The sequence below is a fragment of the Vulpes lagopus genome, chromosome 5, assembly GCF_018345385.1.
Source record: "Vulpes lagopus strain Blue_001 chromosome 5, ASM1834538v1, whole genome shotgun sequence".
In the NCBI taxonomy this organism is placed as follows: domain Eukaryota; kingdom Metazoa; phylum Chordata; class Mammalia; order Carnivora; family Canidae; genus Vulpes; species Vulpes lagopus.
The window spans coordinates 21,096,422-21,168,510 of NC_054828.1; the positions used below are offsets into that span (position 1 = coordinate 21,096,422).

Genomic DNA, 72,089 nt, shown 5'->3' on the forward strand with positions numbered 1-72,089 from the left:
GAACATCTTTTTCTAACTTTGTGCTTTAGAAACAAGGGGACTGGGGCCCAGAAAGGGCGAGCACCTTGCAGAATCTGACCACCCTGTGAGTTCACCAGGCCCTACAGCTGTCCCGGCCCTTGTGCACATAGGGATCAATAAAAAGGTAGTGACTACATGCATAAGTCTCATTGGTTGAAGGCAAGGTGAGATGCATTACAGATTCCTCAGCCCCTCACTGCATCTTGTTTCACTTCTCAATGATTCTTGTTGCTTAGAGAATGCAGGCCCAACTAGAAGCTTTAAATACATGATGACTCTCAACTCTGAAATAAAAGCCCTTCTCAAGGCAAATTTATAATCAAGGTGCTTTAGCACTTCAGACAAGTGAGAGGTCAAAAATCCTTGTCCATGTGATTGTTTCTGTAACCAGGGGACAGTTTCTGTCTTTACCTGACGGAAGGGAAGACAGCGATGCACCTGAAGGCGCACAGCTAGTTAGGGGCTGAGTCTGGACAAGCTCCTGGCCCCCTAACTCCCAGACTAGGGCTTGATCAACAACTCCTAGCTATGTTGTGGCTGGTGGAAGACCAGGGTCTGTGTTTCCCAAAGCAGCTGCCCCTGCGTGGGTAGAAATGACAAACAGAATAAGGTATTAAGTAACAAACCCACCTAACATTTTCATCTCCTTCCTGAGCAGCAGTACAACTCTATGTTTATTTATTCAGTCCACAAACATATTCTAAAGACCTGCTGTGTGCCAAAATGGGTGCCGGGGGTGCCCCTCCCTGGATCCAGTTGGGACAGGCCCTGTGCCTGTCTCAGGGAAGCCCACCTCAAATGGGAGAGAGACCTACAGGGGCGCTAAGAACTCCAGAAGTTTCCAAGAAGTGAAATTTTGGGTAAAACATAATGTATGTTTTACATTATGAAACATTATGTATGTTGCATTAATATGTATGTTGCATTATGTATGTTGTAAGCATTATGTATGCTTCATGTATGAAGCATAATGAAGCAAGTGCACTTGATAACCAGGCAAGAGAGAAGAAAAGGACACGGGCTATGAGGAGAAACATTCTCGGCCTCCTCCAGCAAGAATCTTAGGAATGGCCGTTTATACTGTGTCAGTAGCCTGAAGTGCTCCAAGAGATAAGGAGCCCCTCTGGCTGTAACAACCCTATTTCGACTCAGGACACTAGCTGTACTACGACCAAGCAGAAAATCCATAACTCTTCCAGGGGCCTCTTCCTCATCCGTAGTGACTCCCATTCAAATTAGCACATCTTCCATAGCTCACCATCCCCGGGGAAGAGGGAAGGCCCAGCCTATCCATCTCCTGTCCCCACTCACATAGCATCTACCATAGCAGTGTTCAAGCCCCTGGTCCCAGGAACCCCTTCCACTCTCAAAAACTATTGAGGACTCCAAAGAGCTTGCATTTATGTAGAGTGCATCTGCTGGTGTCTGCCATAGTAGAAATTATGACTGAGAACAGTTTAAGGTATATATTATTCATTTTTCAGAAAGAATAAACTTCCCGCAAGTTCACATAAAAGATATTTTTGTGAAAATAACACTTCTTAAGAAAGTTAAGAAGACTGGTGTGGTTTTTTATTTTGGCAAATCTCTTTTAATAGCTGTTTCCCCCCGGATGCCTGGGTAGCTCAGCAGTTGAGTGTTTGCCTTTGGTTCAAAGTGTGATCCCGGGGTCCTAGAATCGAGTCCCACAGCTGGCTCCCTGTGGGGAGCCTGCTCCCTCTGCCTATGTCTCTGCCTCTCTCTGTGTGTCTATCATGAATAAATAAATAAAATCTTTTTTAAAAAATAGCTGTTTTCCCATCTCTGCTGCTGCATTCAAATCAGCTCAATAGATTATTTTGGTCAAAAGAGATTAATATAACCCGGGCTCACAAAATCACACTGTTGAAAAGAGAGGAGCATTGTAATAGTCTCTTAAAGTACTTGTGGATATTCTTCTTTGGTACTACACCAAAATTCAACAAGTGGTACTTTTTAAAAAGTTAGTTTTGATGTGGAATCTGAACCTATGTCAATGAACTATACGCAGTCTGTAATTAAAATCCTGGTCCTGTCTTGCATTTTGAATCAGCATGGTTGGGTAGCTCATGCACTGCTATTTAGAAAATACTGGCTCCATGAGTTCTACAGACAGATCTAACTTTGATTCATTTCATTTTACAAGACCAAAAGTCCTGTTTTTAAAAAATACAACAACCACTGATCTCATAAGAAAAGCCCAGAAGTACTGGAAAGCTATCCAAATTTTCCAAATTTCTTTCACTTAAGAGCTTGAATGTTATTATTGGCAGCAAATACTGCCCCCTGGTTTTCGTCATATAACGGGCTCACTTTGTTGTTGAGGCAACGTCTGCCTGATACCCAGTTTTGAATAATTCATTTGTTGGTCGCTCTGTTGAACAAAAAATGGTGTCGTATAAAGGAAAAGCTGCTACTTGAGCTTGTATTTCCATCACACAAGTGTTTTTCCCGATGAGCTCTAGTGCATTTGGGTGCCACTTTGACACACCATGACTTTTGCAGCATAAATGTAAATATCAACATGGTGCAGAGGCAAATCAACTTGGGATTATTATGAAAATAGCTTTAATGGCTTAGACCCTCCTTCCCAAAGGGCTCTGTGGATCACACCTTGAGAATGATTAGTTGGCATACCCAAGGAGGAGTAGAGGCCCAGCATGCGGGAATTTGATTGCCTAATTCTCTCCACTTTATCTCTTATGAGGGAGATAAACCTAGTGCTGTGAGAGTAGCCTTCAATTTACCAGTTGGGGCTTGATTTGTGTTCCTTGAGACCCGACTTTGGTTTAAGTTTACTGAAACTTCTCTTTAAAATGCTAGCGTCAAAAGGAACACTGAAGTCGCTACCACATCAACATATACACATTTAACGCTTACGGGGTACAGAACACTGTGCTAGCTAAGAGCATGCAAAGCACGGGAAGCATCATCTCATAGTCTCATCCCTGAGCTCTCCGCACAGAGACAGAAGGGTGTGCAATGATGCAAGTCAGCACTTCCTTCGCATGAGTAGATATTAAAAATACAGCAGCTCTTTAGGAATAAAGAGAGACCACTTGAGCCTGGATCATCCACAGATTCGTCAACAAATTTATTGAGAACCTACTAAGTGCTGGATCCTGTTCTAGGTACAAGGAACAGACGAATGAACAAGACAAATCCCTGACTTCATGGAATGTACTTTCTATAGCAGGAGATAGGCAATAAATAAACAAATATATCATCTAATGATAGGCATCTGTGCAGTGAAGAAAGCTAAAGCAGGGTAAGGGGACAGATTGCGTTGGGGGTCTGTGTGGGGAGGGTCCTATTCTGAACAGGGCAGTTAGGGAAGCCCCTTCTGTGGAGGTCCTGTCTCCTGGGACAGGACCTCGATAAAGAGAGTGAGTGCACTCTCACTCTCACTTTCTTCTGTAGGAAGAAAGCTCTACGTAGAGGGAGCTAGACATGTAAACACCCTGAGACCAGATCAATCCCAGTTCATTTGAAGAACCACAAAAAAGCCTGTGTGATAAGAAGAGAGGCCAAGAGACTGATTAAATCCTGGATAGACTGAGAAGCCATTGCAGGTGTTGAGGGGCCTCGTCACACACCCTGATCTAGGTTGTTCAGACATGACTCTGGAGGCTGAGGGGAACTAACTGACAGAAGGTCCTCGGGAGCAGGGACAACAGGGGGAGGAAGTTTGCAGATATCCTGGAAAGCAAAGGTGGGGGCTGAGAGCAGAGGGTCAAACACGTTAATTCTCCTTGGAAAGCAAGGCAGACAGGATTTGCCTCCATGGACTACACGGAGACAATTAGAAAAAGAGCAGAACTGAGGAAACGTCTTGGGTTTAGGGATTGAAAAATCCAGTGGATGATGGTACCATTTACTGTGAAAGGGTATGTGTGGGCTAGGTCCATTGTCAGCTCCGTTTTGGATATACTAAGTTTGAAATGTCTATTAAAAGTTCAAGAGAATACGTCGAGGGAGGTATTAAATATATGTTTCTACATCTGACGTGGTGGCCGTGGCAGAGGACAGAATTGGAACTAAAGATATAAACTTAAGTGTCAGTATAATATAAATGGTGTTCTGAGCCACAGGACTGGACAAGACGAATACAGTGCAGAGAAGTGGGTCAGTATGTGCGACACAGAGAAATCATAGTGGAGCAGGGAGCCAGCCAAGATCCTTAGAAAAGGCAGCCAAAGAGAAAGAAGGAAAGCCAGGTGAGCGTGGTGTCCAAGCAGCCAAAGGAGAAGAATGACAAGAAGAAGCTATTGATAAACTCTGTCAAACACTGCTGGGGGTTTCAAGGGAAACGAGGACTGGAGACAACCATGCACTTGACAAGAAGGGCGTCAGTGGGGAGGAGCTTTGCCGTCTGACTGCAGCATGTTACAAGAACTTGGGAGGGGTGAGGACACATGGGTAGAGATTCACATTGCCAGGCATTATTGCTCCAGAGGTGAGCAAAAAAATGGGACTGTAGTTAAGGAGGACATGGTAGAGACAGAGAGGCTTTTTTTAATTTTCTGCTGGAAGTTATTGCATGTAGCATAGTTGAGTGCTCAGAGTAATAATTTAGCAGATAGGTAAACTGCATTTTTGGGGAAAGAAGAGGATTAACGACCACAGCAGACCCCGTAAGCAGACGAGAGGGAATGGGATCACCAGCATTATCCAAATGCAGGTACTTTGACAGATTTGTTAGTGGAAAAGTAGGTTATTCGGCCACCCCACCACCCCCCGCTTCTGTTTTCTCCCTGATGTATGAGATGAGGTTGTACGCTGATAGGCAGGGGGTTGAGAAGAGAGAAGGTGTGGGTGTGAATTTCCAGAGAAATGCTGGATTGAGGTTGAGAGTTGGTTGAAATTCATAGCCATACTTTACAGTGAATGAACCAGCGAGAACCTCAAAAAAAGATGAAATTTGAATTGGCCTCAGAAGCAAGGAGAACACTCAGGCTCAGAGATATAGTTTGGACACTGAATTAAAAAAAAAAAAGTGTTACAGATGTAAGTGCATTGAAATCTGGCACCATGACAGTCTTGTTCATAGGGACAATAGGTGCTGGATAAATGTCTAGTGAATGAAGAAATGAGTGAGTAGAGGGATGGATTAGTGAATGCCAAGACATATCTAGAGAACAGTGGATGTGGGACATTTAGGTCTTTGGAGGTCCCTAGAGGGGATCAAAGATGAGGAACAGATAGGAACTTAGGAAGATATTGAACGCCTGGATTTGGCCTTAAATCATCAATAACTGGCACCAATAATTAAGCTTGTTGATAGAAGTTCTGCACTTCAAAAAGCAGGACTTGACCCAGTTTCCAGACCACATGAATCTGAGTGCACTCTTCACAGAGTTGGGCTCTTAAAAAAACACTCTAATTTGGTAGCATGACTATCCTACCCAGTCACATTATGAAAACAACCAGCAATGCTCATTTCAAAAGCCAACTCTTCTGACATAGTACAGGGCTCTGGGGAGAACAATAACCTAATTTCCTGGGGCCCTTCAAACTAAAGGGAGAGATGTGGGTCACACAGCAATGTGAACCCACATCAAAACAGAGTGTCTCTCCCTACAAGGTCAAAGAGGTCTCAAAATGGTGATTCACAGACAACAGGTGCCCTCAAAGCTTTTTGTCTCCAAGGTCTTAAATGGCATTTAATTGGCTTGCATTTTAATGCCATAGAGCTCTGGGGAGGAGAAAGGAGAAAAGAATTGTAAATTGTTGCAAAAGAATTAGAAAGCTTTTTCAAAGGGAATCATGTTCCAGAGACAGAAAAGGCCATCCTTTGAGGAAACCTTAGGGCATCTGAGGCCAGTCAACACTTTTGCCCTGCAGCCTCCATCCTGAGGCCCCCCATAGCTCCAAGGACCATCATTATCATGACAGGTGAGCAGAAGAATCATCACATAAATTTGGACTCAGACCTCCTCCCAGATACCGTTATCCTGCCGGGTCCTCCGGCTTCCTCTGCCTGAGGAATTACACTTGGAAAGAACCTGAGCCCGGATCGTCCAGCAGCCCGGCCGATGCAGGGGCTCCTTCCCTAGCCGCTCCTGGAGCTCACCTGGCCCACACGATTGCACACCTGGCCATCTTGTTTGGGCAAGAAGTTTAAGAAAAGGGAAAAATGAGAAAGCAACAGAAATCACTCAGCAAAAAAGCATGTCTCCATAAATTATCATCACCAATGAAAACAGTGAGTAGAACCAAAGTTCTTTGAAGGAGGGAGTCTTTCCCAGGAGGGGTACAGCCTCTTGCCTAAAGCTCTGCCGGGTGGGGTTCTTGCTGGGAGGTGCTGTTCCTTCCTGTCCTGGTGCCCACAGCCCCAGTGTCCCCGGGCCTTGGGTGTCCCCTGAGGCAGGCCAGCAGCACCCTGCCCTCTCCTGCCTGCCGACCCCGCGGGGGTGGGGGTGGGGGCTCTCGGGGAAGCACCCTCTCTCTGCATCACCCTCCAGCCGACTCAGTTCAGTTCTTTCAAGCTCAGCAGTCTGTGCTCCACCACCGCGGTGGCCTGAGGGAATCACCTGGGGCAGGATCACAGGACACCGTGGTGGCCAGGACGCTTTCATCGTCGGGGTTCGGCGAGCACAAATTACAAGTACAGGATGACAAGGACAGACTGCAGGTAGGGAAGAGCCAGGAAGACAAACCTTCCCTTCATCCCATGACCCACGTGCAACTGTCGCTGACGTCGTGGTGTATTATGTTCTTTTAGTCCCCACTTCTGGATATTTACCTTTTTTACATGATAAGCTCTGTATTCGATCATACTCTGTGATTTTTTCCATATATTTTTAGAACAGGAGTATTATCCTGTGCATTAAAAAAACAATAAAAGAGGGGACGCCTGGGTGGCTCAGTGGTTGAATGTCTGCCATTGGCTCAGGGCGTAATCTTGTGGTCCCAGGATCGAGTCCTGCATCCCGCTCCCTGTGAAGAGCCTGCTTCTCCCTCTGCCTGTGTCTCTGCCTCTCTGCGTCTCTCATGAATAAATAAATAAAATCTTTTTAAAAATCAATAAAAAAAAAATAAAAAATAAAAATAAAAATAAAAATCAATAAAAAAGTATTTAATCATAGTTCTCCTGTGTGTGTGTGTGTGTGTGTGTGTGTTTCCTTGCTAGATGCTGGTGCTATAGAGACCTAAAAAGGAAGCCTTAACTCCCAGGCAATCACTTTTAGGGGCAGATATGATTTAGGAGGGATGTCCTTCAGCGTGTCTTTTCCTGAGGCAGGAACCCTGTGCCCACCCCACCCTACCGCCCCGCCCCCCCCACTCTCCCTGCCCCAGGGGATGCACAACCTTCTCTTTGCTCTTTCTGTATGGCAATTTATAGACTCTTTTTTTTTTTTTTTTTTTTTTTTTTTTTTTTTTTTTTAATTTATAGACTCTTAAATTTGCCCGAGCTACTGGAGCCCAGGAGGCCAACTCCAGCCAAGGGTGGTACACACGGTTCAAGAACATCGAATAATTGCAGACTCTCTCTCATCAGTGCCCACCATGAGCCAGGCACTGGCCTGAGCCCTGCACCCAAGTTAACTCTACCAAGATTCCTACTTTACAGATGAGGACCTGAGGCACTGTTAAGTATCTCACCCAAGGATGTACAACTACGTGGATCCCTAGGGGGGAAAAAGTTGGGTTTATTGGGTTTTTTTTTTTCATTCTTCCTTTTTTTTTTTTTAACTATTTGTATTAACTTTAGATTTATAGAAAGGTTGCAAAAAGAGTACTCCCCTCCCCCAGGTTCCACTAATGTTTTTTTTTTAAAGATTTTATTTATTTATTTATGAGGGACACAGAAAGAGAGGCAGAGACACAGGCAGAGGGAGAAGCAGGCTCCATTCAGGAAGCCTGATGTGGGACTCAATCCCAGGACTCTGGGATCATGCCCTGAGCCAAAGGTAGACACTCAACCACTGAGCAACCCAGGTGTCCCCCACGAATGTTAATATTTTAAGTGACCACAGCAGGATGATCAAAACCAGAACATAGACCTTATCAAGAGTTTCACTGCTTTTTCCACCTTTTTCCGTTCCTGGAGTGAGCATTGCCCTTAGTGCTTATTTCTTTCTCTTGTCCTCTAATATGTGACAGTTTCAATCTTGCCTTGTTATTCATGACCTTGACATTTTGAAGAGTATGGATGCATTATTTCATAAAATGGTATTATTATGTGTCTCATGTTTTCTCCTGATTTGGAGGAAGTTATGGATTTGAGGCCAGGACACTCCAGATGTGCTTGCTCTCAGGACATACTACCACAGGGTTGTTACTGGTTTGTTAACCTTGATCACTTGGTTAAGATGGTGTTTCCTCATCGCAAAGCTACTACTTTCACCTTGTCATTTGCAAATATTTGGAGGAAAATGCTTTAAGAGTAGGCAAAGATCCTGCATCTCCTCAAACTCATAGTATCCATTAGTGGGTCCAGTCTGTAACAGTTGGTACTGAGAAGTTTGCCAAAAAGGAACTTTCAATTTCTGTCTTTCTATCTCCATTTAATTAATAGGAATTTTATAAGTAACAGATGTTCCTACTCCTCCATTTATTCCTTCAATTATTTATTTATATCAGGATGAGCTAATGGACAGTTACTTTTTTCTATGGGTTAGAGTCTAATACTGCCATTATTTATTTGGCTACTCAAATTGCTTTAGCTTTTGTTTTTTAGAGCTCCTTCAGGTTAGCTCTTGAGTTCTTAGGACAAGCTAAGACAGGCAATGACACTCTAGTGCCAATGAGAACACTAAGCACCCAGACTTTGGCTTCTAAACATCATTCTCCAATATAATGAATCAGAGCTCCCTGAAGGAGTGATTGATTCCAGGACTGGGGGAGAAAAAAAATTCAGGGTGAACTTGGAACATCTTATGGTGCCAGAAGACGATGAAGTGCTTAAATAAGTTTGTTCAGTGCTGTGCCTGGTGCACAGTGGGTGCTTAATACATGTTTGTCATATAAATTATAGTCTCAACATCAAGTGCTCAGACCACTCCAAATATGTGTCCAGGGTCACCCAAGTATTCCCAGTGACAGTTCAGACAGCCCACAGTGGCACAACCAAGCAAGTTGCCGAGCCCAACAGCCTGTGTCACATCCCTGTACACACCCAAGAAGAGGCCCCAGGAAATTGTCATTAATATGGTCTTGATATCAGGCAACCTAGGCTGCTGCCTCACATCTGCCGTGGACAGAAACAAGCAGCCCCATACAAGTCCTTTCTCCACAACCTGCCTGTGTTGCTACCCTGACTGAGACTGGCAAAGAAGCTCTGCTTGTGCTCAGAGCATCTTCCACCCTGGGTGGGCTAGGCCTCTACAGGATGGGGGGTGCCTTGCCTTCTAATACTGCTGATAACTGAAAGATAAAATGATTTCTTAGATACATAGAACTGAAAACAGTGCCTGATAGGTGCTATCTGTTCAACAACTGCTAGGTTTCACCATTAATATCAATATTTCTAGAAGTAGGAATTTAGAAACTGCTGCTTCTCCAACAGCTTTCCTGGGGATTATGCTCTGGCTCCTCAGAAGATAAACTAAAATTCAATAAACACTGGAAGCTTACACAATCCTGGGTCAGGGGTCCCAGGGAAGGCAGAGTCCACACCCCAAGGTGCACATGGGGAAGCAGGTGACCAGAGGTTGAAAGCATTAGCATTAGATTCTTCCCCAAATCCTCCTTGGCTGCTTGGCTGGTTGGGATGGAGGCAGAGGGAGCAAGGAGGGCTAATGTAGACTGCAAAAAGTACCACAAGCCCTTGGCACCACTTTCGTCACAGCGATCCATCAGAAACATCTACCTGCATGGCTCAAGTCCTTCCTTAAGCTAAGAAAGGGCCTCAGGTGGCCTCATCCAGGTGTGCTTCCCCAGGGTCCTTTCTGACTAATCGCAATTTACTGAAAGAAGTATCCTAGCTCCTGTGCTGAATGGATCTGCATGAGTGTTCCTGGCTCTTCCACCAGACAAAATGTTTCCAGTGAGCTTGACAAAGCTTTCAGAGATATAAATTTAAAAACCTTTCCCTTTCCAAAAGAAAATTAATAAATAAAATTTTTCCCTTTCTTCTTCCCTTTCCCCATTAGCACAAGCCTTTGACAGTCCTTGATTGTAAAGTGTGCTGCATCTTAGGAGTCTTACTTCTGTTTGGAGAATAAAGTGTGCATGGCTATAAGGCTAATCCTAGAGACAGCCCGGGTGGCTTAGCGGTTTGGTACCACCTTCAGCCCAGGGCGTGATCCTGGAGACCTGGGATCAAGTCTGGCGTCAGGCTCCCTGCATGGGGCCTGCTTCTCCCTCTGCCTGTGTCTCTGCCCCTCTGTGTGTGTGTGTGTCTCTCATGAATAAATAAATAAATAAAATCTTTTTTTAAAAAAAGCTGATTCTATTTGAGTGTCCCCAGAAACAAGGGGTGTGTAAAATGTGTCATGCTGAGGGGCATGACAGACCTGGAACAAGCCAGTCCAGACCACAACTACTGAGGGTGGAACCCAAAGCATCTCCTCACGCCACATTCGGCTCTACCCAGCTGGGACCAAGTACAATTAAAGCTCAGGAGGAAAGGTCAGGGACTTTACTGATTCTGAGAACAAAGGAAGTATTTCATTTCCTTGTGGGACTCTGTTTTAAGAACCCATTATTTCATGAATTGTTTTTATAATGCTAGCTTACTCTTTGGATTATATTTTTTGGTAAAATTGTTTAAGTCACATAGTTAACTATAGTTTGGAATGAAAAAGTGGTGTGACTTCTTGCCTAATGTGTCAGGAGCCCCTGGGCTAAACTTGAATGTCCCATCGTGGCTGATGCCAGCAGCTTTCCTGATCAATATGAGAAAGGTTGTCACAAAGACTAAAAGGTGACAAATGGGAACATCACAGGGAAGCAGCAGGAAATATCTGAGAACCAGGTCCACGAGGTGAGTGCAGGATTTTCTGATACTCAAGGGTAAGAAGCTCTTCCTGATTTTGGGTTGGGTTCCCAGTGATCACAACCAGATCCCATTACTGAAGCTTGGGACAGGGTTCCCTGATGGGCAGCCCCCACCTGAGAATATGGTGTGGAAAGACCCCAGGTAGACAGTCTACATGTACACTAACTTCAAGGTTGGAACAGTTTTCAGGACCCTTGCTTTCTGCTTTTCTGTGAGATGGTACCCCCCTCAGCCCCACCATCATGATGGTGAGGTCTAAGACCTAGATCTGGGCATAGGGCCAAGTACTTCCATTAAGTTTCCACCTGGTTCATATTAAGAACTACACGGAAGTTGGGGGCCAATGTCTCAGCCAATGACCGTGTTCTCCTTCATTCATATGCCCTCATCAGCATCTCTGTAGGTTAGAGCATTCATGGCTAAAGCAGGGTTTGAGCCATTTTTGGTCTTTGGAATATATCATCACAATAAACTGTGAATCACATCCCATTTTTTTCCCTAGCATATAACAGTCCTTCTAGAAAGCAAGTTAGTTATGTGTACCAAGGATGCTCTTAAAGTTCTCATTTGAGGGATGCCTGAGTGGCTCAGCGGTTGGACATCTGCCTTTGGCTCAGGGCATGGTCCCTGGATCCAGGGTCAAGTCCTGCATCCGGCTCACTGCAGAGGCTTCTCCCTCTGCCTATGGCTCTGCTTCTCTCTCTGTGTGTCTCTCATGAATAAATAAGCAAAATCTTTTTTAAAAAGTTCTCATTTGACACAGTAATCCCAGTGTTGATGATGAAAAATGAGGAAACAATGTAAAACACAAAACTCCAGGAATATCTTCGTTCACAAAGTTTATTTTGAAGGAAAAAAATTAGAATGTGCAAGTATCTAACAATAAGAAACAGTTACTAGAAACTGGATTAACGAAAAAAAAAAGAGAGAGAGAGAGAGAGAGAGAACAAAAACTGGATTAATTTCCCAGACTAGGGCAGCCCAGGTGGCTCAGCCGTTTAGCGCCGCCTTCAGCCCAGGGTGTGATCCTGGAGGCCCCGGGATCGAGTCCCATGTCAGACTCCCTGCATGGAGCCTGCTTCTCCCTCTGCCTGTGTCTGTGCCTCTTTCTCTTTCTCTGAGTCTCTCATGAATAAATAAATAAAATCTTTAAAAAAAATTCCCAGACTAATATATAGTCATTAAAATTATGGAACTCCAAAGACAGCAGAATCAAGTTTTTTTTCTAATGCTTAAGCAAACGTACATCTATACAAGCCTCATAATAGAGAAGAGGTTCTCTGAAAGTTAAAGACATTGTTCTGAAAACCTAACCAAGATGTCCTTCTGGAAAGGGAGGGGGTCAGAGGGCAAGGGCTGGCTGTAGAAGGAAGGAGAACATTCTTCTCAGACTTGAGTTCTGCATGAGAGACAGGCAGAGTAAGCCAGGCTGAAAGAGGGCTTGTTCAGCCATACCATCTTTCTTGTCTTTAGTCATTGGGCACAGAAGGAGCTGTGGGGTAAAAGAAAAGTCAAATCTTGTCATTGATTTTGGCAAAACCTACTCACCCCCTTTGACCTTTCCCCAGGTATGTGGTTGTGTAGGGTTGTGCCTCACATGGGCTCCCTCACCCCCAGCTGCAGGGGCAGGCCATGGTGATGTACCCCACTCCATCCCCTGTCTGGGGCCAGATGGAAGATACAATTGGACCCCTTTCAATACCTGTAAGGAGGGACAGTCATCAGGGAGCCATCCTGGCACAGCCTGGGCCAAGAAAATAGATCACAAGTCCTGGCAGCCACACAAGTTCATCAGTGAACTGAAACAGAGAGCCACGCCCAAAGTCTACAAAATAAACCTCACCTCAACCAGCGGTCACCAGGAGCCATTAGAGAATAAAGGTGGAGACCAGACTGCCCCACCCAGACTGATGATAGAACTCAGGCTTCCTGATGCCTGCACACCACCCAAGGAGAAGAGGAAAGTCTCTGATAAATCCAACATTTCCCTTCTGTTTCCTTTCTGCTCCTCTTCCTCAACTTTCCTTTCCCATCCCAAGTAGAATTGAGAGGAAATGCAGGATGCCCGGTTAAATTTAAATTTCAGATAAACAATGATATTTTTTTAAGTATAAATCCATCCCATTCAAATGTTTTGTGTTTGATATGCTAAATCCGGTAACCATACCCCGCAGAGACAGTTTTAATCTGATTAGCCTAAGGCACCTAGAATGGACAATGTTAAGATTCTTTGGGGAAAAAACAGGGTTGGAATAATGAAAGTTTTATTTTGTTAGTACTGTTTGCCGCTGCTACGTTTAGCATTCCCTTCTACCGCTAAATGGGAATAGACACTCCAGAATGAAATCAGCTCAGTTACTTGAAATAAAGCTACATTTTCTGTATATTTGAGTGGTACATTTTTTCCTCACTGCAAGACTTGGAGAGGAGGAACAGAATGTGTGAAGAAGTAAAAGGAAAAAGTTTCCACATTTTCCATCAGGAAGAATCATAAAGATACTGTCCAGATCCGGTGAGTCCAGAAACAGAGATCTTAATATACTTAAAATCACAAAGGTAATCACAGAACTAAAAGCACATTACCAAACTTTAAGTCACAGGCACACGATTGAAACACAACACACAAATCCCAAAGAGAAAAAGGGTGACCTTCAGAGAATTTAACAAGATTTTATTTTTTGGAGTTTTAGCGTAAGTGCCACCCTAACTTCCACATTGTGGTTTGTGAGGGGTGTAACTGGTTTTCTAAAGTGGATTGGTTCCTTCTCATCTACCCCACCTGATTGGCTCCTCTCCTACCCCACCTTCACCCTATGTGATCGGTTTCTTCTCTTTCTTCTTGTCTCCCCCCTTACCCATGGCTAGGTCTCTCTCTTTATACTCCTCCACTGTGATGAAGAGGAGGAGATGGAAGAGGAGGGAAGAGAGTAACCAGCTTGGGGGGAGGGTTATAACGTTTAAGATAAAACATAAACATGCCATTGTGCTTTTGAAACCTTGAATACAGAGTCAAGCTGTATTGTCCAGGGAGAGGACTGAAAGGAACCTTTCACGTTTGGAGAGTTGAAAAGGAAAGGCTCTTGATGGGGGTCAGAGACCTAGAAGAGGCCTCATGTCTGTGGGACAGATGAGTCAGCTTGGGGAGAGCACCTCAGAGAGATGAATTCTATAGAAGGGACTGGGTCTTAGGACTGTGTTTAGGGGAGTCGAGGATGGCCATGTTAGGCCAAGCATAGCCCAGAGGGGAGGAGATGAGCATCAGAGATGCTCTCATGGGGGCCCTAGTGGGCCCTCGGCAGGAGCAGGCCTGTGAGGCCTCCCAGCAGCAGTGGCCCAGACAGGGAGCAGGACACGGCTGTGGCGCCTTGTTCAGCTACCAGTGGAGGTTGAGCTGACCCCTTTTAGAAAGGATTTGTTCCCTCAGACTTCACAGCTAACCCAGGGCAGGGGCATGAGGATCTCCGAGGGTGAGATGGTAGATTTTCTGCCAGTCCGGGTGGAAAATACACGAGGGGTGTGGTATCAATATCAGGCAAAGAGGAATTGAAGACAAGAAGCATAAATGAGTCAGAATGGTACTTTCTGTAAAGAACTCCACAGTGAGGGCCTGCCACGAGTCTCTGATAATCCTTCTGCAGTGCTGTTTGGCACTGGCAATCAGAAAGTCTTAAATGTAACTCACCATATCAGAGAAGATATGATTATCTCCTAAGATGCTTTCATTTGACCAATTTCAACACCGTTTTATGATTTAAAAATGTGAAAATACTGATACGTGAATTCACCACATGATTAATATACAACAAAGCAAAATCTAGTATTGCTCTTCCTGATAAAAACATCACAATTATTAATGCAACATGCAGATGTCCAATTTATCTTTTATTATTTAACATTGATCTGAAGTCAGTGTAATGGCACATAATGTTATTGCGAGTCAATGCACTTTGGAAGGCAAGAAGTCAGGGATAAATATGGGAATGAAAGAGGCAAAAGTAATATTATTTGGGAATATGATTATATGACTGGAAAACAAGAAATTTCATTATAAATGATCAGAAACAATCTGAATTAAGTTAGGTAGCTAGTTACAAATTTAATACAGAAAAAAACTAATAGCTTTCTCATATATAATCAACAATCAGAAAATATGAGGGAATAAAAGATCCCTTTTATAATAAAATGAAACATGCATGGATATCAGACAGGACTACAAACCACATAATCCACTCTACCTTAAATAAAAACAAGTTTACTACAAGAAATTAAGAAGTTTATGATATTTGGGAGCCAAGCGTGGTTGCCACACAATGAGGAGCAACCCTACCTACAGCAATACCCACTCACACTGCAGGAATGTTCTAGAGAAAATCCCAATGGCACTGAGCACCTTGGTCATGAGATCTTCCAAATTGATCTCCTCTTGGTTCTTACTGCTGTTTTCCTAAATTTTAGGAAGCTAGTGTGTCAGCTCCATAGAACTCGCATCATATTCAGGGCCCCACTACAGAATCTAGAAAATGTGGTCTTTAGCCTTTCGGTTTTTACAGGAAGCATGCTAGAAGGGAGTTCCAGCTAGTGTTGAATGATACAATTTATAGTGTCCATAGTCGGATAGAAAAAAATTAACAAGAAACATGTAGGATGTATAGTGTGTGCAGAACATTGTAAAATTCAGTTGGAGGACATTGAGAACTTGAAAAAAAGTGGAAATATGTAGTTAGTTCTTCAGTAGAGACAATTAATAATGCAAAGATGTCAACTGACCCTAAATTATAGCCATCCAAAATCCAAATCAAGATTTTTTGAGGTAAAACATTATAAACGTTTTAGTCTGAAAGACAAACCTATAAAACTGTTATGAAAATTCTGGAAGAGAAGAGGGGCACCTGGATGGTTCAGTCAGTTAAGCGTCTGCCTTCTGCTCAGGTCATGATCCAGGGACCTGCTTGCTTCTCTCTCTCTCTCCTTCTGCCTGCTGCTCCCCCTGCTTGTGCTCATGCTTTCTCTCTGTCAAATAAATAAAATCTAGAAAGAAAAAGAGAGAAGAAAGAAAGAAAGAAAGAAAGAAAGAAAGAAAGAAAGAAAGAAGAAAGAAAGAAAGAAAGAAAGAAAGAAAGAAAGAAAGAAAGAAAATTCTGGAAGAGAAGAAAAGCTGCTCCCCCTGCTTGTGCTCATGCTTTCTCTCTGTCAAATAAATAAAATCTAGAAAGAAAAGGAAAGAAAGAAGAAAGAAAGAAAGAAAGAAAGAAAGAAAGAAAGAAAGAAAGAAAGAAAGAAAGAAAGAAAGAAAATTCTGGAAGAGAAGAAAAGTGAGGTGAGAACTAGCCTTAACACATAAAAGTAGATTTTATAAAGCTTTTGTAATGAAAATTTGGCCCTGGTGCAGGAACGGTGCAAGTCCAAAAACAGATCCAAATATATGTCAAAATGTAGTACACAATAAATGTGCTCTTTTAAACACTGATGAGATAGATAAATTCATCCATGAGTGGCATTTTTGAAAACTGGTTCAATATATATAAATAGATAAAATGTTATGCTATTTCATTTGCCTTACCCCAATATAATGCAGGTGGGGTAGAAATTTTTATAAACACAAAGGTATAAATATATTTTCTTTATTAGAAGATTCAAACATCTACAGAAAGTAGAAAAGCATTTAAATCTTTTTTTTTTTAATTTTTATTTATTTATGATAGTCACACACACACAGAGAGAGAGAGAGAGAGAGAGAGAGAGGCAGAGACATAGAGGGAGAAGCAGGCTCCATGCACCGGGAGCCCGACGTGGGATTCGATCCCGGGTCTCCAGGATCGCGTCCTGGGCCAAAGGCAGGCGCCAAACCGCTGCACCACCCAGGGATCCCTAGAAAAGCATTTAAAACAGAACTGACAAACCACAGCCCTGAGTCCAATCCAGCCCCCGGTCTGTTCAGATAAATAAAGTTTTATTGGAACACAGCCACCCCTATTTATTTATATATTGTCTGTGGCTGTTTTCCTGCTGCAACATCAGAGTTGAGTAATTGTGACTGAAACCACGACCCACAAAACCTAAAATATTTGCTATGTGGTCATTTACACATTAAGCCTGCCAATCTGATCTAAGTTTAAAAAAATCTAAGAAAAAGTAAAAATTCTCCAGTACTACACTGTTTCCACCACCACCGAACACTTCTTTCCCAGAGTTAACACAGCTAATAATCCAAGTGGAGCCTTCCAGGATGTTCGTTATACATTCATGTGCACACATACATATAATTTTCATATAAGTGATATCACGTATAATATGTATTGTTCTGTAACTTGCTCTTTTCATATGATACATCTTTAGTTCTTTCAATGCCATAGAGAGGTACCTCATCCTTTTCAGTGACTGCACAATATTATACAGTGAGGATTCAACCAAAATTTGTTTAACATAACTGTCCTTCCATAGGGAATGAGATTTTCCAATGTTTCATAATTATAAGCAATATAACAAAGAATACTAAATGTTCACCTGTGCACAAATATGCACAGGTGAAAAATATTTTAGTAGAATAAATCCTTAGGAATTGAATTACTGAATCAAAGGGCATGCCCTTAAAATTTTAATTTTGATAGCATCAAAATGCCCTTCAGAAAAAGATATCAACACTTAAACTCTTCCCAACTGGGTATAAAATTGATTTGTTTTATTAAGCTTTGAATCCACACACAATATTATCTATTCTTATTAATTTCAGTCACTGTGGTAGGTGAAAAATATATCTCATTATTTCATTTTGCCTTTCTCTGACTGAATGAAGTTGGTCATATTTTAAAGTTTCTTTTGGCCATTTGTGCTCCTACGAATGGCCCATATTCAGCCTTTGTTCATTTTCTTTTTTAAGATTTTATTCATTTATTCATGATAGACATAGAGAGAGAGAGAGAGAGGCAGAGACAGGCAGAGGGAAAAGCAGGCTCCAGGCTGGGAGCCCGACGCGGGACTGGATCCTGGGACTCCAGGATCATGCCCTGGACCAAAAGCAGGCACTGAACCGCTGAGCCACCCAGGGATCCCCCTTTGTTCATGTTCTAAAACAAAGTTTGAAAATGCATATTTTGCTCATTCTACACAGCATTTTGTAGTTCTTGTAATTAGTTGCCAACATTTAGAAATTGGGATATTTAACATATTTTAAATCCATATTTCTAGCTTCTCCTGGATATTTGAAGGCTCTCCAGCATTGGGCCCTCAATGGCAATAAGTGGCTGGAACAGAAGAAAAGCTCTTTTTTCTAGTGGAGTAGGTGCTGTCCTGCACCTCATGTCCCTCTTCTCTTGGAACAGGTCACTGATCTCTTCCAATGACCTGTCAAGAACCTATAGGTTTTGCACTTCGGTTTTGCAAACCCTTTTCTGTTTGGTCCTTTATCTTTTTTTTTCCTTAATGATTTATAGGAGCTCTTTACATATGTAGATATATGCATGCGTCTCTATTATGCATTAAAATATTTTCTGATATTAATTCCCTTTCTTAAAGCTTTGTTTATGCTATCTCTTGATAGTCAGAAGTTTTTAAATCTTCATGTAGTGAAATCTATCAAATTATTTCACTTAAGAACCACTAGGTGTTGTAGTTGCTTAGGAAGGTCTCCCTTAAGTCGGGTTTATAAAAATATAAAAAATACTATTGTTTATGCTTTCCTAAAATGCTTATAGGTACACAATAATATTATACAGTATTACTATTATATGTTTAGTCCCTTCCTATTTCATGTATAAATTATATTTTGTATGTGTTGTGATAGCCACCTGCCCTATTTCATTTTTAGACTGGTTCATCATTTGCTCACTTATTTGAAATGCCACAAATAAGAGTACACCATTCTGTGCATCTTTCAAAACTAAATAGCATATCTAGAGGATTATTTCATGTTGGTCTACATAGATCTACCTGATTTATAATAGCTGTATTAATGATTATCCATTTAAATAAGTATTTAGATTTTGTCTAGTGTTAGGCCACTACAAAAAAGTGGCACAATAAATATTTGTTTCATATGCATCTGTGTGCCTGATTCTCAGTAGAATCAACTCCTAAGAGTTGAATTATCAAGTTTAAATGTATGTGTACTTCGGAGAGATAATGCCTAATTCCTTGGAAGATGGTGAGGCTTATACTCCCACCATCAGCATTCAGGACTGCCTTTTTCCAGCCTGTGTATTATCTAATTTACTGATCTTGCAAGACCATCTGATATATCTGGTAGATGAAAAATGGTGTCCATGATTTTAACTTCTATTTCTTTCATTTTCAATGAGATCAATCATCCTTTTATGTGGTAGAACCACTTGTATTTATATATATATATATATATATATATATATATATATATATATATATATATATATATTGCTTATTCAGGTCCTTTGTATATTTTCTAAGATCTTTTTCTTACTAGTAAGCTAATGCTTTACACTGAACTATGAGGTCCTTCTTTTAAGCATTGTAAGTATTTCTTTCTCTAATTTTTCTGTTTAGGCTTTCTGCTGTGTAGAAATGTTTTTAACAAAGTCGTGTGTATTAATGTTTTCTTTTTATAGCTCTCAATTTTAAATATTATTTAGAAGGAACTTCCACTTCTCTCTCTCTCTTTCTCTCTCTCTCTCTTTAATATGGAATGCTTCACAAATTTGTGTGTTATCCTAGTACAGGGACCATGCTAATCTTTTCTGTATCTTTCCAATTTAATATATGTGCTGCCACAGAAAGCATCCTTCTATCTGTTAATATTTGTTCTAAAAAATCTCCCATACAGGACACCTGGGTGGCTCAGTGGTTGAGCATCTGCTTTTGGCTCAGGGTGTGATCCCGGGGTCCTAGGATCGAGTCCCATATCAGGCTCCCTGCGAGGAGCCTGCTTCTCTCCCTCTGCCTATGTTTCTGCCTCTGTGTGTCTCTCATGAATAAATAAATAAATCTTTAAAAAATAAAAAATAAAAATAAAAAATCTCCCATGCTAATAGTCATTTTTTACATTTAAATTTCTAAGTCATTTGTAATGGCTTTGGTGGCAAGTTATAACTTTTTTTCAGTTGTCCCAACCATTTAGTAAATAATCTGTCTCTTACCAACTGCTTTGAAATTATCATATATTAATTTCCTTAAACATTTGGGGCTACTTCAGGACATTTTATATCATTCCAGTAATTGATCTATTGGTTTGCCAAAGTCAAACCTTTTAAATGAATGTGGCTTCAAGATACAGTGCCATGAATGAGAGTCTTAGTCTTGGTTCTAAAAGAGACACAAAGTTCTGATTTCATCCCTGACCTCTTAAAGACAAGAAAGAGATTGCTGCCATGGTAAACTCATGAGCTTCCTCTCATCTATAGCCCAGTGACTAGCTCCATGCTGGCCATCAGTGGCACTTGGAGGACACAAGATGAAAAGATAAAGGTATTGCTAGAAATAGAGGGCCTTGAGGAGATCTCAGGCCATCCCCAGATCCTTTCTTTCCCAGTACAGAAGACTCTGTAAAGACTTCTGATACATATATTCATATGCTGTAGGCAAAAGTGTCTTGGGACATTCTAAATTCAGGATCACTATTTGATATCTCTTGTTTTGGATCTGACAACAGGAATACCCTAACCTGTTTATTTCATCTCCAAAGCCTGTGCATAGTATCCTAAGCAGCAGTCACCACATCACCAGGCTTATGTCATTTGTATGAATACAAGAAAAAAGGTAAATATTTTGCTCCCCCTTCTCAAAATAAGAGCAGAGTAACAATCCACTCCACCACCACCCCCAGATAATTGGCTTTAAAATACCTCAAAGAGAAAGCAAGATTAAACATTTAGCTGCTACCCTGTGGGGAACTCTGGAAAAAAGTCACACATTGTGCAAGATTTAATTTTCTCCCATTTCCCCCTTAAGGTCTGACTTCTATCTCACTCCCAACAAGGTGATAGAAGATAGAAGAATAGCTTCCCCACAGTTGTGGGGCGGGAGCGCTGAGAAAAACTGAAACAAAAGCACCCAAGTTGAGCTCTTTCAAGAAAATCAGCAAATGACAAATAACATGAAAGATAACAGCCAGCAACTGACCTCCGGCAACCTGAAAAAGATCACATGGATGTCTGGCAGCTTCTCTGCCTCAGAACAGAACTCAGACACTTCACAGAGCTGAGAAACACAGTGTAACCAGTGCTGAGCTTTTCCAGAGGTCTGTTGGGAGTTTGCTTCTCCCTCCCTCCTTTTTGGGGGAGGTTTTACTAAATTCAAAGTGTAAAGATTTTTTAAATTTATTAAATAGAGAGATTTTAAAGATTTTTAAAAATTTATTTGAAAGAGAGAGAGGAAGTATAAGAAGGGGAGGGGCAGAGGGAGAGGAAGAAGCAGACTCCTTGATGATCAGGGAGCTGGAGGTGGGTCTTGATTCCAGGACCAGGGGTCATGACCTGAGCCAAAGGCAGATGCTTACCCAACTGAGCCATCCAGGCCCCCCAAGGTGTAAAGCATTTTAGAACTGGTTCTGTCAACTAGAGGGATTTAAGTCAAACTCAAAGTTTATAGAGTAAATCATGTTTCTCATGTTAAAAACAAGACAACTGGTACCAAATGGAATCACTTGTGCTAAGCCCCTGTCACCAAACTGAGACTTAATTACAGTTTCAGCTTTCCCAGAAGTGGAATCTTAAACTCATCAACCAAGAATAGAATCACCTGACCAGCACTAACTAGGTCATCTGTCTGATAAACTCCTGCTATCTCCTAAAGGAAAGTAACCGTGCTTTAACCAACCTGTATTTTTCCCCAGTGTGACTTCTCATTCCTGCTCCCTTCTGTCTGTAAAAGTCTTCCATTTTGTACAGTTCCCCAGAGTTCCTTTTTTATTTGCTGGATGGGATGCTACCCAGTTCATGAATCATTGGATAAAGATCCTCTCCTTACTATTTTCTTGATTTACCTATATATCGACCAAAAAATGATTGCTAGGGAATGCATATAAAAAATGTTTAACTCAATGGCTTATGGAATTCATTGTAGGGACTGTCCATCCTCATTTTCATGTGAAGAATTGTGAAATTAGAAACTTTGAATTATAAAGTATATTGGAACATGACTGAAATACACTGCATTTTTTTGTAATACAAAGCAAAACATGAAATCCTGCTATTCTTTCCGATTGTCTGACATGTCTTACCTAGTCATTTCTCCAGACCATGCTGTCATTCAACTATGAAGATAGTATTCAGTTATTTTTAAATGTGTCATGGAGCATAGCACCCGTGAGCCATCCCTGAAGAAACACCTCAGGTACTAAAACCAGCAACTGAGAGAAGAAAAGAAATAGAATGGACAGAAGAAGGACATGTGGTGAGTGCTGAACCCACTTAGAAAGATCCAAAATTACAAAGCAGCAGTAATTATGGTTCAAAATGTAATCCTACAAAAATATTGTACAAGTAACACTAATGCAAAAACCTAAATGTGGAGAAACCCACAAAGGTGGTGGTAAATGGCTTAGCTCCTGTCTTATATGTACAGGATTGAACAGATAACTTCTTAAAGGTCATAAGCAATTTCTTTCCTCATTCTACAAATATTCCTTGAGCATCTACTGTGTGTCATGCCTGGTGCTAATTACCAAGAATACAGTGACAGAAAAAAGACATTGTCCCCATTCTCCCACAGCAGAAGTATAGTAGTAGGGGAAACAAACATTAAATGACTTATACAAAGGGGCCCCTGGGTGGCTCAGTTGGTTAAGCATCTGACTCGATTTCCACTCAGGTCATGATCTCAGAGTTATGAGACTGCTTAAGACTCTCTCCTGTCCTCTCCCTCTGCCCCTCCCTCTTTCTAAAAAAAAAAATGACTTCTACAAATAAATAAAAGTAGAGTGATGATCTGATAAACAATATAGAATGAGAGTATGTGCATGGGGGGTACACACTAGGGGGAATGTGTATCTAGTCAAGGAAGCCCAGGAAAGCTTCTCTGTGGTTTCTCTCCTTGAGCAGAGACTTATAAGATGAGGTCACATGAGATAGGGAGACAGGGGAGGAGCAGGCACAGCAGGATAGAACCCAGCATGTTCCAACACCAGATCAAAGACTACACCAAACCAAGAGAAGCGTCAGGGATTGAGGGATTGGCAATAAGCAATACGACAAAAAAGTCATTAAATACACAAGAGTTCAGAAAATTATTTGAAGTCATGAAAGTGTCCACTTTGTATCTATCATTGTCCAATCATATATACCAAAAATGACATGGTCTATCCACTTTCCTTAACAAATAAGTGACAAGGAAAAAAATTAAAAATATATCAACTAAATGCAACATATGGATTTTCTTTGGATCTTGGTTCAGGAAATCTAATTGTACCATGACACTTATGGGACAATCGGGGAAATTTGGACTGTGACTGGACATTAGAAGACAGGAATTCATTGTTTTTCCATCTGATAATGGCACTGGGGTTACACCAAAAACAAATGAGTCCTCATGTGTTAGACATTCTGAAGTGTTTGGAAACTAAATGATAAGATGCCCATTAGAATAGTCTGGCATGAGGGAGGGAAATCGAGACAGCAGAGATAAGATCAGGTGTGCTGAGAAGCAGAGGAGCATGGTGAAGTTGTTGTGCCCAAGATTATGTATCCAAGAAACCACCAAGGAGCCGACACCGATGCAAACGCACGTGGGGTTTTACTTACAAGCTCGAGCTTGGGTCCAAGTATACTCCACACAGCAGTGCAGGGGCTTGGATCCCGAAGTGGGTTACAGCTGGGTTTTTTATGGGCTGGTCTAGGAGATTTTCAGAAGGGGTGGAGGAATTTTTTTCCATTCCAATATGGGGGAAAGGCGGGGGAGTTTCTTAAGATCTGATATGGGATTCCCTGCCAAGGGCATTCTGCAGTTTTTCCTGTAAAGTTCAGTTCTTATTCACAGGGGCCTGAGATGGCTGTACTTGTGCTAATACTAAACTTGAGGTGGAATGGCCTTAATTTTCTCGGCCTCCACAAAGTGTATGTGGGTTAAGACTATCTTGTTCTGCTTCTTTTTTTTTTTTTAAGATTTTATTTATTTATTCATGAGAGAAACAGAGAGAGAGAAAGAGAGAGAGAGAGGCAGAGACACAGGCAGAAAGAGAAGCAGGCTCCATGCAGGGAGCCCAACGCGGGACTCGATCCCCGGTCCCCAGGATCATGCCCAGGCTGGAGGCAGGCCCTGAATCGCCAAGCCACCCGGGGATCCCCTCTGCTTTTTACAACAGATTCTTTAATTCCTTTACTGTCTTTCTCTAGCTCTTCTGACATTAGGTTGTGTTTTATTTTGTTTTTTCTTCCTTGGTTTGACTGTAGCTACTTATTTCCAGTTGATAGGTTTTGTTTTCTTTATTTCTTTTATTTTTTCTTTATTTTTTAAAGTTCTTTATTTTTTTAAAGTTCCATCAGGTGCAGGGATCAAAGGAGGGAGAGCCCATCCTACTTTCTTCTGCTACCACGTCAGCCCAGAAGTCATCTCTGCAATAGCTTTCAAACACGCCCAGACCGAAATGGAATTAAGTGGGCACAAGGTGATAAATTAGTAGCGTGGGTATGTTGCCGACCGGCACACACCTACTTCCCTCTTCTGTATGAAATTGAAAAGAGAGTTATGGGGTTGACCACATGGAAGTAATAGCAGCCATTCTGGGTTGTGCTAGGGAACAGTCTAGACTGAGACAATAATAACAATTCTCCTGGGTGGGAAAAGCAATCAGATAAAGTGAGGCACTTGCTGATACTTACAAAGCTCTTTATCTGCCTAAATTATTAATGACCTAATGAGTGCTTACAAGTAGGGACCAATCTCACCACTGCCCTGTATCCCAGAGAATTTCCCTTTAACCTCGGTAAAGTACGGGATGATGTCTGAATCAACTGAGCACTGGGAGAGGAAATGAGATTGTAAATATGAAGTACTATGAGGAAGAATTAGGCCTCTGTTCTTGGTGCTTCTTCTTTTTTTTTTTTTTTTAAGATTTATTTATTTATTTATTTATTTATTTATTTATTTATTTATTTATGATAGACATAGAGAGAGAGGCAGAGACACAGGAGGAGGGAGAAGCAGGCTCCATGCTGGGAGCCCGACGTGGGACTCGATCTCCAGACTCCAGGATTGCGCCCCGGGCCAAAGGCAGACGCTAAACCGCTGAGCCACCCAGGGATCCCCTCTTGGTGCTTCTTTTTGCACATAAAATGAATTGGAAAATCTGTTGTTCATGATCTGTAGCCTTAATGGTGCTTATAACACCACCTGGGGGTGCTTACAACCCTGACATTCTGTTCCCCTCCTCTAATTTTTTTTTTAAGATTTTATTAATTTATTCACGATAGACATAGAGAGAGAGAGAGGCAGAGACACAGGCAGAGGGAAAGCAGTCTCCATGCAGGGAGTCCGAAGCGGGACTTGATCCCAAGTCTCCAGGATCGGGCCCTGGGCCAAAGGCAGGCGCTAAACCACTGAGCCACCCAGGGATCCCCTGTTCCCCTCCTCTAAATAAGCGTTCAGATTCAGTTAAGCTAGCATTGGAGTGCCCATGAGCTTGGCGGTCAAGTTTCTCAAAAATATTCTGTGGTGCACACTCATAACTCTCTTCTTTGGCCTCAAGTCATTCTTGGAGTCTCGGATGGGTCAGACACTTAAGAGAGTGTTCGATTCTTTCGAGCCAACAGGTGACTGGTCTGCTCCAATGTAATGAGAGCTAGCACCTTCTAGGTTCCTATATGGTCCAGGCCCCATCTTAGTCTTGTTAAAATCCACGTCCTCTAATGCTAACAATATTGTAAGGAAGGTGAGAAATTAATAAGGCTTGGGAATGTTAAGGAATTTGTCCAGGAACACACAGTGATCTGGCAGCATATTCAGAATTCAAGGCCAGCCTTCCTGACCTGGAGGCCTGAGCCTGGGGCCCCGCAGGAGCTGCCCAGGACCTTGGAGATCAACATGCGCTAACTTTCAAGTCGTTTTGTATGTAAAAGTAAGAATTGCTTCAAGGCTTAATTCAGCGACTAGAAGATCAGTGGACCTGACAATAGGTGGAAGGAAGGAAGGAAGGAAGGAAGGAAGGAAGGAAGGAAGGAAGGAAAGAAGCAAGGAAGGAAGGAAGCAAAGAAAAATAGAAAAAGAAAGGAAAAAGTCCTGTCAAATGATGACTTACTCCTCTAAGTACCTAACCTTCTAATTTTGAGGGAAACTTCACCCTGACTCTGCATAAGATCACAATATTCTGTGCTGATGGGTTGGCCGATTTGCCCATGCCCCTCTCCTGACCGTGTGATAAGTACCCATGGTTTCTCGAGGAAGACGATGCTTTCCTCAGACTTTCTTGGCTCACGTAGCTTGGGCAAAGCCTTGGTCCGGTGAGCAGTCCTCCCCAGGCACCAGGACCCATGGCCCCAGCATGAGCCCGGGTAGAGCGTCGTCTGCCTGAGCCTGACCACCCAGCTGGGCTCCAGGCCTGTGACCTGCCTCCTGCCTGCCAGAGGCTACCAGGCATGTGCTCGGCTGTTGTGCGGTTCCTCTTTTTGACTCGAGCCCCCAGTCTTTGGAGGCAAACTGCACAGTCTTTCTGTCCGTGTTAAAATCCTTGTCTTCGGTGGAAAATCCCTCCAGCACACTTGGTGCTTTCCAAACAAAGATATCACTTGCTATACAATTTTTCCATATGGCAAGTATTTCTCTATTTTCTCTTATCTCCAATCTACATGTACTTTTCTTGTCTTTATTAGGTTTAACGTGTGTTTTGCATCTTAGAGTCTATTCTGTTCTCTTCCACGGAACAGAGGGTGTTTAATAAATTCTTAATAACAGATATGCTAAGGGGTGGCTAAAATGAGATGTTAAAGGAGATGTGACAAAATTCTATTATTCCAAATTCATATGTATCTTTGTGCTTCCAAACATTTTACAGCGGCATCTGTATTACGATATTCCCAATGAAATGAACCCTGAAAATTGAGTGAAGTATATATCAAATTGAAAATGTACTAGGCCTTTCTTGAGGGCTTGGGCTTTGCCTTTTTAAAATTTGTTTCCCGGGATCCCTGGGTGGCGCAGCGGTTTAGCGCCTGCCTTTGGCCCAGGGAGCGATCCTGGAGACCCGGGATCGAATCCCACGTCGGGCTCCCAGTGCATGGAGCCTGCTTCTCCCTCTGCCTGTGTCTCTGCTTCTCTCTCTCCCTCTCTCTGTGACTATCATAAATAAAAAATAAATAAATAAATAAATAAATAAAAAATAAAATTTGTTTCCCTGTCTTTTCTGCTAAAGCTTGAAAAAGAGGGACTCAGACAAAACTGTGAGGCTGATAATATGAGCTATGCGACAAGCTGTCCACATAGAGCTCTATGAGCTACTAATAGCTATTAGCTCAGGAAAAGATGAAGTCACCAGGAGCACTCTGCTTAGCGGGCTCCTCTGTTTTAGGACTGCGCTGGGTCTAATGTGAATAATGATATGGCTTCCACCTCTAGGACCTGTCCTCCCAGGACCCCAAAGTGCTCTGCAAATGTTTTCTTATCGATTTTCATAGCTCTGATGCGGTGTCCTGAAGGCACCAGAGGAAGCAGTGTAGACGAAGGGTTGCAAGTCAATGGAGAGACCCAGCTCAGCTCCACTGCCAGATTGGCTGTCCCCCAGGAGGGCTGGAGCCTGCCCTTCCCCACTTCCTCCTCCCAAACAAAAGAAGCCTTTGCAAATAAAAAAAATGCAAGGTTTTTATATGCCTTCAACATACTCACTTCTCAAAAACATTTTTAAATGGCTGTTATGCCTGTGGAGGGTTATATTAGGATGAGGATTTCCCTCTCTGGGAAAAAAAAAAATTTCCCACCATTCAGTCTTTCTTTGTATCCATGACACAATGGACAATGGCAGACACTGCCGTTCAATGAGCACTTTTGGGGGTTGGGTAGGGAAGCAAGAAAAGAAGGAAAGGAAAATTTTTAGAAACCCAATGGAAATATTTCTTTGACTCTCGTCAGCTTAAAATACATATATTTTGACCTTTTGGAACAAGTTAAAAGAATAAATGTCTAAAGCATGCAGCCTCCTGACCTGTTAGACCATTGAGTTTTCCTGAGCCAGGAATACAGATCAGTGAGGCCTTCCCAATGTGGCCTGCTTGAGCAGAGAAGCCAGGAGGCCAGTGACAGCCTTGCTTAGTGAGAGTCCGGCTCCTGACATTTCCTCCAGAGGCGGCCACAGCGTTGGTTGGAGAGGCCCATTTGGTCCTCAGGGAAAGTAGAGCACCCTCGTGGTTCTCCAGAAAATTCCTTGTTGTGGGAGCCATCCATGCTCTATAGAATATTTCGCTGCATCTCACACACGCCACTAACACCCTTCCTGAGTCGTGCTTGTCAAAAATGTCTCTAGACATTGTCAAATGTCCCCTAAGGGCGAAATCATCCCTGGTTGAAAAACACTGTCCTTTATCAACCACTCTGGAGGGTTTTAAAAACTAAACTTTCCCCAAGAGTTGGCGGTTGTCAACTGTTACCAAAAATGCTATTGTTCCATGGGGAATGAACCAGAATATAAAAAAGAAACTCAAGATGCCACCGTGTCCAAAGCACTCGTACGTCTCTTAGCAGAAAGTGGCAGTCCCACTCAAAGAAGCAGACGCTTTGACCGACCTTTCCAAGAACTGAAAAAGGCCTTTCAAACGAAAGTGTTTGCTTCACTACCTAAGGCTCTAAAGATTAAGAATTTTTTCCCTTCTCTCTAATTACAGGTGTCATTAAGTATTGCCTGAAATGTTGCCCTAGCAATCAATTTCAAGATGAAATGCTTTGCCCTTAAAAATTCATTGGGATGACAGGATGGCTTACTGATTGACCAAGCAAATTGAAACACATTATAATCATGTTACCACTACTAATAATTACCTGTGAATGACTAAATTATAGATTTCCAGTAAAGGGTAAACTTAGATTTCTTTGCATTTTAATATTTTTGGTTGTTGGCATTTGAAGAAAAAAAAGTAATCGATCATCAAAGGGCTTTTTTTAAAGTGACTGGATTTATTTAGTTTACAAGCAGTGTGAGGATCACTAACCTGACTGTTACAGGTATTCATTAATTTACTTACCATTGCCTTTCCTTTGAAATGTTCATCTCTGGAAACAGTGCAGTTCCCATGAACTGAGTTACTACCTGCAAATAAATCTATCCTTTACAGGAAAACAACAAAGGTGGTATTTTTTTTTTAAGAAGTTACCTGGCACAGGACATTGCTGGTACAAATATTTTGGCACTGTTGGGGCCCCTGGGTGGCCAGTCAGTTTGGTGTCTGACTCTTGATTTTGGCTCAGGTCATGGTCTCAGGTCATGGGATCAGAGCATAGGGCTCGGAGCTCAGCGTGGAGCCTGTTTAGGATTCTTTGCCCTCCTTCCTCTCCCGCTGCCCCTCTGCCTGATTTTGCATGTGTGCACTCTCTCTCTTTCTCAAATAAATAAATAAATCTTTAAAAAAATATATTTTGATGCTGCATTAGTAAGAGTATATACAGCAAGAAATAATGGGACTACAGGAAACATTGTTTACACAGAATAAAACAAAAACTATAGGAAGCCAGAAGTTGAAGCCAAAGCCCTAAAAGCAAGCCCCAAGTAGATGAAATATCAGTTATATGCCATTACTGGAGACAAATTGGGAATTAAGTCCTTTATTTCTAATCATAGACCTTGCAATCTAGGTGTTATTCTAATTTTACTCGACCTAAAATGGCGTGATATGCCGAAGACAGCCTGGGTCTGGAGTAAGTGAGGGTTTCCAACGCCCTCTAGCTTTGTGACCTAGGGCAGGCCCCTGGCAGCTGCAGGTTTGCCCTGAAATCCCTGGTGCCATCTCACAGATTGTATGAAATAGTCTGTGAAATGTGATTGCATAAAGAAATAGCAAAGCAGGGGCACCTGGGTTGCTCAGTGGTTGATCATCTGCCTTTGGCTCAGGGCATGATCCCAGGGTCCTGGGATCAAGTCCCACACAGGGCTCCCCACAGGGAGCCTGCTTCTCCCTCTGCCTGTGTCTCTGCCAATCTCTGTGCGTCTCTCATGAATAAATAAATAAAATCTTAAAAAAAAAAAAAAGGAAATAGCAAGGCAAATCCCGGCCAGGCAGTATCCTCCCCGCACCACCCCGCCTCCCCCGCGCGCACCCCCCTACGCACACACTGCCCCGCCACAGTATTTTGCAATTCTCATCCTATCAACCTTAGTAATTCCACTGGTCCAGGCCAGCGGGAAATGGTTAGGACATCCAAGGGAGTTAACTGAAGGGAGAGATTTGTAGAGGTGGGATCTGGGTGGTGGGAAATAGGAGGGGAGAGGGTGGAACCCCCACCCCCACCCGGTGTAGGAGGAGTAAGAAGCTGCCACCCCTCCTGAGCCTGAAAGGGACAATTTGAACAACCGTATGCATGTGCACCTTACTGCAAGGTGGAGAGAGCTCCCTGCAGGAGGGCTCATGAGCTATCAAGAACAGCACCATGGTGAGGCCAGAGGGAGCAGGAGAAATAAACACCCTGTGATCCTGTGCACCCACCTGAAGTCAGGGAGGCCGGGGAGAGTAGCGCGCAGAAGCACCATCCCAGTGCACAGGCTGGGGCAGAGAATGCATGTGTGCAAAGGACAGAATGACTGGCGCAACCATCCTGTAGGTGGACAGAGGTTCTCAGACACCGCCTCTGCTGCCACTGGGCCCCAGAAAAGGTGTTTTTCAAACTTGTCTCCTGCCTTCCCAAATTTGTTTGAAACTCATCCCCTTCACATGCCATTTATCAGCTGCAAGCACCCCCATGTCTCTGACCGTGTAATTCTACAGTGACGTGACCTGAACTTGACATCCAGGGCAAGGAGAACCTCCATTCACACCTCTGTCTCTGCCTGACCATTTCCCTGAATCAGGTTTGTAACCGGGATGATGACCGCTTAAAGAAACCCCTTTCTTTCTTTTTTTTTTTTTTTTAAGATTTTATTTATTTATTCATGAGAGACACACATAAAAGGCAGAGACACAGACAGAGGGAGAACCAGGCTCCATGCAGGGAGCCCGATGCGGGACTCGATCCAGGGACTCCAGGATCACGCCCTGGGCCAAAGGCAGGCGGCAAGCCTCTGAGCCACGCAGGGATCCCCCAAGAAACCCTTTTCTGAAAATCTTCCCCATGTGCACCTTGGAAATCACCATCAAGCTCAGACCACTCTATTCCAAAATGTAACATGGCATTAGTTAGGATATTCTGAAAAGCAGGGATCAAGACAGGATTGAATGGGCAAGGATTTGGGAGGGAAAGTCCCTATGTGAAAAAGAAATAGGAAGGGGGTAGGAAAGACTGAGAGAGCCATCAGACCACAACACAAATCTGCCCTCACCTCAAGGAGTGCGGGAGCAAAGATGGGGTGGAAGTGTCCTATACTACCAATCAGGACATCTGCAGAAAACTGTTGGGGCGTCTGTGAGCCAACGTCACCCGACAAAGGAGCCCCATGGCTCTCAGGACCAGATCTGCTTCAGCATCCTCAAGGCACTAGATCTGGTCTCTGAGTCACCAGAGGGAGGTATGGCCTCAAAGGATACACTGGGGGACGTCAACCTGGCCCTTGGCCACTTGTGCTCTCTGTAGTCTGGTGTCCACAAAAGGCGTTCTCAGGGGTGCCATAATTGCACTTTCAAGTCTTCAATTTGGACAATCATAAATAAGTGCATTGGGAGATGGTGTATGTGGATTAATATTGTTATCGGGCATACACACTGCAAGGAGGGAGGTTCAGGATTCTAATCAAAGCTCTCCTCCTAAAAAGTACCACAAACCTTCAATTGTCTTCATCTTTAACTGGCAAGAGAAAGTTGCTGTAAATGTGCTAAATGGGCCGAAAGGATACACTCGAAGACCAGATTTTAGCGTACTTTTATGTCAACTCTACAATCACTATCCATGTTGCGGCACTGTTGGATTTATGGGCATTGTGGATTTGTTCATATAATGTTATCACCTTTTAATACCCAAAGAGATGTGCCCTATTTTGTTGCCCACATTGGAACTTTCTATTTTGTCTGCACTTCTGCACGGATTTTTTTAAAAGATTTTATTTATTTATTCATCAGAGACACAAAGAGAGGCACAGACCCAGGCAGAGGGAGAAGCAGGCTCCTTCAGGGAACCCGATTCAGGACTTGATCCCAGGACCCAGGATCACTCCCTGAGCCAAAGGCAGACACTCAACCAACTGAGCCACCCAGGCATCCCCTCTGCATAGATGTTATTCATCCTTTCCAAGCTTTCGGCTTCTGCTGTCCTCTCCGTTGTTTTTCTGCTTCAAATCTAATTTTTAGTCTCTATCTTTACCAGTTTCTTACTTCTGCTTGGTTTGGAGTTTAATGTGCTTTCCCTTTTCTGCTTTCTTGATGTGGAAACTTTGACATCAATTTGTGAGACCTTTTTTCTTTCCAAATGTTAGCCTTTCCAGCTGTAAATGTACCACTAGCACTGTGCCTTGCTAGCTGCAACACAAAAATGATATATTGCCATTCACTTCAAAACATTTAAAATTTCCTTTGAGACTTCTTCTTTGACTCTCGAATCATATATAAGTGTGTTATTTAATTTCTAAATGTTTAGTAATTTTCTTTTAAATATATGAAGGTTTGTGTTAAGGCCCAGAATGTGGCCAATCTTGGTCAACATTCTGTGTACCTCAAAAAAGTATGTATTTTACTATTAGGTTCTATAAATAAAAATGTTCCATAAGTGTCAACTAGATTGAGTTAATTTATAGTGTTTATGTCTTCTTTAGTTCTACTGATTATTTTCCTACCAGTTCTCAGTCACCGAGAGAGGAGTGTTTTGATCCCCAACCATAACGGTGGATTTGCCTACTTTTCCTTTCTGTCCTATCACTTTCTGCTCTGTGTATTTTGAAGCTCTCTTGTTCAGTGCCTACACCTGTAAGAGTCCTATATATTTTTGGAGACTTGACCCCTTCATCAAGTCATGTCCCTCCTTATCCCTCTAACATGTCTTGTTTCAAAGTCTGCTGTGATATTATCATAACTGTTCCAACTTTTTTAATGTTTGCACCACATATATTTTCAACCTTCTGCTTTCAACCTATCACACCTTTCTATTTCAAGTGGGTCTCTTATAGGCAGCGTAAACTTCAGTCATGTTTTTTCATCAAATCTAATATTCACAGCCTTGTCATTGATGTGTTTTGACCATTTACATTCAATATGATTACTGACAGGTTTGAATTAAAATCTATCATGTTTCTATTTGTTTGCTATTTGTCTCATTTGTTCTTTGTTTCTTTCTCCCTCCTTCTGGCTATCTCTGAGGTTAATCAAACTTTTTAATTATTCATTTTATTTTCACTATTGAGTCATTATTTATATATATATTTTTAAAGCATCTGCTGGCTTTTAATGAACCTCTTCCCATGTGGTTTCAAGCCACCAGTATACAGCCCCCCAACACATACACCTCTCATGTTCTCTTCTGTTCTTTTGCTAGAGAATTTGGCCTGCACCGTGACAGGCTGCCCAGCGGAGCCTTCCCTTCCCCAGGACTTTGTAGCAGACCCGGATGGACCACATCAATGACGGGAGCACTAGATTCTTGCTCTGGGCAGTGTTTACCCATGTCTGCTCACTGACCACCGTCGGCAGTTTATCAAGATGACAGTCGGGCAGAAGCTTGGGTTCCTCTTTAAGTGGTAACGCCTCACACCAGCCTTCCTTGGGTGATATTTGCCGAAATTGGTCCAGTGGTGTTGCTCTGCCTCTGGCATTCCCCAGCCTCCCACATCTGTGACTGTGGCTCCCACAGATCAGAAGCATCCGGGTCTTCCAAGTAGGTGGCCAAGATGAAAGAACATACCTGTTTTTTAAAAATGTTGTGGCTGCCCTGGTGTTCACAAGGTACATCTTTAATTAATCAGAGTCTACCTTCAAATAATATTATAGCATTTCACACGTAACATAAAGACCTTACAACCATGTACTCCCAACCCCTCCCCTCCCATCCTCTGTGCTACTGTGGTCACCTGTTTTGTTTTTCTATATTCTGCAAACACATCATCTGTTGCTACTATTTTTTTCTCAATATTGCTCATTTTCTTTTAGAGCAATTAGAAAGAAGGAAAACATTATTTTTCCTTTATGTATTTCATTTCCCATGGTCTTTATTTCTTTGTGTAAATCCATGTTTCGATCTGATATCATATTTCTTCTTGCCTGAGAACTCTCCTGAGCATGTCTTGTAGTGTAGATGTACACTAGAGACATGTAGTGTGGACCACACATTCTCAGTTTTTGTTGGTCTGAAAAAATCTTTATTCTTCATTTTTAAAACACATTTTCAGGGGGATCCCTGGGCGGCTCAGCGGTTTGGCACTTGCCTTTGGCCCAGGGCAAGATCCTAGAGTCCCGGGATCGAGTCCCACGTTGGGGTCCCTGCATGGAGCCTGCTTCTCCCTCTGCCTGTGTTTCTGCCTCTCTCTCTCTCTATTATGAATAAATAAATAAAAATAAAAAAACACATTTTCAATATATGTAAAATTGCAGGTCAATAGCTTTTTTTCTTTCATCTTGTTAAAGATGTCTCTGGCACACCTAATTTCTGACAAGGTGTCTACTGTAATTGTTACATTTGTTCCCTATATATAATGTGGTCTTTTTTTCCTCTGCCTGCCTTCAGAGTCTTCCCTGCCTCTGTGTGTGTGTGTGTGTATGTGTGTGTGTGTGTGTGTGTGTGTGTGTGTGAGAGAGAGAGAGAGAGAGAGAGAGAAATTTAATTTTTTATTTTTATTTATTTATTTATTTTTATTAGAGTTCAATTTGCCAACATATAGCATAACACCCAGTGCTCATCCCATCAAGTGCCCCCCTCAGTACCCGTCACCCAGTCACCCCCACCCCCTGCCCACCTCCCTTTCTACCACCCCTTGTTCGTTTTCCAGAGTTAGGAGTTTCTCATGTTCTAATTCCCTCTCTGATATTTCCCACTCATTTTTGAGAGAGAGAAATTTAAATGATATGTTTAGGTGTATAGGTTTTTTCTTGATTTTGCAGCTGGTTGTTTTCTGTCTTGTTTTGTATTTATCTTGCTTGGCATTCTCAGAGCTCTTTGGTCATGTGGTTTGGTATCTGCCATTAACTTTGGAAAATTTGGCAACAGTTGCTACTTCAAATATTTCTTCTGCCCTTTCTCTCTGTAACCTCCTTTTGGGATCCAGTAACATGTACATTAGACCTACTGAGGCCATCCCACAGTTCTTGGATTCTCCTTTTTTTTTTTCCTTTTTGTGGTTCAGTTTATATCATTTCTAATCATCTGCCTTGGACTTATCTGATTTTTTCAGCGGCATTCAACTAAGTAGGTCAAGGTGACCCCAGTCTGACTCCTATGTAAGTGCTAGCTCCCTCAGAGAAGGGGGACTGGCTTGTTTGTTGCAGGCTTCATGAGGAGGTGCTACACCTCTGGCCCTGCCTGGCTCAGGCCCACTGCAGCCCACCTCGGTGCAGCAATCAGCATGGCCTCACCTCCCAGGACCTGGGGTAACAGGAACTACCGCAAGCAAGTCTGTCCATGCTTCTGCCACTTGCTGTGCTATGGGTAATAAATTGCCTTGCTCTGATCCACATGTCTATTGTCCACTTTTGGCACTTATGGTGTAAATCACACTCATGATGAGGAGGGGCTCTTCCTGACAAGTATATGGTATTTTGTTTACTTCTGTATTGTCTGTCTCCTGTCAGAATAGAAGCCGAAAAGCCCTTTTTTTTTTTTAACAGTTATTCATGTGACCTATCATGTTCAAGGCATCCTACTAGATGGGATGAAAAAAATGACTGGTTGAATGTCTGCCTCAAAGTGGTGTGATTCTGGGAGGAAGAGGAACTCAGATCTCAAACCACAAAGACCCAAGGAAGCATCCTTAATTCTCATTATTGTGAATTCCTTAAGCTTAATATTATCCTTACATTATCCCTGATATTATCTTTGAATCCTACATAGTGTCTTGTACATAATGCTGTATATGGAAACATACAGTAAGTCCATCAATAAATGGTAAACTGAGGTTGCAGTGTTTCCTGGGCTTTGGTCCTAGGATGAATCATACAAAAACAGTTGATACTGGACCATTATAATTCTCAAAAATAGTAGCTAGATGCAGTTCAGCTTAATGCTAAGCTTCTAATAATTATCTTTAAATCCCTTCTTGAAAGAATCCTAGGCTGAGAGCCAAAGTGCTGAATTTAAAAGATAGATTTAGTACTAAAGATTGAGAATTGAGAGATGTGGATTTCCATTCCAAATATATTCCTCTGAAACTTTTTTGTCACAACCTCTTTGGCACTTCGTTACACACCTGCCCTGAAGGGTGAAGAGACAAAATGATACAAAATATGAATTTGAAAAGATTATAGGAGTCATGAGAAGCAATGCTGTATCCCCTTATCTTGGCTTTTTACACAGGAAATAAGGCATTAATAACCACAATACATTAATGGGATGAAAATTGCCACAGCTTTTAGAGGGTGTTCGGCAATATATATCAAATCAAATATCAAATGTGAATGTGTTCAGCAGGAGCCACTTGCACCTCCAGAATCTATCCTATCAGAAATGTGTGCCCTGTGCACATAGAGATAACTTTACCAGGATGTTCACCGCAGTACTATTAATAGTGGCAAAATCCTGGAAGCAACCTACATGCTCATCAGTATAGGAATGGCTATAAAATAAACTGCATTATAGCCATATAACAGAATACTATGGAACTCTTAAAAATAATGAAGGTAATGGCTATTTCGTAAAAGCATATCCAAGATCTAGGAAAGGAAAACAGACTATTGCTAAATATATAAATAGTATACTAAACACACCTCATTTGTATTAATGTTTTGAAATGCTATGTATGTGAGATATTCATGAAGCCAAACTAACAAAGTTGTTGAGAATGTGTGTTTATATGTGTATGTGTGTGTGTGTGTGTATGCATGTATGTGTGCTTAGAAAGAGGAAGGCAAGAGGATCCGATTAGGGTTTGATGGGGAAAACAGTAGCCATTCTGAGCACAAAGCATCTAAGACAGAATCAGACTTCATGACTGCTACAAGAGCTGGAGGAGGAATGGAAGTCAGGAAAGCAGCCACCAAAGGTCAGAGAAGACCACAGTGGAGTCTCAGCCCAGGCACCTGGAGGTGAGGGTAGAATGCTGGGGCCCACCGCACCCACAAGGCAGGGGTCCCTGGAAAGGGCTGCAAAAGCTACTGTGTTCATGAAGTGGGACTTTGTGGAAAGGTCTAAGAACCTGCCTCCTCTGCCCTAACAACTCACCAAGTGACGAGTGCGGCCCCTATTGCCTTCCATCTTCCAGATCTCATGAGTCTTTCTCTTGGGCCAATTCTAACCCAGAGCCAAACAGGGCAGGGAAATGCCCCTCAGCCTCAGGAGGGATGGCAGTGCTAAGGCCGAGGTGAGGACAAGCCATCCTGTACATTTTTACCAAACAGATTTTGATATGGTTAGAATCTGGGAAGAATGTACTAAATCACGTCATCACAAATAACTCCCAGAATTCATACAGTCCCCCACATTGAACAATCACTTGGGAGAAATTTTTTCTAATGCAATTACCAAAAATGTGACCAGAGTTCCTGTTAATTAATATCTCTTTATTTTCATTTGAACAGAAATAGATCCCAGCAAATTGATGGGCATCTATTCAAATGAAATCACTAAAAGCCTGCTGATAGCTGCATGCAGAGAATTGTGAATGCCTGTCATCGTTTCATATTTATGAGACATCAAAAAGCAGTATACTTTGCCTGCTATTTTCACTCAAAGTGAGAAATCCACAAGGGGCTTACCCTCAGGACTGTTTACCGTATATGGAGTCTTGCAATATCTCTCTTCTGGACAGTCTATGTTTCTTGACATCAAGGCAGACAAGTTTATTACCTATGATGGCCACGTCCTTGCTCCAAGTTGGCACCGTCCCAATTTAGCTCCAAGGCTCAGGTAAATCGTGACGGATCCCAGGCAAACCTGGTAATTCCATATCAGGAATTGGTTTAGCAGTGGCCCAATGAGCCCTGAAGGGAAGTCGGTTGGGGAGGCTTGTTGGAAAGGTTTTACTCAATCATTCAAAGGGTCCCAAGGAAGACAGTTCCTCTCCTATCACCAGTCCTTATCATGTCTGGATGTGATGCCTGGGACAGCTGTGGTCACCTTGAAGTCATGCACATGGTCTTGGGACAAAGCCCCATTGGAGGGCAGTACAACAGAGAAGATGAAAGGAACTGGTATCTGGTAAGATTCTAGAGTTACTGAGGTGCCATCCCCCTTCTTTGGATTTCCAGGGACTTTGTACATTCAATGTCTTTTGCTCTAAGCCAACTGACTTGAGATTATTTGCATGTCAAAACCATCTTAACAACTGATAATAACTGATATTATGAGATAATAATATCATAACAACTGCTTTTATTAGAAGTCCTTAATTATGACCATGGGTCGGCTTTGTAATAAAATTTAATGATGACGGCAGTGTTAGGTCATATTAAAAACTGGATTTCCCATTATGTCAGCCTCTTAGTTTCCATATTCTATTATTTGTTCCTTTATTAAATAATGTTACAGCTAATATTTTCATTCTGTCATGTTATGATTAGTTGCTAATTTTAATCCGTTTTCAATGGATTTAAATGAAACCAGTAATAAAATCAGGTTCAACTCCAGGAGGAAACACTGGAGGAGCACCAAGGTGGTCTATAAGAAATTGCATATGTGCTGGTGCAAGCATTTATGCTGTCTCAAGGTCACTAGGGTTTTACCAAAGCAAGCTGAAAAAAACCACTTCTCTTTGAATAGTTGAACATGTCTTACTGGTTTTTCACTGGTTTTATTAGTTGTTTTTGCTTTTATACTTCCTATGAATAGGCTGCCTCAGTAATAAATGAGAACTTTTATTTGGAAAAAAAGACCATTAAGGTAACATCTTTTGGGACATTTGTCTTCTTACCATTCTCAGAATACATTTCATAATGATTTGTGTATAGTATGTGCTTAATCAATGTGTGAATGAATGAATGAATGAATGAAGCAAGGAACTAACTGATTTTGTAATAAGATACAAGGCTATTGTTTCTCTACCTCTGCTACGTGTCAGTTGAGTAAGTGTCCAATCTGGGCTTGTAACCTGGCCTTGATACTTACCAACTATGAGTTTCAGGAAAATTACCCAACATCTTTAAGAAACTTGAGTTTTTTTCATCTACATGATGAGGATGCTAGTAAATATTCTTGCAGAGGATTGTTGTGGTGATTAAACAAGTTAATGTCTGCTCTCTGCCCCTGAACACACACACACACACACACACACACACACACACACAGTAGAAATCATAACAATATCATAATCTCAGGTTCAAGAAATCCTGTGTTTGGGGGCACCTGGGTGGCTCAGTTGGTTAAGCATCTGCCTTTGGGTCAGGTTGTGATCTTGGAGTCCTGGGAATAAGACCCAAGTCGGGCTCTCTGCTCAGCAGAGAGTCTGCTTCTCCCTCTCCCACTGTGCTCTCTCTCACTCTCTTTCAAGTATCTTAAATCTTAAAAAAAAAAAAAAAATCTTAAATCAGAAAGAAAGAAAGAAAGAAAGAAAGAAAGAAAGAAAGAAAGAAAGAAAGAAAGAAAGAAAGAAACCCTGTGTTCCAAAAAGCGGACATGCTCAGCCTTTTGGGGTTACTGTGTCTATCCCAGAAAGCAGAGCAAGAAGGAGTGGGTTCTTTGTAGACAGCAGCACGGTGCATTCAATCTCTCCTGGCTCATATTCCATCTTCTCTCCCAATCTGCCTCTGTGAGACAAGAGAATCAGTCACTCCCTGCTAACAGGATAGAAGGACCAACATCAGTGGCCAAGCCAGGGCCACATTCCAGCCCGGGCTGCTACCACCTACAGCAGAAAGATGCGCACTTAGGTTATGTTAGCCCGGCCAATGTTGCAGCATCTAGGCTAATGAGATACAGTAACCTGTAACCTTAGAATTCCCACATCAGCACTTGTCTGATGTAATATTGAAATATTTCCACTCAAGATGCCAACTTGAATAATTTAAAGACTTTAGTGCCTGGTGAGTTAATAACCTGCAAATTATTAACATAATCAGTCAATTCTAGTTATTAAAGGGTCATCTATTTTCTGCTAATCTTTCTTCTATATGAAATTATAAAGAATGTGTTCCAGAGGACCCTACCCTAAAAATCTATAAGTGAGACCCCCTGATTTGTGAGCTGAGTCCTCACAGTGCTCAAAGTGGGGTCCCTGGACTGAGAGCATTAGCATTACTGGGGAACCTGTCAGAAATGCAAATACTCATCCTCACCCCAGACCTACAGAATTAGAAATTCTGTGGAGACCCAGCCATCTGTTCCTTAACAAGCCTCCAGGGGATCCTGGTGCTCATTCAAGTTTAAGAACCTCTGTGAGAATGGATAGGAGGGAATTAGCAGGACAAGAAATAGCTCAAACAGATCCTGAAAAAATAAAATCATAATTATAACAACTTAAAACCAATTTATAAACACCCGAACTCTCACAAGGTAAAAGGAATAAAAAATACCCTTTCCTTCTGTACAAACTCCCTTAGGGACAAATATTTTATGACTTAGTATTTAATGATGCCTAAAGCATTTAGGTTAATTTATAATAAGCTAACAGAGAGCACTGCTTATATTCCAGGCTCTACACTAAACCCTCTATTATCTCATTTAATCCTCACAATAAACTATGACACCGGTGCTATTATTCTCACCTCACAGGTGTATAATCTTAAAATTGGGGAGGGGTTGGGGGATGTGCCCAAGTAAATCTGCACACACTGCATACAGTCCTCTGTCATGTGCTATGTGGATCCAGTTCTCCCAACCACAACACTCAACAGCCTTCCCAACTATTTGCAAAACACTGCACGGTGAGTGGAGGAGAGAAACAAGAAAGAAGTGCTGCCCTTCAAAAAAAGAATGAACCAGCCAGTGAGGAAGGAGATCAGAATGTGCAACTCTAATACCAGGCAGAAGGAAACAGACACTCTAATAGTAGTGCAAGCAAGACCTTTAAATCCAACTGAGAATTTGGGGAGTATTTCGATCAGCAAAGAGAAGGGAAAGCCAAAGCCAGTCCACAAAGAGAAGAGAGGATGAGCAGAAGTGTGACATGACAACGGATGGCAGGCTCCAGGCAGGGCAGGGCATGCTTCCAGCACAGAGGGGGCAGAGAGCAATGTGGAGTAGAAAATATGGTTGGAAAGAAGAAAAATTCCATCCTGGATGGCCTTGAATACCATGGTAAACATCTTGGATTTCTTCTTTTTTTTTTTTTTTAAAGATTTATTTATTCATTTATGATAGACATAGAGAGAGAGAGAGGCAGAGACACAGAGAGAGGAGGAGGGAGAAACAAGCTCCATGCCGGGAGCCCGACGTGGGACTTGATCCCGGGACTCCACGATCGCACCCTGGGCCAAAGGCAGGCGCTAAACCGCTGAGCCACCCAGGGATCCCCCACAGCTTGGATTTCTATTAGTACGCCACTGTGAGTCATTTAAGAATTCTCGAGCATGGGTACATGATTTGCCCAGGAGACCTAGGAGAAGGAAACAAACAAAAAAAGAAAGAAAAAGAAAGAAAGAAAGAAAGAAAGAAAGAAAGAAAAGAAAGAAAAGAAAGAAAAGAAAAGGAAAGAGAAGAAAAGAGAAGAAAAGAGAAGAAAGAAAGAAAAGAAAAGAAAGAAAAAGAAAAGAAAAGAAAAGAAAAGAAAAGAAAAGAAAAGAAAAGAAAAGAAAAGAAAAGAAGAAAGAGGAAAAAATAATGCTTATGAAAACCTATACTTAAGGAATCAGCCGATCTCGGGGTTCTGGGATTGGGTCCCGCATCAGGCTTCCCGCTCCTCCCCCTGCCTGTGTCTGTGCCTCTCTCTGTGTCTCTCATGAATAAATAAATAAAATATTTTTTAAAAAAGGAGTCAGCAGGGAGAAGCCATTGAGATTAAAAAAATAACTTGAGTAAAACGAAGACTTTAAACTGAGGGTAGCCCATATGAATGAATGACTTGAATGAATGAGAACAATGAGTAGACAGTGTCAAAGGTTACAGAAAGGCCAAGAGCATCAACACCAAAAGTAAATTTTTGCATCTGGAGGTGGGAGGCGCAGAGTGGGACTTGTGCCCCGCCCCACCACTCACTGGAATAGGTCTTGCATTGCAGTATTTTATAAGCACTAATTACTAGTGCTTATGAAATGCAGAAGTATGTTTTGAAAAACAAAATACATTCCTTTGACATTTCAAACTCAGGAAATAAATTTCTGGGAAAACATATTGTGACAATCTTTTTAGTCCTTTAGGGTACCTTCACAAAGAAAAAGGCATTTGTCTCATAAATTAATCTAATACTACTACTCCTAAATGTATTGCTCTTTAAGAAAAACTGGCTCAACTAGGGAATAGAGGACAGGTGTATCTGTCATAATAGGTTGCCTTGAGGCTTTTTTGTTTTAAAAAATAATAAAAATCACCCAAAATAGCTTAGGCAACGTTATGTAACATCTAGAAGAATACTATGTGCTAGAATTTTTTTTTGGGAGGGGAGAGAAAATCTAAGTAGCTCAGCTTGAGTCAGGGGATCAGGAAGTAGGCCCAGAAAGAGCTGGTTCAAGTGGTAACTCTGCACACCTGCAAGTGGGAGGTGGGGCCCTTCTCAGGGTCCAGGCTAGGCCGATTCCCCGAAATCATCCACATCAAGTATGTTCCTGAAAAGCCATGTGACTACTCCAAATGCACAACAAATAACTAACATTTATGTAGCAATGCTGAAGTTAAAAAACAGTTTTCAGGGATGCCTGGGTGGCTCAGTGGTTGAGCATCTGCCTTTAGCTCAGGTCCTGGGGTCCTGGGATCAAGTCCCACATCGGGCTCCCCACAGGGAGCCTGCTTCTCCCTCTACCTGTGTCTCTGCCTCTCTCTGTGTCTCTCATAAATGAATAAATACAATCTTTTAAAAAAAAAAAAAACAGTTTTCAAACTATTCCAGTCATGCCCACAACAACCCCCTTGCGGTAGGTGGTAGACCTAGTATATATCCAGCATAGTAGCAATGAGAAACTGAAGGTCTCAGAGGATGGATGTGCGAATGACATACTGTGACACAAGTGATCCTCTTCATCAGTAGGAAGCATCAAAGGAGCTAGTACAGTATTCAGCACAAAGTGCTGATTGTTTGAGGCACATGTCAACATTATGGACTATCACCAGCCACACAAAAAAGATGGCAAAACCAGATCACAGATGATATAAACTAAGTGAGTCAAAAGAAGTGAGAGCTGCAGCACTCAGAGAAGGGAGAGGACTCAGGGCCGGGGCAGTGGACGAGGGCTGCCCCAAGGCGATCAGGCTCCAGTGGCTCCTGAAGGACATATGAGCCATAGATAAACCACAGACAGAAGAGCGTGTGGCATTAGGAAGCACATGGACACTGGATCAGAATTAACCTCAGGTGTCTACCTTGTGTCCACGTCCACACAGAGGACACAGAAGCATCATGAATTGGGTCCTCCTTAGTGAGTGAGTTTTTCCATGCTAGCGAATTTTTCAGCCAACTGAAGCTTAAAATACCAAAAAAAATTTTTTTTAATTTTTATTTATTTATTTATGATAGTCACACAGAGAGAGAGAGAGAGGCAGAGACACAGGCAGAGGGAGAAGCAGGCTCCATGCACCAGGAGCCCGACGTGGGATTCGATCCCGGGTCTCCAGGATCGCGCCCTGGGCCAAAGGCAGGCGCCCAACCGCTGCGCCACCCAGGGATCCCTACCAAAAATGTTTTTAATACCAAAGCATTTTTAATTAAAACCATTTTGGATGGCAATATGTCTCAAATGAGATGAACCCTATACAGCATTTAGCACAGACCCTGGCACATAGCGTTCCATAAATGTTCATTACTATTGTTGGTGTTATTTATAAAATATAAGTCCCTATGTTAGGAATCAGAGTAAATAGAGTATAATTTAAATTTTCTAGATGGCCAAAGATCATCATGAATGTTAATGATTTAACTGAGTTGTGAGTATGGGGATGTCTTTATTTTTAAGAATTTTTTTAAATCTATTTATTTGAAAAAAAAATCTATTTGAGAGAGAGCAGAGAGAGAGCACGAGCAGGGGTAAGGGCAAAGGGAGAGGGAGAAGCAGGCTCCCACCCAGCAGGGAGCAGGACCTGGGGCTCAATCCTGGGACCCTGGGATCATGATGTGAGCCAAAGGCAGACGTTAATCAACTGGCTCCCCACACGCACCGTATGGGGATACCTTGAGAGTTACTGGGGACCACGGGGTTGTTTGTTCCTGCATAAGGCAGCCGCAGGCGACGAGGCATGGGTAATGCTGGATCTGGCAGTCAGCCTGGCTCTCCCTCCTTTACTGTCAGGCTGTCACTTCTCATGGTGTCACTGTGCCTGTCCCGGCCATTCCCATCTCTGTCTTTAATTTCGTATGATTAATTGTCTGTACCCGGAGACACTGAGTCCTTCCAATCTTAGAAGAATGTTCTGACATGGAGCAATGTGCTCAGTCTTTCTCAGTCTCTCTTTCCTGTTTGCCTGGATAATTTTGATGTTTCCAGCTCTAAAATCAATGAGTCTATTAAGTGTTTCATTCAAAGTGAGTGTCAGAGGTCTCCCAACAGTCTTAGGGGTGGGGTTCCACTTTGTGTACTTCTGAGAGTGCTCTATGGACTGAACACTTGCCAACTTCCTCACAATCCAAAACTTTAAGTCTCCTTGGTTTTCCAAAGCAAAGAGAAACAGCAGCAAAAAATAAAGATTGATTTGCCGTAGTGATAGCATTGCCTTCATGAGGATGGTTTGAAATCGAAGATGACTTAGGAAGGTTCTTCCTCTTCTGATGGGCCTGGGTCTTCCCCAGGAGAAGACAGAATGGCATAGCCCAGAGAAGCATGCACCTCCTGGAGGAGACAGATATGATGCCAAAGGAAGAGCACTGGATTTGGAGCCAGAAAATGCAAGTTCTAGTCATCTGTGTGATCGGAAGTCACTCAGATAACCTCTCTATACCTTAATTTCCCTATTTGTAAATCTGGGATCATGTTGCCTGACTCACTAGAGTGTGGTAAGAATATCTGACTTAGTCGGCTAGGGCAGCCGTGACAAAGTGCCACAGGCTGGGAGATTTAAACAACAGAAATTAATTTTCTCTAGGTTCTAAATGCTAAAAGTTAGAGATCAGGGTGTTGGCAAGTTTGGTTTCTTCTGAAGCCTCTCTTGTGGGGTTGCGGGATGGCTGCCCTCTTGTTGTGGCCTCACATGGCCTTTCCTCTGTGCAGGCATATCCCTAGTCTCTGCATGTCCAAATTCCCTCTTCCTAGGGACACCTGGGTGGCTCAGTGGTTGAGTCGTGATCCTTGAGTCCTGGGATCAAGTCCCACATCAGGCTCCCCGCAGGGAAGCCTGCCTCTCCCTCTGCCTGTGTCTCTGCCTCTCTCTGTGTGTCTCTCATGAATAAATAAATAAATAATTAGAAAACAAACAAAGTCCCTCTTACTATAAGGACATCAGTCAGGTTGGATTAGGACCCCACCTAAATGCTTCATTGTTTTTAGCTTTATTGAGATCTAATTGATGCATCACATTGTGCAAAAATTTTTAAAGATTTTATTTATTTTTTCATGAGACCACACAGAGAGAGAGAGAGAGAGAGAGAGGTGCAAAGATACAGGCAGGGGGAGAAGTAGGCTCCATGCAGGGAGCCCAACATGGGACTTGATTCCAGGTCTCCAGGATCACACCCTGGGCTGAAGGCGGCGATAAACCACTGAGCCACCCAGGCTGCCCACACTATGCAAATTTAAGGTGGACAATGTGATGACTGGATAAACCTATATATTGTGAAATTACCACAATAGGGTTAGCTAACACCTCCATCGCCTCACATAATTACCTTCTTGTGGTGTGTGGTGAGAACATTTAAGAAAATTTAATTTTCAAGTGTAACATATATAGTATCATTGACCAGAGTCATGAGTGGCCTCATTTCAACCAGTTGCCTCTTCATAGGCCCTGTCTCCAGACACAGCGACAATCTGATACACTAAGGTTTGGGGGGTTTAGACATATGAGCCTGAGGGGGACATAATTCAATCCACAGCACTCTTCATGAACGTGTTTTGTGAACTCCTTATAGATGAAAAAGGTGAGACCTCCATCCCCAAGAGCAGGGCGAGGTGCTGAGGAATGAGGCCTGCTGGATGTGCCATGGCTGATGTGGGATAACCAGAGAGGTCTGACCTCCACAACTGCCAACACTGCGAGGTGTCATTTGGCATCCACAGCTGGCCTTACAGCTGTGTCCCATCAGAACTTATTGCTTGTATCTTCCTAGTGAGCCAGCACTGTGCTGGGCAATCTGAAGGTTGGGGCTATGACTGGTGTGTCTGCTCTTCCAGAACTAAGTGGGTCAAAACATGGGACAAAGAGGGGCACCTGGATGGTTCAGTCAGTTCAGCATCTGACCCTTGATTTCAGCTCAGGTCACGATCTCAAGGTTGTGGGTTCCAGCCTTATGTCAGGCTCAGTGTGGAGTCTGCTTCAGATTCTCTCTCTCTCTACTGCTCCCCCCACTTGTGCTCACTCATTCTCTCAAATAAATAAATAAAATCTCTGTTTGCTTCTTCCCTCCCTGGCCTCTGTCCTTTGCTGTCCTCCTTTTCCTTACTCGGTGGACCCTGATTCTCCGGGAACTTGTCCTGGCATGGGGGCAGAGAGGAGTGGCCTATCCACTGTTTTCTTGGCCCTTGGCAGCTTTGCCTAGGTGGGCAGACCATAGGAGGGACTGGTTAAAAGTCTGTACTGCTCTGACTTCTCTCCCCTTGGTTACTAACACAAATACAATGACAAATATGCCACAATAATGCTGAGAACAAGAAAAGAATCAAGGGCCATGTTTTCTTTCAGAAACTGTTCATGGGTTAGTAGCAATTTAGGTTTTTTTTTTTAAATATATATAGACTTTCACAATTAATGCACTATAAGGCCAACATAAATCTGGGCAGTTCCAATAAATTGGGAAAATAAACAAAAACAAACAAAAAAAAAATAGAAACTAAAAGGGAGCACAGAATTGTTAAATTTTGTCTTATTCTCCAAGTCCCAGGGGATTCAGAATAAGAAATTCATGAAAAATAATGTGCATCTCTCCCTAAGGAAGGCATGGTACCCGTTTTTCCTATAGTTAACTCCTTATCTCAGATTAAAATTGTCTTTTTTATTTTTCTATAGGAGAGAAAGGTCACACTCCAAATTTGGACTACCTGTAGGAATGCTGAAATCAATTTATTTTTTCATATTTAGCTATATTTGCACCCAAGAAATTTTCACAGCACTAGTTAAAATTGGAAATTTGCAGGAATACGTCTAAGTGAAGAATTTATTTGATTTGCAATGTAGTCTTGTTCTGACAATGCACACATACCTTAGACACAACAGAGGACAAAGGAAGTCAGGATAGATGTTAATATTCTGTCTAGACATAATTTGATTGTGACTTCTGCAGGAACCAAGCTCAACACAGAGGAAATGGAAACTTATAAACAAGCTTTTAATATCCAATTCTGACTCACTGTCCAAACAAAGACAAGTCGCTACTTAAACCTCAGAAGACCTTAGTAAGTACTGAGTGGAATCCAAATCTATAGAAATTGTACCAAAATGTAACTATATTTTCTCCCAGGCTAACTCATCTTATGGGATAATTTAGGGGAAAAGATTTCTTTAATTCAAAATCACATAAGTCAATACTCCTTTATAAACCATCTAATAGATTTCTTATATTTTGGACAATTCATCTGACAAAATTCCTAACACAAAATGTGTCAAGTTGAAACAGATGTTGACTTATGGAATTGTCTTTCATTCTATATTACAAGGAGGTAATTCTAAGCAAATGAAAGTCAGTGAAAACCCTGTGAAGCATCATGCCTTCCCACAACAGACATTTGGTTACAATGATGAATATAACACAGTATCTTACTTTAAGTAGGTTTCAGTTAATTGTGTAAGTGAAGCAGAAAAAGGAAGCACACAAGGATGAAGTGGTTGAGTACTCAGGGAGAGAGAGAGAGAAGTAATAACTGCTTGGATACAGGATGATAGCAAGAGATTAATGTTAATATTTTAGGCATAAAGATAATAATGTAGTGATGCCTAAAGATCTTTAGCTTTTAAAGACGTATTCTGAAGTGCTTATGAAGGAAAGAATAACGTACCTGAAATTTGCTTTAAAGTATTTCAGGATGGATAGAGTGGATGGGATAAAAGTGAAAAAAAAGATCAGCCATTAGATGATAATTGCTGAAGGTGATGAGGAATCTTTTACATATGTTTGAAATTTTAACAATAAATAGCATTTTTTTAAGTAGGCTCCATGCCCAGCATGGATTCCAACTTGGGGCTTGAACTCACAACCCTGAGATCAAGACTTGTGCTGAGACCGAGGTTAAGCGCCTGCTTAACCAACCGAGCCACCCAGGCACCCCAATAATAAGAAGTATTTTTTAATGTTAAGGAAAATTCAAAAATAAAATTAATAAAATAATTCCATTTGTAATAACATCAAAAAGAATAGCTCTTTATGGATAAATTTTTTAATTAGCAATAATCGCACCTTGGATAAACTTCATTGGCTATGATAGTGCCACTGCACAAAGCTAAAATAAATTTTTTAAAAGAAGTGCAGAACTTACACTACCCTGAAAAGTGTAAAACCAATTAAAGAAGATCTGAACAATTGGGAAAATATTCCCTATTCATGAATCGAAAGACTTATTGTTAAGATGGAAATAGTCCCCAAACTGATATACAGATTACATGGAATTCCAATAAGAATCCCAGCTGACTTCTTTGCTGAAACTGATAACTGGATTCTTAAATTCACATGGCATTGCAAGGGATGCAGAATAGTCAAAATAATCTTCAGAAAGAAGAATGAGGAAGAGGACGAACACTCCTCAATTTCAATACTTACTACAAAGCAACAGTAATTGAGATAGTATGGTTCTGGCACAAGAATAAACACACAGATTGATGGAATAGAATTGAGAGTCCAGGAATAAACCCATACATCTGTGGTCCATTCATTTTTGATGAAGTACTGAGACCATCATCCAATGTGGGAAAGAATAGTATTTCAACAGAGATGCTGAGACAACTGGATAGCCATGTGCAAAAGAATGAAGTGGGATTCTTACCTCATACCATATGCCAACATTACCTCCAAATGGATCAAAGACCTAAATGTAAGAGCTAAAACTCTTTGAAGAAAATATGGGTGGAGTGCCTAGATTGCCTAGATGGCTCAGTGGTTGGGCATGGTTGGGTATGTCTGCTTTCTGCTCAGGTCATGATTCTGGAGTCCCTGGATCAAGCCCAAATCAGGCTCCCTACTCAGCGGGGAGTCTGCTTCTCCCTTTGCCCCTCACCCTACTCTTGTTCTCTCTCTCAAGTAAATAAATAGAGTCTTAAAAAAGAAAAAAAAAAGAAAAGAAAGCATGGGCATAAACATTCATTTTTGTGGATTTAGCAAAAGATTCTTAGATATGACAGCAAGAACACAAGAACAAAAGAAAAAAAGATAAATTAGACTTCATCAAAATTTAAACTTTGGTGTCTCAAAGGACACCATCAAAAAAGCAAAAAGCCAACTCATGGAATAGGATAAAATATTTGAAAATCATGTATTTGATAAGGAACTTGTATCCTGAATATACATACATTAAAAAACGCTTACAACTCAGTAATTTAAAAAAAACACACCACAAATAACTCAATAAATGGGCAAAAGATCTGAATTATCATTTTTTCCAAGGAAGGTGTAGAAATGGCCAATAAGTGCATGAAAAAATGCTAAACAATCCCTGGGTGGCGCAGCGGTTTGGCGCCTGCCTTTGGCCCAGGGCGCGATCCTGGAGACCTGGGATCGAATCCCACATTGGGCTCCCGGTGCTTGGAGCCTGCTTCTCCCTCTGCCTGTGTCTCTGCCTCTCTCTCTCTCTCTCTGTGACTATCATAAAAAAAAAAAAAAAAATTAAAAAAAAATGCTCAACATCATTTGGTCATCAGAGGAATGTGCATCAAAATGACAGTGAGATACCACTTTGTACCCACTCAAATGGCTAGAATCTAAAAGTGAGATGATAAATGTTGGCAGGATGTGAGGAAATTGGATCCCTCATACACTGCCGGCACATAGACAATGGTACAGCTACTTCAGAAAAGTTTGGCATCTCACCAAAGGATTAAACATCAGGTTACCATTTGACTCAGCAATTCCATTTGTAGGTATATATTCCCAGGTCTTTTCCCTTAAGAAATGAAAAATCTGTACACATATGTCTGCAGCAGCGTTACTAGTAATAACCAAAAGATGGAAACACCACATTGCCATCAACTGACAAATGGATAAACAAAATGTGGTATGGCCATAGAGTCAAACACTTTCCAACATGCTACAACATGGATGAAGCTTGAGAACATTATGCTAGTCTCAGAAGACCATAGTATATTATTTCATTCATATAAAATGTCCAGAATACGGAAATCTCCAGAGACAGAAAGTAGACTAGTGGTTGCCTAGGTTTGGAGGGCAGGGGTGGTCATAGGGGTTGGTAGCCAAAGGGTATGAGGGGGACGATGAAAATGTTCTAAACTTGTGGTGATGGTTGTGCATGTCTGTGAATATACTAAAATCATTGAATGATATACTTTAAGTAGGTCAATTTTATGCTATGTAAATTACAGCTCAATAAAGTTGTCTTTAAAAAATCATCAGAACACACACACATTTGGGACAGACCTGGGAATGCGGCAGTGGCATTGCCGCATAGTTGGTACATCTTTCCAAATCTAAAAAGCAAAACAAGAAATCCATGGAAAACAATTGCAACAAAACTATGGGGTGAGGTATTTTTACGAGCCTCCAAAATACAAAGAGGTAGGGATAAACCATCAACTGCCAGAAAACGTGCTTGGGAGTGTCAGCTTCTGTGCAGAAAAAAGCAGTGGGAAGCTCACTGAGCATGCACACCAAATTCCTCCAGGGTGGTGATGACTTCCTGACTTGACTCCAATTATTTCAAAGTTTTTGATTCAAAGTCTAAAATTATTTGCCTTTGTCCTTACCCTTTGGAATGCAGGGTATTTTTAAAACAAAGATACTTAAAAAAATAAAACCAACATACACTCTACCTCCTCACAACTTTGTGTCACATTTGAATAGTGACTCCACCTTCTTCCCCTTATTCTTTCAGCCAGATTGTGTCCTGTCATTTTTAAAATGCCAACTCAGGGATCCCTGGGTGGCGCAGCGGTTTGGCTCCTGCCTTTGGCCCAGGGCGCAATCCTAGAGACCCGGGATTGAATCCCACGTCGGTCTCCCGGTGCATGGAGCCTGCTTCTCCCTCTGCCTGTGTCTCTGCTCCCGCCCCTCCCCCGCCTCTGTCTCTGTGTGACTATCATTAAAAAAAAAAAAAGTTAAAATACCAACTCAAAACTTGTCTCCTGAAGAAAAGACTTCTAGGATTGATCCTTCCAGATTAACCATTTCTCCAGGATGACTCAGAATGACCCCCTTTAGTTCTCAAATGCCTAGTTTCCACTGAATAAATTTCCTCGGGTTGAGGTTTTGTGCCTTTTCCAATTGAGCCTGTCCAATAAGATGAGACATTCCTGGAGAGGAGGCTGTTTTGTCTACATCCCCCACTGTGTCTAGGATATTAAGTAGCAAACAACTGGAAGGCAATTCTAATGCCAATTCCTGAATAATTGTGGGCAACTGGGGATGTTTCATGCAGCACTTTGAACAGCTCACCAACAAATGCATGATTTCTGCTTGCTCATCAAAGTGCTATACATTGCTTTAAAATGATGAGCGATCCTTAAAGAAAACAGTGTTTTTCCTAACTAATCTTGAGGAAAGAGTTGCACTACGCACAGTAAAGCTCTTAACAGCTTATCTGCTTTTTTTTTTAAACAGAGCTGTAGCTGTTTTTAATTTAAAAAGCAAAATTGGGGGCACCTGGGTGGCTCAGTGGTTGAGCATCTGCCTTTGGCTCAGGTCATGATCCTGGGGCTCCAGAATTGAGTCCTGCATCAGGCTTTCCGTGGGGAGCCTGCTTCTTCCTCTGCCTATGTCTCTGCCTCTCTCTCTCTCTCTCTCTCATGAATAAATTAATAAAATCTTTAAATAAATAAATAAATGAAAAGCAAAATTGTTTCTAGGTGAGCCTAAGTTAAGTTCTGAAACACATTTTCCGTAGCCCAGTCTGAACATAATTTGCATTTGGCTAAAGGAAAGAAGAGAGGGAGATACTATGCAAAGCCACTTGACTGAGCATATTTTATTAGGCTGTCCTCCCACATGAAGGGTAATAGATATACTGATTTGCAATTTACATGCTAATTAAAGCAGCTATGTAATGGACCATCTTTTCCAAACAGTTCCAAAGCCTTCTTTTCCATCTCAAACAGGTTTCACTTCTCCTCCTGGGAAAGGAAGGATCAAAGATGGACTATTAACACTTTTTTTTTTTTTTGGCAAGCCTTTTGCATTTTCACTCTTAAAATCTGGTATCACTCTGTAACAGTGTAATTAGAGTGCTTAAAATTAATTGGACTTTTAATAATGGCCAGATTTACAGGTGATGAAGGTGACTATTTAAAAGGTGAGGAGTCTGCCTCTAAACTTGATAACAACCATTTTCAAAAGCAGACTTTGTGAATCGTTGTGTTGTGTCTCTGACGGCTGCTTTTTTCTCCACTGATGGGAAGTTAATTACTCAGCACACCCCAGAGGAATCATGTTCTCTAATGGCTAATGCAAACTTCACAAAATAACAAATTGAATACATAATTCACCTGTCTAATGCACTTCCCTGGAGTCAGTTGGTCAATAAGTATTCACTGAGCATTCACAGCTACAGCTGGCACGCCCATTACCCACCAGAATTTATTGCCTGCTCATCAGAAACCTCCCCCTAGCAGAGAGACCATGTTACCCGTCAGATATACAAATGACAGTTCACAAAAAAAAAAAAAAAAAACAAATGACAGTTCACCCTTTCCTCTCATAAAAGGACAAAAGAGGGGAAGCCTTAAGGATAGAATGAAGAAAGCCTCTTCTTTTTTTTCCTACTACTTTCCTCAGAAATAGTTCAGCGCCCGGGGCTTTGTTTTTTCTTCTTGGAAATCTTTCAAGTTCTACAGAAGCTTGGAATTCAGCACTTCAAAAATTGCCAGTCACACCAGAGCCATCTACTTCTGAACTTGGACTTGTCCGATTACCGGTGAGATCCTCTGTTCCGATGCTCTGGGGCTTGCCAGTGAAGGGGACCAAGGAGGTGAAAAGCTCTCCTGTGAGATCTGCGAGAGCCCTGAAGGTCCTTGACTCGTGCATATGCCTCACTCCGCCAGCACCCTCCAGAGACTCTGCTTGCCCCATAGAAGCAACCTCCAACACCGGCAGGGAATAGGAGCAAGCACCCCAGAACTGACCCCTGTACCCCATAACACACGTACCTAAGGGGCTGGCCCTCTCTGGCTCTGTTACCAGCTTCCCCCTTATTCTCTGTGGTTGCGAACTTCGCTGGATTCCTTGTGTGGCTTGTGAGTGTTCCAGCTTGATGGCTCTCCACCCTGCTTAATCCCTCGAATATTTTGTACGTCCTCATTGTCTGGAGTGAAACAGCCTGCTTCACAGCCAACACTGGCTCCTGGCAGCTCACTTCCAGCACCCACCATGCCCCTTCAATAAGGAACTTATAGGCATGAGGTGGGAAGGGGAGTCTGGCTGCACCCCCTGAGTATATTCCCCAAATTGTCACTTTTTCAACAATTCTCCAATGACAATGTATCCATTGGTTACTCCTCTGAGCGCAAGACCATGGTGAGACAATGCTAGGACAGGACCCATGAATGCCAGATCCGCATGTGGTCCTACAGGAGTGGCACAGAGAATCAAGGAGTCCTCCCGCAGCCCCCAGCGTCACTCTTCAGAAATTCAGCCCGGGCCTGGCCTCTGCTCACTGGGAAGAGGGCCTGGAGAAGAGAGGCAAAATCTCCTCTTTGCTTTTTGGTTTCTTGTTTATTTGTTTGTTTCCTCCAGTTCTTCCTGCAGACATCTCCGGGGAGGCTATCTGGTGGAGGTGATCACACAGGCATTTAGCCTACTTGCTGATTGTTAAAAAGCTGACCATCTCCCTATCCTCTCTGCAAACTGTAACTCACAGTAGTGAGTAGTAGGCGTGAGTAGTAGGCGTGAGACTACTGCCCTCAAGCTTTAGACGGCAGCCACAGTCAACGCTGACTCAGAAAGGCAAGAAGCAGGTGTCCATTCTTGTGTTTTTTTTAAGGACCAGGGTGTATGTGGGCCTGATGAAGTAAGATTTCTATCCAAAACTGGAAAACACTTATCCCTACCTGTTAAGAACTGGATCCTATGTTCAACGCTTTCAATATTTACCCAGAATCTTTTGTTTTGTAGACAATTTGAGCATGGAAGCTTTGATCAGTGTAAATGTAGATCTGATCAAATATTTACTTGCAATACTTAACTTATTAACTTAGCCGTAATACATGTTACAAACTATATTCAATAATACACGAATGTAGAAACATTACTTTTTCCGTGCTCTTATTTCTTCAGTTTTATTCAAACTCTATGTGGTGCTGTGTATCTCTCATTACCAGAGCTAATTTTGAGGCTCTAAAATAATTTTCTAAAGCACACAATTTTTAGTTCTTGACCAAGTTGAGATATAGAACGTTTTTTAAAAAGATTTGTTTATTTATTTATTTTAGAGAAGGTGGGAGAGGGGCAGAGAATCTTAAGGAGTCTCTGTGCTGAGTATGGAGCCTGACATAGGGCTCCATCCTAAGACCCTGAGATCACGACCTGAGCCGAAACCAAGACCCTGCTGTTTAACCAACTATGCCACCAAGACACCCAGAGATATAGAACTTTTTGAACATTGTATTATGCTGCCAATGGAAATTCCACTCGAATCACAAATACCCATTCTCATAATTAATTAAATGCATGGTATGTGCTGAAGGCTGGTCTGTACAAGCATACCCTGAATGCCACTGGTAATCACTATCTTGAGAACATACAGATCCTGTCCTCCCTTCTGTATTTCCATCAAGTAGAATATGTAGAAGAACGTGTTCTTCAGCTTTCAAGGTCAGGGGCTCAGAGTGTGGCCAACACAGAGTATCTGCTTTGTAACAAAGAATGTCCCTGTGCCAGGCCTCATCTTTTGGGAACACTAGCAGCAAGGAGGGAAAGGCTACATACAGATAGTTGCTGAGCTAGTTGCTACACTATCAAAGTCTGCTGCATGTAGACTCCAAGCTTAGAGTCCACTGGGCTACAACGACACACTGAGATAGCTGACTTTTCATGCAACGTGTACACGATCTCTCTGTAACTTGAATAATCACTCTATTCCTTTTTAAATTGATCTTTATAAAGTCTGTGTGCTATGACATTCAGTAAAGTTAAGGTCATACCTTCAGGCTAATGGCTAATGATTAAACCTGTGCCAAATATCTTCCTTTTTTTTCAATTTATAATCCCTTAGGTGACCTCTACCAATATCCAAAACGATCATTTTAAGTCCCTTTTTAAAAATATTTTACTTGGGATCCCTGGGTGGCGCAGCGGTTCGGCGCGTGCCTTTGGCCCAGGGCGCGATCCTGGAGACTCGGGATCGAATCCCACGTCGGGCTCCCGGGGCGTGGAGCCTGCTTCTCCCTCTGCCTTTGTCTCTGCCTCTCTCTCTCTCTCTCTCTCTGTGACCATCATAAATAAATAATAATAAAAAAAATTTTAAAAAAAATTTTACTTGGGACACCTGGGTGGCTCAGTGGTTGAGCATCTGCCTTTGGTTCAGGGAGTGATCCTGGGGTCCTGGGATGGAGTCTCGAATCAGGCTTCCCGCAGGGAGCCGGCTTCTCCTTCTGCCTATGTCTCTGTCCCTCTCTCTCTGTGTCTCTCATGAATACATAAATAAAATCTTAAAAAAGGAACAGGAAGTTTGCATGAGAATCTGGTTTCAAGAATAACTCTACCAGTATGAACTTCATGCTTTGAATCCCAAACCTCTTCTGATGTTTATTGTCTGAAGAATCATCCCACGTTGCAGACCACAGTTTCTGCCCTACTACTCACTCTTCTCTGGGTTTCTACCATTCTGTTCTCTGCTCTCTCTACTCTTTCCTGTCATTTGCCTTCCTTTTTTCTCCCTGAAACAATTACTGTGGGACCATGACTTTGACATCACTCTCAGTTCAGTTCTTCTGAGCCCCAGGTACAAATATTTATCTTTCTACTGGACATCTTCAGCCCAGTACACATCTCAATGTGTCCAAAATAAAATGTGTTCTTTCCTCCTAGACAAACTGTTTATCCTTTTTCAAACTAACCTTGGTGTCTGTCTACAAGCAGCAAACACAGTGTTCGTATGTTAGAAATGTCTTCGTTTCTCTTTCTTTCCCTCTTGAATGATAGTTTAACTGTGTACCGAAGTGTACCGACTTCATGGTTGAGATTATTTTTCCCTTCGTACTTTGAAGTTGTCCCATTGTCTTTTGGATTCTAGTTTTGATAGTTGAGATGTTTACTCATAATGTAGTTGTTATTGTTTTTTTTTGTTGTTGTTGTTGTTTTGGTTTTTTTTAGTTGTTATTGTTTTAAAGTTGATATGTCTTTTCCTTTGGTAGCTTCTAGAAGCTTCTTTTTGAGTTTAATAATTTGCAGTTTCTCTAGCGGGAGTGTCTTGGTATGGATTTGTTTGTTAACATATGAGGACTCATTATTTCTTTCCACTCAGAAAAGTTATAAGGCATGAATCCTTCAAACACTAATTCTATCCCTTTCTGTCTATTCCCTCCTTTTGGACTCTTAGCCATATGTTGAATCTCTCATTCTTGATTCCATGTGTTTTATCTCCCGTCCGTTATTTTCCAAACCTCTGTGTTATATTCTTCCTGGTGTCTACCTCTCATCAGATCAAAATCCAGTAATATTCTTAAAAAATTGTAATGTCTAAAATGTTCTTATTTCTAAAATATATGTATTGGGAAATGGGCTGTCATGACATCAATGCCACTTGTAATGTGGTCCTAGTCTGCTTTTCTATGACTTTTAAACTAATACACTCCTTTTAGATCACCCAGCAACAATTTTCCAACATTTTCTCATTCTCTTTTCTCATTCCACCCTGCAGTTAAGTGGGGGCTGTTCAGGCTCTATGTCCTATCTCTCTGGTGCAGGGACTGGCCTGTGGCCCAGGCCCATCCTGTCATAGATCCTAATCCTGCTGGCAACAGTAATTGTTCAGGGATAGTAATTGGTTCACGATGAGAGCTTGGCTAATTTTTCACTTTTCTAAGTGGGATGAGTGGTAAAAGTTCCCCTTCTTCTTGGGCAAGTGTTGGCAGAATTTTTCTTTAAAGAACCAGCTAGCAAATACTTTAGGTTTTGCAGATCAAGAGGCAAAGTAAGGATAATGGTATAGGTATTTATATGTCAAGAGAGAAAACACATTTTTACAAGAATTTTATTGACAAAATTCAAAGTGTAATAATGATTGAGTGTTGTTTTCTATAATCCAAGTCTATTAATAAGAATAATAGAATCCTTTCTTGTGAATACCATTGTGAAAACAGTATTCACAAGAAAGGATGATTGGTTGAATTGGTGTTCAATGTAAGTATTCCTATTAAAATCAATTACAGGATCACCTGGGTGGCTTAGCAGCTGAGTGTCTGCCTTTGGCTCAGGGTGTGATCAAGTTCCGCATAAGGCTTCCTGCATGGAACCTGCTTCTCCTCCCTCTTCCTATGTCTCTGCCTCTCTTTGTGTCTCTCATGAGTAAATAAATACAATCTTTTTTAAAAAATCAATTACAGGGGATCCCTGGATGGCTCAGTGGTTCAGTGCCTGCCTTCCGCCCAGGGCGTGGTCCTGGAGTCCCGGGATCGAGTCCTACATCAGGCTCCCTGCATGGAGCCGGCTTCTCTCTCTGCCTATGTCTCTACCTCTCTCTCTGTGTGTGTCTCTCATGAATAAATAAATAAAATCTTTAAAAAAATCAATTACAAATGTTCACATGCTAATGCTGAGACAGTATGTATTTCATTACTGAAAATATCTTTCAATACAGGTAAGTGCTGTCAAATACTGATATAAATTCATAATTTTATTGAGATTATTCATTCTTTGGAAGTCACTGCTACAATTCTATGATTCTTTTGATATTCGCATTTAGTATGCCATTGCATTTAAAATCAACTACTTCCAGTGAAAGAAAGGTTGGCTGAAGCTCCTCAATTCCATAGTTCAATAGTTTCTGCAATATGGAAATTTGCTTTTTGCTTGCATCAAGATTTAACAAACATTGCTGAAACTGCAGGTTGAACTAAAAGAGAATATATATATATATATTTATATATTCTATAAAAAACAATACGCACACATATATATGTATATGTATATACATATATATATATATCCTCTGCACATTTGTGTGGGAATGCAGATAACAGTTCTTAACTTTTGACAGCGTGCGAAGTGTATAAAGCTGCTTGACACAGTGTCTGATATAAACGTTAGTTTTTGCTGAAATGGTTTTCCATGGTTTAAGTGTTGGCATGTTAGTGTTGTCTTGCCTTCTAGTTTCTGGATGAATTCACTGAGAAACATTATCAAGTCTGCAGCAGAAGTGAATTTATAAAGCTATTCGATGTGTGATAATAGGGGTTAAGTGCAGTTCTTTTTGCTCAGAAATTCCACCTAAGCCCAGTACTGAAACAAGGGCAGTACAGCCCTGCCCCTGCTGAGCCATTGAATCCTACGTGGTCAGGCAATTCGGGATTTTCAGTTTCCATCTGACAAAATACTCATGAAACTGACACTGCTAAGCCCATTAGAGTGAATAAAGTCCACTGTTGATGCTGTTTGTTCAACAGCACACGAGATATTGAAATCTTTTCTACCACTTACCTATACCTACTGATGAATACTACAATGAGTAATTATTATAGTAAATTTGTCCAGCTAAACCTTTTTTCTACTTCACACACTTAGATCAGTATCAGAGTAACACATCTTAGCAGATTCCACTTCAAGTTGGACTGAATTAGTATTTTCTCAGCCTCTTTGGAAATAGTCTTACCTATAGTTCTTTCATACAGACTATAGGCACTAATTTTTTTGGTTACTTCAAGCTCGCCATGGATTTCTTAAATAAATAAGAGCTGAGTAGATTCATCAACATTTGTTGATTTGTCAAGAGCAAAGGAAAACCACTTGAAATCACTATTTTATTTTATCTTATTTTATTATATTTCATTTTTAAGAGAGAGAGAGAGAGAGAGAGAGAGATTGTACCAGGGAGGGACAGAGGGAAAATGAGAGACAGAATCTTAAGCAGGTTCCATGCTCAGCCGAGAGCCTGATGTGGGGCTTGATCCCATAACCCTGAGATCATGACCTGAAATAAAATCAAGAGTCAGACTCCTAACTGACTGAGCCACCCAGGCACCCCAAAATCACTTCTCTGTTTAAAAAAAAAGTCTTCAACTCTGCGAGGAAATGTTTCTTACCAAATGGCAATAGGTTTAAATGGATCTATTTTCTCTGAACACACTTCCTTGGCTACTGCTGTAAAATACATTTTAATTAACTCACCATTGGTAAATAGTTGTCCTTGCTTAGCTAACAAATGAGCCATTAGGAAATTTACTTTGCAGCCTTATTTTCATATTTCACTTTCGTGCAGGAATTCTGCTGCTTGATGAGACTTTCTTTCTTAAGTGCTCTAATTTTTCTGACTGCTGCTTTCCTGTGAATTGGGCGCTAAGTCTGGTAATGCCAACCTATGTCATATTCACTTAGCACACTGCAGCGTTACTGCGTGATTAAAAAAATGCTTTGCCATCGATTCCAGTAATCTGCATTCTCCTGTGCCTTAAAAGCAGACACATTTGAAGCCCACTTTTCTCTTCTTTTTTATATTCTGGCATCATGAGTATGCACTGGTAATAAAACTTAAGATGTTGTGATCTACTGGTATCTATGGCAATTGAATGCTGTTGAGTCACAGCCGTGTCACTGCCCTGTGTGGTGTGCTGGGCAACATTTAAAGTGATGAGTGTCACAGATGCTCTCTGTGGTGCCCACTCAACCCTACCCTTGCATTGCCAGTGCAACCAAGTGAATGAGTGTGTTTCTATGTTTCAATAGAACTTGATAGACATGGAAGTGTACATTTCATATCATTTTCATGTCACAAAACAGTATTCTCTTTTTTATTGTTCTTAGCCACTTAAAATGTAAAACCAGAGCTTGGGTGGCTCAGTGGGTTAAGTGTCTGCCTTCAGCTCAGGTCATGATCCTGGGGTCTCTGGATGGAGCCCCACATTGAGCTCCCTGCTCAGCAGGGAGTCTGCTTCTCCCTCTGCCCCATCACCCCACTGTGTTCTCTCTCGTGCGCTCTCTCAAATAAATAAATAAAATATTTTGGGATCCCTGGGTGGCGCAGCAGTTTGGCGCCTGCCTTTGGCCCAGGGCGCGATCCTGGAGACCCAGGATCGAATCCCACATCAGGCTCCCAGTGCATGGAGCCTGCTTCTCCCTCTGCCTGTGTCTCTGCCTCTCTCTCTCTCTGTGACTATCATAAATAAATAAAAAAAAATAGTTTAAATAAATAAAATATTTTAAAACAATAAAAATAAATTTTAAGAAATGTAAAACCACTCTTGACATGTAGGCTATACAAAAGCAAGAGGTCAGCCAACTGTAACTGTAACTTGTTGACCTTGAATAGTAATACTAGAACTCCTTGGAATCGTATTTCCTTTGTTTAAGGGCAATTCTATCCAGGATAAGAGAATCTGAGTGTGTGTGCATATGTGTGGTAGAGACATATAGACAGACAGTTATTGGGTTCCCAATTCTAGACCCAAAGACTCCAGTTTCTATTGTCCTTCCTTCGGTTTTGTGAATAATTCCAGCCTCCTTCCTTTGAGGACAAAGTTCAATTTTGTCATTTGCAACTGTAACTCTTCTACCAGTACTACTGAAGTTATGGATTGCCAGCAACCTTAGACTGGATAAAAACATTTGCTTTTCAAATGCTAAGAGAGACAGAGCTGTAAGAGTAATAATACAATACCCGAGGGCTCCATTCTACTGATGTGATGAAAGACTGCTTCAGAGATAAGGATGGTTAGTATGACACTTCTCTGACTGATTTCCTTTTTCTTTTTAAAATTTTATTTATTTATTCATGAGAGACAGAGAGAAAGAGGCAGAGACACAGGCAGAGGGAGATGCAGAGGGAGAAGCAGGCTCCATGCAGGGAGCCTGACAGGGGACTCAAACCTGGGTCTCCAGGATCACACCCTGGGCTGAAGGCGGTGCTAAACCGCTGAGCCACCCAGGCTGCCCTCTTTGATTTCCTTATGGCACCTACTGCTAAGTCACAATCTGCATTTTTTGTAATATCTGCTGTTTGTGATCATCTTTATAAGGGGATACAACATGTGTAAAAATAGATATTTCCTTTTTCTTCACTTAGTGAAGGCAATTGTCAGCATGCCTTAAGACCACATTTTCTTTTTTTTTTTTTTTTTTTTGGTTTAAATCCTTTTTTTTTAAATTAATTTTTATTGGTGTTCAATTTACCAACATACAGAAAAACACCCAGTGCTCATCCCGTCAAGTGTCCACCTCAGTGCCCGTCACCCATCCCCTCCAACACCCGCCCTCCTCCCCTTCCACCACCCCTAGTTCGTTTCCCTGGGTTAGGAGTCTTTGTGTTCTGTCTCCCTTCCTGATATTTCCCAACATTTCTTTTCCCTTCCTTTATATTCCCTTTCACTATTATTTATATTCCCCAAATGAATGAGAACATACACTGTCCTTCTCCGATTGACTTATTTCACTCAGCATAATACCCTCCAGTTCCATCCACGTTGAAGCAAATGGTGGGTATTTGTCGTTTCTAATGGCTGAGGAATATTCCATTGTATACATAAACCACATCTTCTTTATCCATTCATCTTTCGATGGACACCGAGGCTCCTTCCACAGTTTGGCTATTGTGGCCATTGCTGCTAGAAACATCGGGGTGCAGGTGTCCCGACGTTTCATTGCATCTGAATCTTTGGGGTAAATCCCCAACAGTGCAATTGCTGGGTCGTAGGGCAGGTCTATTTTTAACTCTTTGAGGAACCTCCACACAGTTTTGCAGAGTGGCTGCACCAGTTCACATTCCCACCAACAGTGTAAGAGGGTTCCCTTTTCTCCGCATCCTCTCCAACATTTGTGGTTTCCTGCCTTGTTAATTTTCCCCATTCTCACTGGTGTGAAGTGGTATCTCATTGTGGTTTTGATTTGTATTTCCCTGATGGCAAGTGATGCAGAGCATTTTCTCATGTGCATGTTGGCCATGTCCATGTCTTCCTCTGTGAGATTTCTCTTCATGTCTTTTGCCCATTTCATGATTGGATTGTTTGTTTCTTTGGTGTTGAGTTTAATAAGTTCTTTATAGATTTTGGAAACTAGCCCTTTATCTGATATGTCATTTGCAAATATCTTCTCCCATTCTGTAGGTTGTCTTTTAGTTTTGTTGACTGTATCCTTTGCTGTGCAAAAGCTTCTTATCTTGATGAAGTCCCAATAGTTCATTTTTGCTTTTGTTTCTTTTGCCTTTGTGGATGTATCTTGCAAGAAGTTACTGTGGCCAAGTTCAAAAAGTTCAAAAAGGGTGTTGCCTGTGTTCTCTTCTATGATTTTGATGGACTCTTGTCTCACATTTAGATCTCTCATCCATTTTGAGTTTATCTTTGTGTATGGTGAAAGAGAGTGGTCCAGTTTCATTCTTCTGCATGTGGATGTCCAATTTTTCCAGCACCATTTATTGAAGAGACTGTCTTTCTTCCAATGGATAGTCTTTCCTCCTTTATCGAATATTAGATGACCGTACATTTCAGAAGACCACATTTTCTTTATTTTTTTTTAAGATTTTATTTATTTATTCATGAGAGACACACAGAAAGAGAGACAGAGACATAGGCAGAGGGAGAAGCAGGCTCCATGCAGGGAGCATGTGGACTCAATCCTGGGACTCCAGGATCATGCCCTGGGCAGAAGGCAGGCGTTAAACTGCTGAGCCACCCAGGCGTCCCAAGACCACATTTTCCATACGACATTTTGTTCTTGAGAATATGAAAAATAGGGATGAAGTGATCAGAAAAGTCCAAAGAGTTAACAAGTACAAATGTGAAGGATTTTATTGAAATCAACCAATAATGCTATTGCTAATTATTGACATTCTCAATCCAGCATTATTATCAAAGTTTTGAGGAAGTACATTTTTTGCCAACGCGTATCTATTGTTATAAGAGCCAGATCTTCTGAGCAAACACTCTAACAAAGACAGCGTTGATAAAAGCAAGAGTTACTGGTGTTAATGGAGCATCCTTTCATGCCAGGTACTATATGGTCTCACATATACTATCTCCAACCCTCTCAGCAACCCTGAAAGGTGTGTACTATTCAACACATTTTACAAATGGAGGCTAAGTACCATGTCCAGAGCCATATGAACTGTGGGGTCAAAATTGGAATCTGCAATCATTCGACTTTAAATATTAAATGCCGTGCCCTTTCCTCCTCAACCACGGTGTGGCTGCTAGCCATTCTTTGGTAGGGTAATGCAGAGGTCTCTGTTACAGGAAACCTTAGTCTAAATTGCTAGAGAAGGCTTACCATGCTTTCTCATGACACCATGCATAAATACACCTCTCTCCTCAACAGAAGGGGACATAAGAGTATGGGGATCAGAAAAATCCTTGAGTGCTACAAGCTGTCACAGATACCTATGATTCATTTCATTTTGGAACAACATGCACAAGTCACAATGAGACACTTCTCTCTCTCTTTCTCTCTTTTTCATTTTTTTTCTCTCTCTTTTTCAAAGTCAGGATGTTGCAGTGAGGATAAAGGAAGGGTCCCAATGCTGAACTGCTCACAACTGTGATCACAACGTAATCAGACACACATACCTTTATGTTCTATAAAGCTTCAGAAACTTATTAGGCCAACTAAATTGAACTTCTAAGTGACCGCTCACACAAATTGTGTATGGAATGTTACAGCTTACTCTACAAGGCCCCTGTTTCTTTGTAGTATGACATTGCTTTAATTTCAGCAAAGCACAAAGTAAATAACCATGTGTATTTGATAAAATAATTCAGAAGGATTTCCTTTGGGGGATTTTGACAGACATCTTTGAAAGGGCTTTGGTGGGTATTTTTGGTGTTTTTTGTTTTGTTTTGTTTTGTTTTGTTTTTTTAATGTAAGAATACATTTATTGGACCAGGAGAGAATACCAAACCAGAAAAGCCACATTTCTGTTACTTAATTATAAGCTCATGAAATACAGATTCTTATCACTTTAGAGTGAGGATAGAAAGTAGGAATGATTCCCTTTTTTGTAGTTGTGGTAAAATACACATAACATGAAATTTACCATTTTTAAACATATGGTCTGGTGGCACTAAGGGCTTTCATATGCCTGTGCAACCATCACCACCATCTGTTTCCAGAACTTTTCATCTGTCCTAATGACCCATTAAGTGTGACTCCCTGTTTTTCCCTCCTCAGTTTCTGGCAGCCACCATTCTACTTTCCATCTCTGTGAGTATGTCTAATGTAGGTTCCTCATATTCGTGGAATCACACGGTGTTTGTCCTTTTGCGACTGGCTTATTTCACTACTTAGCACGACATCCTCAATGTTTCTCCAAGCTGTAGCAGGCATCTCCTCCCTTGTCAAGGCTGAATGACCTTCCACCACATACACACCATGTTTTGTTTATCCATTCATTCACTGATGGAAATCTGGGGAGTGTTATTTTCGTTTTATTTAGAAATTCACCAAGGGATATCTTTTTTGAAGTTGTTTTCCAGGGAAAATCTCCCTTAGGCAAACCCTGCATCCAGGACCCTGGTCTATGAAGGGAGGAAGGCCTTTGGCAATTTCTTGAGCTGCTATGTTATCACTGCTTAATGCTTGCCCTTGAACCTGTATAGGAAACAAGGCTTACCTATCTTTAAAATGAATAAACTGACACCTACTTGTACTGACTCTAGAGCCTGTTCTTCCTTCCTTCTCTGGGTTTTATTCTGCCCAAACATTTCAGTGTTGACCCATTAATACTGGAAAATTCACTCCTTGAGCCTTGAGTTCTGACACTACCTTATGATGGCGATCTGCTACCCCCACGAGGTCTTGCCTTTCCCTGATGTTGGTAATTTAAAAGCAATCAGAAAGCTGCATATAAAGTACGAATAAAGTAACTGCTCTTTTAACGTGCGTCTAAACATCCATTGTCCTTCACAATGATCTTCGAAATGTCTGTAGAATTGTCTTCACATCTCTGCTATGAGTTTGACTACTTTACAATCACAGGGTGCTGCCGTGGCTAATTACCTCGTCCTCTACTTAGCTTAATTCTGTCCCATCCCAACTTCCTGCACTGCTGGCATTGACTGTAGGTCCAGACAGCGAAGTACAAGTGGAGGATGTCAAAACGTGGGCTATTTCATGTACAGTTCTGCATGTGCCAGATGCTTGCCTGCTTGAAGTGCTTTACTAAATGATAACTAGTTGTGCACCAGAAAACCCAATCAGAGCAGATCTCATTGTTATAATTCCATGGCTTCATATGCTAACAGGGAAGTCACTTTTTTCCTTAAAAAAAAAAAAAAAAGATTTTATTTATTTATTTACTTGAGACAGAATGTGGGTGCACAAGAGGTAGAGAGGAGCAGAGGGAGAGGGACAAGGAGACTCTGCGCTGAGCATGGAGGCCAATGCGGCACTCAATCCCACCACCCGGAGATCATGACCTGAGCCAAAGTCAAGAGTCAGTCATTCAACAATTGAGCCACCCCGGCACCTCAGGAAGCCATTTTCCCACTGTCTTCTCCCCTGACTTCTTGCTGTGTCATTACATCTCACTCTACTCCTGGCCATGTATACCACATATAGTTGTACAGGTTATGCACTAATTAAAGGCACAATATCATAGAAAATATCATAATATTTTATGATTTATTATCATAATAATATCATAGATTTATATATTTACTATGAGAACTTCCTGACAGATAAAAGTGAGGTGTTTTGAGAAAGAAGGGCCTTTTTCTGTTTCTTATGAAAATGCCATATTTTGCATTCTCTGCTTCTGAAGATCCTATACAGGTGCTTATTTACACACATGTACATGTGCATGCCTGTGTGCATGCATGAGTGTGCACGTGCACACACACACAGAATTTTCTCATCACTCTTTGTGCCCACAAAATTCTCATTTTAAGTTTTCTCCCTTAATATGTAAAGTATTATAAGGTCTTGGGATGCCTGGGTGGCTCAGTGGTTGGGCGCCTGCCTTCAGTTTAGGGCGTGATTCCCAGAGTCCCAGGATCGAGTCCCACATTGGGCTCCTCGTGGGGAGCCTGCTTCTCCCTCTGCCTGTGTCTCTGCCTCTCTCTCTCTCTCTGTGTCTCTCATGAATAAATACAATCTTTAGAAAATAAAGTATTATAAGGTCTGAAAAACATGGTTTCGTGGCTGATACCTAATCCACTGAAGTACTGATCAGTTCACTGTTGCCTTATAAGACAGTGCTCTGACTAAAGTCCTAAGTCAGTTTTAAGGAACTCATTATTATCAGGCTACCTTTCAGCTCCTTGGTTATTTTAGCCAGGAATATAGGACTGCCTTTACAGTAGACAAGTAAGGATGCTGCCTGCAGGATATGACATGGAGGCTTTGCTCAAAATAATCACCTCCAATGGTAGTTTTTAGTACTTAACAATTTACCGAAAAATCCCTGAACTAGAAGGAAACTTGCAGATAGAACTAGGACAACCAAAAGTGCCCTGGGTCTCCCAGACCCTGCCCCAGTCTTCCCCAACCACACAGGCATCACTAACATCACAGCATGTCACCTGCTGGGTCTGGAAGCAGGAGACCTTCCTAACTCCTGCTGCAAGCATCCACTGCATTGCTCCTGCAGTTGTTGTGCACTTGAAATCTCTTTGCCAATTCTGAATTCTAGACCAGGAGTCTCATTAAAATGCAAACACCTGGGAGGAAAATATTTTCAGTCTTCACTGAGTAACACCTCATGAAGACCTGTCAGCCCGCCATACGACATGAGAGTCTTACGTGATTAATTTTTCTCTCCTTTGACCGCTACAATCAACTAGAACTTCCATTGTTCTGCTTCTGAAATAACCCTCAAACTTATCTCTGTGCCCTTTCCCCCACAACTCCTGGCGTGTTCCTCCTCCTGTCCACCTGGGCTGTTGTGCCTACCATATCCGGTGCCCCTCCCATGACCCCTTTTCCACTCTGGCCTCTGTGGTCAGGAGACCTGCCTGACAATGGATGCCGCTGCCCAGGGAGGGCTGGTCACACCCAGCATCTATGGACTAAAGACCAGACTCTGAGCCTAATTGGGCTTGGGAAGGTACTTTAAGGGGGACACCAGAGTATTTTGTAGAAAGGGAACTGTATTTGCTTTGGAACATAGAAAGGGGAGGCCACCAGGGTATGAACTAAACAAGGGGAAACAAAATGCGCTGTATAGAAATAAACAGGAATTCCAGGGTTGGGGCAGATGGAGGGCCTGGGAGTGGGGGACAGGGCAGAGGAGAAGACAGGAGTACATGTATGTGTGTGTGTGCACAGAGGGGAAGGGATGAAAGACTGCACAGATGGCCATCCCCAGTGGTGCATTGGTCAAAGATCTCTTAGGTGACACTGCTGTACATGAGTTCTGTAATCAGACAGTGAAGTAAATGGACAGTGGATAGTGGGCAGGAGCCAGGTTTCTCACTGAGAGTAGCAAGGGAAGAGGCTAGAAGGATCCCTGTAGCAATGGATTGGAGTTGGAGACATCAGGATGAACACATTCTGGGCCTGGGGCAGGAAATTTACAAGATGAATGAACCTGGAGCACTTGCAGTGGCAGAAAGTAAGGAAATGCTAAAAACAAAAACCAAAACACAAGACAAAACCAAAACACCCAACCACAGTGAATGAAGGTAGATCAAAGGTGCACAAGAGCCAACTTAAAGAGCTCCCAGGGACCCAAGCTGAAACAATTTGAGCAATGAAATAAACAAAGTAGCGTTGCATTGCAACTGAAGGCACAAAATAATATCCCTAAATCCCCACTGGATGATAGATGGTATAATTAAATAATTGGATATTATGATAGGTTTGATGAGACAAAACTCCCTTAATGAAGAATTCCACATAATTTATATAGATACACCCCCCCTCAAGGAGGTGGTGCAGAACTTCCAGCTTCTCAGGTGCAGGCTGTGCAGAGTGGCTTTCTTGCAAAGACAGAATGGAAAGGGGCAAAGTATAGCCGTGCGTGGAGGAACCTGGCAAACACGCCTAAGCCAGGCGATCAAGGCCAACATCAGGCAGTCACAAATCATGGTGACAGTATGAAGCCCTGACATGAAGGGACATAGATCCTATGTAAATGCAAGATGTCAATGACAGGAGAAAATGGGTGCATGAGAATGCTCTGTACCTTCTCAATTTTTCTGCAAGTCTAAAGCTGTTATTTTTTTTAAGTAGAAAGCTGTTAAAAAAAAAAAAAGCCTATTTTTAAAAAAGACTCCTAGGAATGGGAATGTTAGATATAGAATTTCAAATTGTTCATGTGGCTGGCATATTAAACCCTCCTGTGTCCCCAAGCCCAAGAGAAGGTCCAGTGCACTCACATCTCATCTGCTCTCTTCTGAGACCCACGGCAGTAATGTCCTCTACAGAGGGACTCCAGGGCATGCATCAGGGTCAGCACCCAGCAGAAAGCAGCAGTGACCTGTGGCAGAGCTGGCCTGGTGTGGAGAAGCAGCTTCATGACAGGCAGTTCTTTCTCAAGTATCTTAGTGGAAGATGTGTTAGTCAAGGTCTAGTCAGTAAAACTATCCAAAACTATTTCAAACATTAGAAATGTAATACAGGAGATTGGTGACAAAGCTGTTGGGAGGCTTATGAAGACTAAGAGGAGAGATATTAGAAGAATAAGAAAGAATACCCAGAGGTGAGAAGCAGTGAATGCCCATGGGTGCTCAGCCCTGGAACAGCTCAGAAGAGAGGCACTGATTCTCTGACAAGATGATAAGATGACAGCTGGGGTTTGGAATCACCTACCTTTGCTAGTGAATGGCTAATGCAACCACTAGCAACTTGCAGCAACCACTAGCAATGGCTACACTGGAAGAGCCAGAAGCAGAATTTGTCTCTCCCACTGGTCTTCCACGAGGACCTCTGAGGGGCAGATCCTGCCAGGGGCTGGACCATGCAGTGCATGCACTCCCAGCCCCTGCAGAACAGAACAGAGGCCTCTGGGGATCCCTGGGTGGCTCAGCGGTTTAGCACCTGCCTTCAGCCCAGGGCATGTTCCTGGAGTCCCAGGATCAAGTCTCACATCGGGCTCCCTGCATGGGGCCTGCTTCTCCCTCTGCCTGTGTCTCTGCCTCTCTCTCTTTCTGTGTCTCTCATGAATAAACAAATACATAAATCTTAAAAAAAGAAAAAAAAAAAAAGAACAGAGACCCCAAGTACAGATGGAGGCTGAGGCTACCGGTAAGTAGCCAGCAAAGTAAGTGACTCTTGGCCAGGCCCTGACTGACTCATGGTTTGTACTAACCCTCAAGGCCTTCCAGAATGTTTTCTTTCCAACATTTATACCTTCTCCTCTCAATCCACGTCTCTCCAGCCGGACAAACATCCCACCGTGCCCTCTGGGAGCCTATCCCTCCCCCTTGCCCCTGTCCTTGCTATTTCCCCAGGGAAACCCCCGCCCAAAATCTTACCAGTTCTTTCAAATCCTGCTGAGGTAGCCCTATTCTGCCAAACCTTCCTCTCCCTGTTCTCACCTGGAAGCATAGATGTGCTAGTTTAAAAGGAAAACAAACAAAAAAAGGCAGCAGCAGCCCTGATTTATATCCATAGGCTATTTCTGTGGTACAAACACTCCTGCTGGAGCTGCTGCCTCTCAACTTTGGTGAGCATGTACCCACAGACCTGGTGCCCCATACTTCCTGGGAGCAGTGTTTCTGTCTCGTGAAATTTCTTAGCCATCCACAGAGCCTGTCCCACAGCCCTCACCATCTGCTACCAGGAATTACAGTTGTTTCTGTGCATGTTTTTACTCTCCTGTAGAAAGCATCCTGACCTAGGGGCAAGGCATGAACTAAAACCCCATCCCCAGGCTTCCAGTTACTGCCTAAACTCTTAGGGTTTCAGTCCCTCTATTAAACACAGCAGCAGCAATGGTGCCCCTATACCACAGGGCTGCTACAAGAATTTCAGGAGATCACGTGTCAAAGCATCTTGTGGAACAGGCCCTGGCATGTGATAGAGGGGTAATAAGTGTTATTTCCTGCCCTTCGTAGATTTTTAACACTCTAGGACAGGAGCCATATCGATTCAATTCTTAATTATCCCTTGTAACTAGTAATTGCTCAAAAATATTCTTGTTGGGCAGCCCCAGTGGCCCAGTGGTTTGGTGCCGCCTTCGGCCGGGGTGTGATCCTGGAGACCCGGGATGGAGTCCCACATCAGGCTCCCTGCATGGAGCCTGCTTCTCCCTCTGCCTGTGTCTCTGCCTCTCTCGCTCTGTGTTGTCATGAATAAATAAAATCTTTTAAAAAAATATTCTTGTTAACATATCCACAGAAAGAATGATGTCATTGATAGCAAGGAGGAGGCGTGGGGGTGGGGACATAAGCACAGGCCTGTTGGGGGAAGTGGAGGTGGACTGGTTGGAACAAGACAAGACAAGAGAAAGGGGGCAGAGGGAATGACAGACCAAAGCCCACAGATTCCCTGATGAGTCGGAGGACCTCTTTGGTACCTCCTTTCCCTTGTGCCTTTGCACCTCCACTGGGCACAAGATGTGCTGTTGCCCACTTCCCAATTCTGGCTTTGGTTGAGCTGGAAATCAGGGTCTTGGGCTACCAACAGCTTTCCTGGTGGTAATGATGGCAGCAGCAGCATTTTACCTGTAGCCACTGATGGCATTTCCATATACTTACTCCAGTGGGGCAGGAGAAATTGGCAATGGTGTATGGTGGCAGAAAAACACTCAACTAGGATGTGGTTCTGCTGTTTTTTTCAGAAATAGCATGTGTTTCATTGCTGTCCTGTTTGAATTGATAGATACCTATCAATTTAGTTGATAGGAATCTATTAACCAAATCGTACCTACAACCGAATATGTTTGAAACCCACTTACAGCTTCAATATGATTTTCCCAGTAGAGCAAGTGTCAACAAAATCTTTTTTCATATCTGTCCCTTACATTTAATCAAAAAATCACCGAATCAGAATCAGAGGAGCCCAGGGCCCTGCCTGCCCTAGGCGCTTCCGTGCAGCAATCAAAGATCTAACCCAAATCCAAATCGAAAATGTTAACGATAGGTGAACTAAGATTCACAGGCAAAAAGCGATTTGTTCAAGGCTCACAGGCGGACTCCAGAACCCCTGCCACAGGCTTCTGGCTCCCACCGTAGGGCTCTGTCTGCCTCCACAGGAAGTGAAGGAAGTACCACCTGGCTGCTCCCATATTTTCAGAGACTGGGATCCAGGCATCTTGAAAGTGGGCCCCTCCATTTGTGGGCAGCATGACAGCAGGGTGGCTCTTCCCGCCATAAGGCTGCTCAGCACGTTTCCTTCCATTCACCGATTCTCCCAGAGAGTTCCTGGGATACCCCAGGGATAGGGGAAGGTTGTATTGCGCCACACAATCACAGCATTTGCACTGTGTGGTTTCAGGGCTGTAACGTGTTACTGCTTTGGGTTTATTGCTAGCGGTTGACTCTTCTTGGAGGC

At 42.1% G+C, this 72,089-nt stretch overlaps 2 non-coding genes across 2 annotated transcripts; both read right to left on the minus strand.

The window, feature by feature from the left end:
- Positions 1-19,626: 19,626 nt before the first annotated feature.
- Positions 19,627-19,731, minus strand: LOC121492239. The gene has a single exon (XR_005988149.1). It is a non-coding gene; the product is annotated as a U6 spliceosomal RNA (small nuclear RNA).
- Positions 19,732-48,664: 28,933 nt separating this feature from the next.
- Positions 48,665-48,803, minus strand: LOC121492316. Its single transcript, XR_005988206.1, has one exon. It is a non-coding gene; the product is annotated as a U4 spliceosomal RNA (small nuclear RNA).
- Between the last annotated feature and the right edge of the window lie 23,286 nt (positions 48,804-72,089).